Genomic DNA, 72,089 nt, shown 5'->3' with positions numbered 1-72,089 from the left:
TACATATTCCTCGTTACTCTCACCAGCTCTTTTATTTTGCAGTTTTTAACAATCTGCTTTGACGTAACCTAACTTTTTACAATAGCGACACCTTTTGTCTCATTTCTTTGATACTACCCAAACGGAAGCTTGCCTATCTGCCTTACTATCCCAACCAAACTCATTGTCGAGTTTATCTCTACTCAGCAAATGACCCTTCACATCTTCGAATAAGAGTTCGTCTCTGCCATAAATTAGGGTCTCCTTGAAAGACTTGTATAAATGGGTAAAGAGCACAATAATATCATAGCTTGATTTTTATCTTCAAATTGAAACTCAATGTTCTTTAAATCATTTAAAAGAGTAATGAATTGACCGATGTAATCTCTACGAAGCTCACCTTCGTTCATGCGAAACGTAAATAGGCATTGTTTTAATAGTAAACAACTAGCCAGAGACTTGGTCGCATAAAGAGTCTCTAACCTTTTCCACAAGGAAAATGAGGTCTTCTCAATCAATACCTCATGTAATATCGTATTTTCGAGGCACAACTAGATTGCAGACAAGGCCTTTTCATCAAGCTCTTCCCATTTTGTTTGATTTAGGTTTTCAAGCTTTTTCCCGGAAATAATCTTTTTGAAGTCAGTTTGAACTAGAATTGCCATCATCCAAACTTGCCACAGATTGAAATTTGTGACACCATCGAACTTCTCAATTTCAAACCTTGTTGTTGCCATCTCTGAACGGGCTGATCTACGAAAATTAAACTAACTCTGATACCACTTGTTGGGATCGACCCGATTAAACAACGAACAAGTAAAAAAAATGGAAGAAATTGAGAAATTGAACACACAAATTTAACGTGGAAAAACCTCTCCAAAGAGGATAAAAAACCATGGGAAAATGTAATTTTACTATAATGGCTAAAGAACGAAGAATAAAAAAGATGGAGATAAAAACTAAACCCTGAAAGCCCGAAAACAAAGAACCCTCAAAACGTAAACACAAAATTCTTTAAATGTGTTATGAGTTCTAATCTCTAATGGGTGTATTTTCTAATGTTGTAAAAGAGCCTATTTATAGGCTAAATTTGTAGGTCAAATAATAATAAAATAATCTAGACTAATCAGAGTTTGATTGAAACAAATAAACAAAGTTTAACTAGAAGATTATTTCTTAAATTTGACTAAAATAAGAGTCATACTTAACACTTTCCAATAAAGTTCCAGTGACATTTTTGGTACCCAATGAAAGTTCTTTTCAAGACCTTTCAAATGGTATGTGCGACATCTTTTTCGATGAGGTAATTTAGGAGAAAATAACTTTGAAGTTTGTCGTATGAATTTTGACGGTTTCGAGTAACCAACTTTGAGACACTAGAAATCTATCTATAGATGTTATTTTGTTTCGAAATTTAGATATTTTTCATAGTATGAAACTTATACTTTCATTTGGTATTTCTATCCTCATCATATGATTTCGATGTTGAAAGATACAAAACCCTAATTGTTAACCCAAAAAATCTAAGTAGTCTGTGATAAATTCTTATGTTTTGGTTTTTTTAAAATAAGGCTTTTGGTAATCAATTTTGATGAAACAAGTTTATCAATTTTAGTGCTACATTTAATTTTTAAATTCATGTTTTTACACTATCGAAATACCCAATAAACTATAAGTTAGAGTCGCTTCAAGTAAGCCAAATGATCATGAAGTTTATAATTCCAACTATATATAGCCTCTCCCCATCCCATAAATAAAATGATAATGCGTTTCAGCACACTAAAACCCACGTCCTCCTGCATTAGCAACAATGTCCGTGCCAATCGAGCTAAAACTCGTCTTTTTTTAATATTTTTTGCCCGAGTACATATTATTTGGTTAGGACCTTACTAAATTAAGTTTGATTAATTATTGAATTTTCTTATTTATATGTATGTATTTTATTAAATTTGATTTACATACTTTCGAGGTAAAAAGATGGCTTTATTAAATTGTATAACTGTGTATCAGTTTATTAGTGAAGTGCCCCACAACCGAAATATTTTAGGATTTTCATGGAAATCGTACTTTTTAAGCTTCTAATTTATTGATCAAATTTCGATTTTCGAGTTCCATTATTAAATTTTAAGCTACTAGGAGAATTTTGAAAATCGTTGCTCATGTGTCGGTTGATTAGACCAAGTAAGTGACTTAGTATTCCTTTGGTGTTTAATTCCTGAAAAATTAACTTCAAATGTTCTATGTTATTATGTAGCATATGTTATTTTTTTCCATGTTTTATGAAAATCAAGTTAAGCATGCTAGTACAATTATTTTTGAGAAATATGTGATCAGATTGTGCTTGTGGTATACTTATGTCATTCAAATTACGTTTTGGAATATATATAATATGCTTTGTGATAGTATAATATCAAATTTTGTATTTGTATATGAAGTATGTTTTGTATGTATATATTTGAGATATTATAGGTAACCCAATTTTATGATTTTGAACTTGCTCTTGAAATGTTATGTTCCAACCCTGCTAATAAGGGTTAAATGTTGGTCATGTCGACATGTATTTTATGTTTAGAAATCAGTTTCAATTGTGTCACCGGTTTAGAATAGTGGTTTTTGACTCATTGCTATTGAGGTAATCGTGTTTTTTGACCTTTTCCACTAGGGTTAAAGGTGACCATAGCGATAAAAAGGGAATTGGTTTTTGTCTATTGATATATTTAGAAATTATTAATTTGTTTTAATTATTGTTTTCCATATGAAATGATTTTTTGAATTTATGTTATCACATATTACCATAAATTTTGCAATTACATATTTTTTACTAAATATTTGGCCCAAAAGCTTTTGTGCTCGTTTAACCCAACTAAGGGAAGTGCCAATTAGTAAAACTCACTCTATCTTTTTATATTTTTACAAGTTCTAACTTAGATTGTGAATGTGAAAAGTTTGGGGAGTGACACTTTTAGATATTATTGCATTTCTTTATATTTCTAAGATGTTTTGAAGTTTTACAATTTCGATACTACTAGACAAGTTATTATTTTGAACTTTTTTTGTTTACTACACATTTTGATTGATAATTTCAAAGCAAATTCATAAAAGTTTTAAAATATTATGACCTTATGATTTTTATACTAAATGTTTTAGTTTACTTGAATTTTAGTTAACTAGCGATAGCCTTGCATATTCATGAGATTCTATCTCACGAGTGTACGGTGCCTGTCATGCCCCGATTCAAGGCGTGACACTTAAGCCTTAGGAGATCTTATAAAGAGCATTGTCGATTTTTCCTCATGTGCTACATGTCTTTTTACTTATTAGCCTCTATATTCCTTAGAGCTCAGTCAACCTATTTATGCTCATTCTCTTTTAGGTATGGGTTGACATAGCAGGGCAATAGGTAAATGCATGGAATATTGGATCTGGTGCCCTAGGTGTAGTATTTTTGTCTAAGTACACTTGTAATTTTTCAAACACATTGGTTAATAAAATTATTCATGAATTATGTTAATACTTTATATATTGTCCTTATATGGTTTTTGAACACAAAGCAAAATGGAAGCAAATGTTGTTCACTAGTTGTTTAATGTTTAACTAACATTAAGCTGTATTACGTAGTCAGATTGTAATATAGAAAGACAACTTGTATTAGTATACGACCCTAAACATGTCATTAGTCTAATCGAAAATGAGAAAACCGATTGAAAGACTAATATGCCATTTATTGACCGCCTCTAAACGTACCAACGTCTAGAGTAGAAATCTTGCACAAAAGATTTGAAAAGCAGTATCCGCAAGTAGACAGGTCAAGTTGTAATATAGTTACAACGAAGTAGGTAAGTACTTTGAAGATCGTACCCAAGGGAGGCTAACGCTAAATTAATTCTAATCTCAACATAATTAAATCTAATTAATACTTTAGTTGGATTATAGTACGAATAATTAAAAGAAAGGTTTTTATAAACTATATTAAAAATAATAAGAAAAGAAATAAAAGAAAGTAAATAAATAAAACACGAGAAATCAAATAATCAAATATGTATCAGATCTGGGCATAGGTGATTAGCTCGCTTCATATGTCATAATCAACTATCGTCTTGGGTTTTCTTGTTTAATAAACTAGTCAATACCCTAGTAGGATCTTCTGATCTTCTATTGACATATTGAGTCAACAAGAACTACTTATCTCTTGACCTCATAGTTTAGACCGATTCAGGGTTAAGGTGTTTACGGATAGACCATACCAAATTTGGGTTAATTCCAACATTAATGACTTCTTAGGGTTGTCAGGCCTAGGTTTTAGGTTCCTCCTCTCCTGAACAGTTGATCCATTAAAAAATCACTACAAAATAATTAATTAATCATACTTCCTTTCGCTAATTCCCCCAAAGAGGATTAGTTCCTCATGGATCTAGTACACGATATAAACTTGATAGAAAAAATGAACATAAAGAATAGTTCAAGAGAATAGAGCTTAGAAGAAGCCTGATTTGTATTAAGATTAAGCGCAGAACCCTCACAGAGTTTGACAGTATTTCTCAAATCTGATTTCACCACCAAAAGTAATTAACAAGAACGGAAATAAAATCTAAAACCTAAGAAAAGAGAAACTAAAGACTAAATCTAAGAGAAAATTATAAAATATGAAAAAATGTCTATAACATGTGTTAAATGAGCATATTTATAGACTTTAGGGTGGCCATCGTCCTCAACCCTAAGTCAACTGTCGCCTTCGTGCTTAACACTTGATTGTGCAGACCAAAATACCCCTGGCTTGTAATTATTTCCCGTACAGAGGTGATGTCGCGACACATTAGGTCCCATGTCGCGACATTGAGAGCAGTATGGTCAACTTTAGAGTGTCTTCAGGGATATGTCGCGACATCCTCAGCTATGTCGCACCATTAAAAACAGTCTTGGAATTCTTCTATTTTACTCCATGTTGCAACATAGCTACTAGTATCGAGTTAGCACGCCTTCTTATGGTCTCCTACACGCTCACAAAGTATATTAGCTTACCCTTTAAGTCTCATTCAGCCCTTAAGGTTAATAAAAGACTCAAATTAAACATTTTTTTTGAACTTAATTGAACTTACAGAAATACAATTAAAACTTAACTAAAATGCTTATGTTTAAGCTCCTGAAGCACAAAAACTAGTTTAATCTGCTACACCGAATTACGACAGATCAAACTCCCCCAAACTTAAGTCAATGCTTGTCCTCAAGCAACACAAACAAAAGCTGTAAATGAAAAGACAACCCTTGAAAAAGTATGGTACAAGTGTTAGCTTTAAGCACGATAATAGGTATTTCATATTCACACATAATCTTGGCATGAGCTATTACTAACTTACCACTTTTGATATCAAACACCTAAGTTCAGTATATTACAAAGTACACAAGCATTAATGGTCTCAAATGTAAGAATACATAAATAAATTATGCAAGTTATTTGATTATCCTAGTAGAATGCAAATAGTCAAATGTGCCATTATTCAGTATGATGTCAAAGTTTGACTAAGCCTACCTAGATTACACAGGGATTTTCAGCTTGTAACGTTATGAGGCTTAGACATGTATGGATTTCAAGAATAGTAAGCATCAAATAGTTTCAAGCATAAAAATAATTTGATGATTTACGATGAATTACACTATTATTTACATCCTTTTTACACAACTTTAGCTTGTTTAATAGTTAAATCAAAGCATCTTAGTATATATTTATGTTTTCATGCTTAAAGCAGTAATTTATGCTTTTTAGTAGTTTTTATTACATTCTATATATCTAAATAAGGTTACATGGTCTTGTAGGATAAATCGGGAGCTAAAGATGCATATTTGGGTCGAAACTAATGCCTATGTTGCGACACCACGACATTAATGTCTCAACATTGAAGACAAAAACAAAAAACGGGTCCTAGAGTGAAACTGCCTTCGATGTCACAACATGTTCCCTACTGTGTTGTGACATACCTCTTGTGCTTGGTTGCAACACAGGCCTATTGTGTTGCAACCAAGCCCTATGCAACCTAAAAAAATCCTGCATGTGATAATTATGTTTTGAAGGTAAATTAGGTGTATTTTTCCTAGTTGAACTCTAAGGACTTCAAGGAAAATTTAGATATTTTAAAATTTCAAGTTTAGCCTATATAAAGGCCATTGTAATCAGTTTAAACACACAATTTAGAAGGAGGTAGAAAATATACTTAGGGTTTTTATTTCATTCTTAGTTTCTAGTTAAGGTATTTTTATATTCTTATAATTGAAAGATCCTGTTTCGAAATGAGACTTTCGCAAGTAGAGATTATTTCGGAGCCATGTTTTCATTGATAAATCCATAAACATCCTTTTCCCTTTATTCTATTCTTTATATCTCTTTTTTTAGCATTGTTTAATTGAATGTTTGTGTAAATATTAGAGTCAATTTATGCTTCATACATATCTTGCATGGTTTTAACTGTTCTAATCTTATTAATTGATTGAAGGATAAAGTTTCTTAGCAGATCAGCTGTTTGGAAGAGGAAGAACTTACACCCTAGGCTTGACAACCCTATTAAGTCATTTAGGTCAGAATTAACCCAAAATTGGTATGGTCTATCCGTGAACACCTTAACCCTGAACTGGTCTAGATTGTGAGGTCGGAAGATAAGTAGTTCTTGTCGACTTGTTATTCTAGTGGACGTATTGAAAGATACTGCTAGGGTATCAACTAGTTGATTAATTAGAACCCTACATCAATAATTAATTAGGTAAAACAATTGGATCTATGCTAGAGGAACTTGTATAATCGAAACAAGGGATATGAGAAGCTGATACATGAACTTAGGAGTAGATTTAGGTTTAATTTAATTTATTTAGTTCATTAATATTATTATCATCTTGCTTCCATATTAACACTACTAATTCATGACTCAAGTAGATTAGTAATTATTTCTCGTAATTGATTTGATAGCAGTCTTCTCCAAACTGAAATCCTATGGATATAATCCTCGGAGTACTTACCTACTTCGTTGTAACTATATTACAACCTGACCCGTATACTTGCGAACACCACCTCAAATCTATATATTTAGTTGCCTCAAATCTAATGTCTAGAGTGTGAATACTATAACTAAAGATCAAAATTTATAGCGATTAAGTTTTATAGTTTTTACGATTTAGTCCTTGTACTATAATTAACTATTCAAACATCAAAATTTACTGGACCAAACTTTAATATGACATTCTAATGGTCTCGTAAATATTAAATAAGTAATGTTTACAAACTCGCTCATCAAAATTATGGTCCCAAAACCACAATTTTTGACACCACTAAAAACGAGCTGTTACAGCTTCAAACATGTAAAAATTCTATACAAACTTAAAACGAAAAGAAATTGAGTTTGTAGTAGGAGATAAAGTATTTCTAAAAGTCTCTCCATGGAAAAATGTGATCTAATTTGGTCAAAAGTGCAAGTTGAGCCTAAGATACGTCGAACCATATAAAATTCTGGAACGTGTTAAATTCATAGCTTACAGATTGGCTCTCTCTCCTAAATTAGGCAATCCACAAGGTATTCCATGTTTCTATGCTTCGATGGTACCAATTAGACCCATTACATGTAATTTCAATAGAATCGGTTAAGGTTTAACCAAATATATCATATGACAAAAAACATGTTGAAATCTTGGCTCGAGAAACTAAAGAGCTGAAAAATAAATGGGGCCTATTGGTAAAAGTGCTATGGCATAGTTATAATGTCGAGGAGGCTACTTGGGAACCCAAGGAATTTTTAGGTAAATTTCATGAACAAAATTTCTTAAAGGAGGGGAGAAATGTAATGACTTGATTCTTGTGGTGTTGGAAAAGTTAGCTTTAGACCAAAAATTTGAAGTTGAGATGTTCAGTAAGTTGAAACGACGAGGTTATAAGTTAAACGTGGCAATAGGAAGTAGAATGAGCTAATAATTAAATTGATTTGGTTAGTATAAATAGTATAATGATTAAATTACAAAGTGATTAAAAATATAGAAAAGTGATTAGAAAGTTTCATAAATCCTTATTGAGTTATTAATCAAGTCCTTAGAATTAAATATTCCATAATAAAAATATGAAAGTGGGAATCGATGGCTTTTTTCATCATTTTTTATAAATAATCATAAAATAATAATGTTAATACATATATGGTTGATGATCAATTAAAGGCATGGTTAACTTAATTATTTGACTAATTATATATATGCATTCCTTAGTGGGAAAGAGAATATGAAAATATCATCTTCTCCATCTTTCCCAAGGTAAGTGACTTTTTCTTGCAAAGTTTTGGTAAATAATTAGTATATGTTAGATATAATGACAACAAACCATGGAATTAGAAATTGATTAGTTTATTTAATTGAAACAATGATAGAAAGTTTGAGAAAGTGTGGATTTAAAGGTTAAGTTCATACAAACTAGTATGAATTAAGATTATGGTGAAATAGGTTGTAATTACATTAAAAACTATTAAATTAAGCTTGAATCAAGCTTAAAAATATATAGTTAATTTTATGGTATTAGGGACCAAATTGAATAAATTAAAAATATTATAAAAAAATTTCATGAATTGAAAACTTGAGGTTTCTAGTAAAAAATGTGAAATCGATTGTCAATTTGATATGGAAAATTGAAAGTTACGAGTATTTCAGATATTAAACTAAATGAATATAATGTGTTCATATTTATATTGTACAGAATTATGTTTGAATTGTGTAATTAATTTGTTTCTATACTTGAGTTAATTTTTATAGTTAAAAATGATGTAGGATCACCTTGGAACAAAGGAAAACTTAAAGCCACTAACAAATAGTTGCTTCTGGTTTGTGTTTCTGTAATTCAATTTCAATTTGCTTTCATAGATTAATTGGTCATTATAATCTAATATGAATATACATCAAGGTAATTGTATCTTTCCCCTATAAACTTTTAATGATGGATTCGATGTGATGATAGTTGAAATATGTAATAAATATTTGAAATTGTGTTTGATATGTATATAAAGATTGAGACATTGATATTATGATAACATGTATTATAGTGGTGATTATGATGTTAATGCTCCATTAAACGATGTTAGATGTAGTCTGGATATAATTGGCATGTCATAAGGTCACTGATACAGTGATTTACTAGCTCTAATTCCATGAGTTTTGTGGGAAAATACTAAAAGTTATGGTTGTCGGGCAACCCAGGATAGCAGAAAGAAATAGCCTCAATTCTCAAAGGGTCGTATACTTATTCGTTATATAGATCCAAGTACCCATTCTAATGTCTATCATCAGATAATATGGGCTAGAGTTATCCATAGGTCGGGTCGAGCCCTAACAAATTCTAGGCTCGATTAATAAACCCGAGTTCGACCCAAAAAATGAGTCTAAATTTTTGCCCAAGTCCTACTCGACCTGCCTATATTAAATCTTTTTTATTTTATTTTTTATATAAAAAAATTATGAAAATATAAAACATCAAAAACACTAAAAACATTAAAATAAATATTTCCCAATAAATTGAAAATAATTTAAAAAAATCTTTATACTTAAATAACACTAAGATAGTTGCAACTTAACAAACAAATGTCTCTAAAATAGCAAAAAAATTAACAATCAAATAAGAGTTATACAATATCCAAACAATAACAACATAATAGTAACAACATAATAGTGAAATGGAAGCAAAACAGTAGGAAAATAGTGGGAAAACAACAGAAAAAATAGTAATTCTTTTTTTGCAAATTCAAGTCAGCCAGCCTGGGCCAAACATTATTTTTTTTACCCAAACCCATTTTCGAGCCTATATTTTTGCCCAAACCCTCCCACTTTTCGGGTGAGTCTCCAGCCTAACCCATGGGCAAGTTTAATAGAGGCCAAAATGAGTAAGCATTGAAGTTGATATTTAAATAAGAAATAAATAAGAAAGTTGGAAAATGATGTGATGAGTTAACTTAGTATACATTAATGTAATTGATATTTTTATATGTTTTTGTTTTAGTTTATTTTTAATGTATTGTGTTTAAATTATATTAGCATCATTAAGTATTCAATACTCAGCACATAGTTATGTTTATTTCCGTGTGCAGGTCTAGACGAGGATTTCTATAGATTGAAAGTGTTCAAGCATCCATTCTCAACTATTTAACTCTAGAATCATTTTACTAACTCTTTTATATGTATATACGTGTTTGTGTTGAAATGGTATATACCTAAGTTGTTTTGGGCATGATGTTTAAGTTAACATTTTAGTATATTTGATACTTGGCATATAAGCTTTATTAAGGTGAATTTCATTCCTTGATTAGTAGATAATTATGCTAGATTATATGTGTTTTAATATGTGAATTAGTTGGTTAGATAATGATACATCGATGGTTACGATTTTGATGGTTTTTGGTTATGTTTGTATGTATCAAATTGATGATCTTATATTGAAGTAATGTTTAGCTATGTTTAAGGTATATTTTGGTATGGTTTGAACACTTGAAAATGTTTATTTAAGGTCCTTTTGCCATTGAGTCTAGAGATAGCATGAATGTGTTTCGAGACCATAAGAAAAAAAATTACCTTATTGTTTATTTATATGTTTAGACAACATGAATGTGTCTTGAGATCATAAGATCAAATTTTACTTTATTGTTTATCTATATGTTTAATGTCTCAAAACATTGTCTAAATAGTCTCGATAATTCTATTTAGGTCTCGAGACAATGTGCCCCTTGTCTTGAGATAAGGAATCATTGAAGCTAAAATAAGAAAACAAAGGAGGCTGGTCTTTAGACCTAGTCTCGAGGCATAAGAGACTTTACCTCGAAAAACCACATCTAGTGTCTCGAGACATGTTGATATAAAAAAAAATTACCAAAAACAAAATAAGGCTCGTCTCGAGACATAAAGTTCTTTGTCTTGAGACATAAGACTAAAATGTGATAATTGAGTTTGGATTTGAGTCATAACTCTCAAATAGACTTAGCATAAACTCGTAACTTAATAAAATAGGTACTTAAATATTAAGAATTGATGTGGTTAATATGTTGGATTAATAAATGGATTGATATGATAAATGTTCATTGAATGATGTGAATAAGTAGTAAGTTAGCTTAGTTGCTTCGGCAATGTAATGTGACATCAAATATTCGGATTCGGTGACCGGGTCAAGTGTGGTGTGTTACACAAGGATTTCATTTGGTTATATATTTTTAATTTTTTTTACTATATGAGACACATGTTGCACTTTTAACCTACTTGTAAAGTTTAAAAAACACAAACTTATGTATCGAATAATTTTCCTTATAATATATTGTAATAACTAAAACACAAATAAATACTAAAAAATATATGAGATAGGGGAAGGATCCACTTAGATCGACGTAAAGCCAATATGGTTTTACACCATTTCATAATTTTTTCTACAATTAATATTTTAATAATCTAACAATTGAATTTATCAATATATACTTGTCATGCTTACAAAATTTCAAATCGATATGGTATCTCTATCACATTGACGTAAAATATTATATATATTAATATAGATATTATGACTGAATTTTTTTTGCATAAAATAAATAGTTAAAAATATTTTTTTTTACTTCAAACTTAGCATGCAGGTTTACATGAATGAAACATGAAATTTAATAATTGGATTATTAAAAAATTAAACCTAGAAAAGGTTATAAAATGTTGCCAAACCATGTTAATTTTACACTGTTTTGAAATTATAATTTGTATTTAGTATGAATAATTATTTGATGCATTGTTGATAGAGATTTTTTAATATCACTTTATTGATATTTAAAAAATAAAAATAAATAAATGAATGAATGGACAAAGACAAGTTGAGAAGCTTGAGATTGAATTATAAATTTTTTAAAGATAAATTTTTAATAAAGAGAGAAAATATAATTCGATTCTTAATACAAAAATTTTTATAATACTTTTATCTAATCATATTCCTCCTTTAATTTCACTTCACATACAAAATTTTGAAAAAGATAAATCATCACTTAACAATATATAATTAAAAAATATTAATTAGTACATCTTTTTCTAATATATTAAGAGTAATTTATCTATATCTCAATTATAAAAAATAAAATATAATTTAAATTTTCATCAAATCACATGCTCCATCAATCTCCTTATCACCATTGAGATAATCTTTGAATAAAATCCCATGAAAAATGGAAAAAAGAAAATACTTGTTCCCAATTTTTTTTTAAAAAATGAAATGGTGGACTGCGGTTTGTTCACGGTATGTAACATTTCCATTGAAATTCCTTACCAACTAACACCATGAAAGAGATCTCTATGTAACATTTCCTCCAAATCCCTAATTCTAGTAAAACCGGGAGATGGCTTGGTTAACACGATTCTTGACGGCGGTGGCTTTCTTTGCCGTCGGAGTAATATTCTCGCCGGAGACCTTTGGATCAAAATCCGACGACACAATTTCACCCATTCTCTCTACTTCTATTAAACTAGCTCATCTCCTCTGCTTCGCAACCGCCTGGGGCACCGCCCTTTGGGTCACTTTCATCGGCGGTATCCTCATGTTCAAGTACGCCTTTTTCTTTTCTTATTATACCCTTAATTAATCCCAAATTATTTAAAAAAATAATAATTTGTTATTTCCTTTAATTTTTACTTAGATATCTGCCAAGGCATCAATTTGGTAATCTGCAAAGCAAAATGTTCCCTGCTTATTTCTCGATGGTGGGGGTTTGTTGTGCCGTATCGGCGGCGGCGTTTGGTTATATGCATCCGTGGAAGTCGGCGACCACTACCGAGAAGTACCAGCTTGGCTTTTTAGTCTCTGCTTTTGCTTTTAATCTCATAAATTTGTTCGTTTTCACTCCCATGACCATTGAGGTAATTTCGTTCAGTTCTATCCCTTGTTCATCATAGAAATTGGACTTGTTTATTTTCATGTTAATCAATGAAAATCTCTAAAATCTGGTTTGACTTGTAGGGTTCACTTGGTTGGGAAATAAAAAGATAAAAGAACTTTTATTTTAGGGTTAATTGCACCTGATATCCTTAAATTATGACCAACATTCTATATTGAAAAATACATGTGTACTTGCTGCCTGGATAGTTTAAATTTGATGTTTTAAAAAAGAAAAAAAGAAAAAAAAAAGAGTCCCCTTAAATATTTAAAGCACGTGTTTATAATTTAATTGTCATATCTGAACTGACATTTAACACCTAAATTGGCAGTCAGGCTCACAAAATACAATAATGATAGTATGGAGATTCATTTAGAATATTTTGAAGTTTAGAGACAATTTAGAAGCTGGGCGATAGTTTGGATAAGTTTGATGGGTTGGAACCCATAAATTTAGTAGTCTAAGATATTTTAGGGTGATGAAGTTTTTTGTGTTTTTATGAGAATTTAGGGTATATTTGTACTGAGAAGTGAGGATGGTTGTATTTAAGATTCAGTTGATCGGATGGATGAGATTCCAAGGTGTTAAGTATTTTCTGATTTGTTCTATGTTCCCTAAGCAACCATGCAGTACATAAGTGAGTTCATTCTTACTAATGCTGCATTAGTGAGTTTATTATGTTGTTTGTGGACTTGCAGATGATGAAGCATAGGCACAAGGTAGAGAGAGAAGAGAACATTGGTAATGAAATTGGAGGGTTAAAGAACCACGAAGTCGCGAAGAAGAACCCAAAGCTCGCAGCCATGAACAAGAAATTTGGAATGATTCACGGGTTATCCTCGCTTATTAATCTTATGTGCTTTGGTGTTCTGGCTATGCACACATGGTACTTAGCCGGTAAGCTCAGTCTGTAGGTTGTACTTCACTTTTACATGGTTGTATGTGTTTTATGTTGGACAAACTGTTCCAAAAGCTCATGCTACAACTCTGTTAAATCGAAATACATGTTAAGAGAACAAGTTTAAATCTTGTAGCAGAAAAAATAAAAATACAAAGCTACTCCGCTTTTCCTATCGAGTTGGGTGAATTTTGTTTATTATGTTATCATTAGATTGTGTTTTCATGTTAGCTGAAAACTGGTAGGATAGTTTTCATTTTTCATTGAAGAAGAGGGTCAATTTCCTTTAACAGTGGGACTTAGCTTTGATTCAGTTTCGGACTTTTCCTGTTGTTCTACGGCAACGGGTCTGATATACCCCCACCATAACCCAATCCGACTAGTTGAAGAATTAGACCCGTCCCTATCCGTTTCAAAAGTAAAATAATTGAATTTAGGTTATATTTTGATCCCTATGCCTAATGTGTTGTTATGAAGCAAAACAACCTGGCGTGTAGCAATTATGTCTGTTTTCATCATCAATTGTAGCAAGTTTGTTGCAAACTGGCAAAAGTTAATTTTAGTTTGCATGGATACCAAATGTAGAGGGATTAAATGACTGGTTTTTACAGCATGCATATTAAGTTACAATTTTGATTACAGTAGATAGGCACCGATCATCACTAAGCCATCTTTTAATGCTTTTTAATTTAACCTGTCTACATAAAAAGTTTAGAAAAAGCTTGTAGGTTGCGCGGTTGTATGAAAGATTTGGGTGGGTCCTGCTTCTCTTTAATTCTTCCAAAACCAAGCCGACTTCTTGCCGTGTCAGTCACTGTGCTTTTGGGCTCCGTTTTTGTCCATAATTGGAGCCTTTTGTTTTTTGCTTGACTAAACCTTGGGGTTCGTGGTTCATCATTCGTTACATCATCAATGGAGACCAAAATTTGCCAGACTAACAACAAATTATAAGAATCTGACGAGGAATTGCAGATTCCAGCTGACCAAGAAACAACTTGTCAAGCTATGCAGGCTAAAGTTTGCTCGAAATTGCCTTGAGCTCAATCGAACATTATTTTCTATAGAGCTACTCGAATTCAATTAAATTTGAATTGTAATTGCAAACCAGCAAGTTCAATATCGTTCTCAATAACAATAACATCTAAGCAAGATCTTTCTTTCACGTTTCAACTACTCCCAGACATTGATATCCCCCACTTAAAGACAGCCCCATAAGCCGACACATTGACTATCATTTTCCTGAACATTTCCGGAAAAATCTCGTTAGCTTTAGGTAGCCATTATTGAAATATTAACTTCTACCAATGATCCAATGAGGCGATAAACATCATTACACTAGTGTTACTCATAATACAGAGTATAAACAATTTTCATAAGTTTTATCAAATTTCCTTTACTAAATAAAAAATGAATAAAAAAATCATCGACGGCAAGGTGATTCCACCTGTATAATACTCCCTCCTAAGAAACAATATATGGTTCTCAACGAAAATTGATCACATGGTATGCACCCAAGAGTAACAGTTTGGCAGGCAACAAAAGGATCACCAGCAAATGCATGTCCCTAGATGCAACTAGCTTACCAAACCGCTTCAAGGACGCTCTCCCGGTTTGTAAAACAACGGCTAAGTTGAATTGTCCTTGGTGTAGACCAGTTGTCGTGATGGACCTCCCGAGCACGATACCCGCACTGACGCCTCGAGATAACACCAGGGACCACCAGTCCTTGCGTCGTTGTTCTCTCTTGGTCTTCCTGATGCGATTTTGCTCTTGACGGATGACTTCTCGAACGAATTTCAAGTAAGATTTCATGTCATGATCTCTTATGATTGTTCCTTCGGAACCGTATGCACTACGATCACTTAAGATGTCAAGTGGATGTGGCGAGTTAAAGAAAATTCTCTGTGCAGCCCGGAGCAACTTCTCTTCACTATCTTCGTTTGAGAATGGAGAGGTTAGGAAATATAGACCGATTCCCCAAGGAAGGAGATGATGAGGAGGAGAGAATTTCTCATCTGGTTGTAAAATCAGAAGTTGCCCCATTGATGCATACAATAGATTCTGTAGCAAAACAAGATAAATAGTTAAATATCCATGTTCTAATTCAGTTGCATTTACAGTTTTCAAAAATGCAGATACATTACCTGATTATTGAGACAAGGATGGTGTCGAAACTTCCCATTAAGAGCCTTTAAAAGCTCTAAAACACGGCTAGGAAAATTGCAAGAGAAGGCTCGAGGAACAATGTCTCTGTGCATCGTAATTGCTTGAACATGACTTCGTGGCAACCTGAGTTGGCGAAGAAGACGGTCACCCCCACACATGATGCTTGGAGATCCAAACATTATAACGGGAAGTAAGGAAGAAGCCGGCACTTCACCTCGTATCAACAACATAAGATTTACCAATAGCGACAAGCTGCCACCGAGAGAATGCCCAGTGAAGCGGAAAGTTGCACGTTTTCCATGTGATTTTAAGTGGGAACGGACATCAGGGAGCATTCCCTCGTACATGCCTTTAGCAATCTCATATATACCTCTATGGACAAGAACATCCAGTCCCTTAACCATAAAAGATTGTACAGTATTAATCGAAAACCGGAAATGGATATACTTTCCAGTCCTCTATCATATTTACCGCATACCAAAAACAGAGGCTAAAGCATTGAACATTCTCATCTAAAAAAGATTATATATGTAAACTGACATCTGATGCGGTTTCAATGAACATTTTATGCATTCAAGAATCCAAACAAAATCAGATAAAGATTAACAAGAAGCAAATAGACACATTTTCTCAAGAAATTACCTCAAACTTGATAGGCTCGAAAAGTAGATTCGCCTGCCAAGATGCTAATGACTCAGATCCCTGCATATACACATCATAACTAGTTCAAAAATGTAAGGTAACAACATCCAAAATGCAAACTGAATCAATATAATCAACTCTAAATAAAAATCTGCAACTCCTATATAAAGAGAGCATGTGCCATACCCTTGTTAGTATGGATGGTGTTATCTACCTGAATTACATAGAATCTAGTACCACTCTGATCATCATCACAGATAAACCACTCACAAGGCGATGAATGCGTAGAGTTCAAATCATCAGCAACAGCTTGCTTCACTTCTTCCTTGGCAGCAACCACGGCCGTCACGGAGTCTGTAGTTGCCATTAAAGAGGCCATGTCAGAGTTTATCATATCGGAACCACTCTCACTTCCATTTCCATCTTTGGATGAATCCTTGATGCTTTCAGGATTCGACGATTTGAAAGGAAGCATGGTCCTTGTATGGGACTGCAAATAAGAAGCAGCAGAGGCAGCTATCTGATAAGTAGCAGAAGCACTGATCCGATACCCGATATTTTTCTTCTCATCGCCGTACATATCATCCTCGTTATTCCTTTGCACCTCTTGATTTTCAGAGGATACCTCATGATTTTTCTCAACATTCATTGCTGATTCTCTCTTCTCCATTGACGAAGTCACAAAATGCAAACCGTGATGTTTTAAGAGATTCTCAGGCTGAAATGCAAAAAAATAAAAATAAAAAATAAATACAGAAAAAATTACTCTTCAAAGATCCGAGCGATAGTTTCATCTATAAACAAACATCAAAGCACACATCCAACAAAAGAGAGAAACCCATCATCATCATCCAAGTACAAATAGATTACAAAACTATAAAGATATCATCAAATTTCAAAAACAAGAAATTTCACTCATCAAATCATCAATCATTTTGCTTTTTTCAGTGAAACCCAGTTTTTCACCTCTCTTAAACGAGACCTTAATCTAATATATAAAACGAAAACATGTTAAAACTTTTTAAAATTATGAATAATTAAAAAAAAAAGAACAAATTTCTGGGTTGGTCTACCTTAATCCTTGGAATGACATAAGCCAAGCATCCAAGGTAAGACATTTGAGCGTACAGCTTAGCATCAGCTAACGACACCCTTTTGAGCATCGTGGAAAACGAATGTTTATCGATTTCCTTTATTTCATTTTCATCATCACAGGTTCTGCAACATTCACACATTCGTTCCTCGCCGTTTTCATTGTTTCCTTCTTCGGCTTCTTCCCCTTCTTTACCAGCGTCTTCCTTCCACAATGACTTCACGTCCAAGATCTTCATGACCCAATTCCCGTTCCGCCCTTCCAACGTTCCGTTCATTTCTCCGCCGTTCACTTTCATCTCCTCTCCGTTACCCTTCTCCAATAAAACCGTATCGTCGACAGCCGTCCCGCTGTACCTCGCGTACTTCCTACCTCCACTTCCAGAAGGCCACAATGATTTCAATGTGTACCGACACGATAACCTGGAAAACACCTTCTTCTGCGGCGAAACAACCGCCCCGGACGACGACGACGTCGATTTATTATTGTTGTTGTTATTACTATTATTATCCGCCACCAAAGACCGCAACACCGCACTCACTTGCGCGGCGTTGGTCCTATTTTCCAATGGCCTGGTCACCGAGATCGCAGGTGGCATGCCATGAATCCCTGTTTTCAAACAAAGCCCATCCATTTTATTTTTTATTTTTTACAATTTGCTTGTGGGGGCGTAAAATTCTTTATAGTTTCTAATCAAATATTAGTATGAAAAAAATCTAATACTATAGTAAACAAAAAGTGGGTAAAACATAGGAAATGAGGCGGCAACAATGGCGGGAAGCAAGGCGCTTTTATCTCTTTGTTTCTTCAACCCGTTTTCCGGTTTTAAGAAGGTTGATCATTTATATATAAAAGAGAAAGACGGAAGGTTGTAAATAGGCGGAGGAATGGTTTTAAATTACCTTTGAGTTACAAGTCAGGGTAAATTACAAAACTAACCTTATTTTTGAGTAAATTTATATTTTGAAAATTGAATTTTGAAATTCACTACGTAATCATTCAACTACAAAATAATAAATTTATGTTTTTATCTTAATTAAAAGATATGGAGGACTTTAAATAAATAATAAAACATTAACACTAACTATTATTATAAATAAATGTTGAAATTCTAAGATATTAAATTTTAGTTTTCAAATTAATTATAATTTTGTTTTATTTAATACTGAAACCATTCCTAACTGTATATTAAATATTTTAAGCACAACATTAAGGCAGTTGTAAATCTACGAGGCCACTGATTTTCTGTACAGCTCATCTTTATGGAACTCCAGGGATGGTACAAGTTTTCATTAAAATTTTTCTCGATATATTTATTCACGTGTTTATCTTTTGATTTTTATAAATTTTTTAAAATTTTTTAATATATATTTAATTTTATATTTTTTAATATATTTTACTTGTACCTTTTTATAATATATATTTTCTTTTGTTTTTAAAAATATTAATATAGTATAAAACATTACGAGAAAGATTCTAGAAGAGTTAAAAACAAATTCAAGAAAATCATTTCAAGATCAAGGGACATCATCAATAAGGGGCAAGTAGGTGTATTAGCTTTCTTTTTTCTTTTTATAAAATGATTTTTTTCAAGTTGAAAAACATATTTGATAAATAAAAAATAAAAAAAAATATTTTCAATAATAAAAACGTTTAGTATTTATTTTTTATAATAGAAAACGAGTGAAATAAATAAAATTATTTATTTATATGCATTCAAACTAGACTATATGATTTAATATTTGAAAAAGTGTTTATATGAATTTTAACCCAAAGTAATTTATTAAATTAAAAATCCTTATTTTCAACATATTCAATTTTACCATTTACAGAGCATTTTCAGTGAATAAATGAAAACAACTTTTTTTTTTCACATATTTTTATTTTTTGAAAATCATTTTTTAAATTTTCAACTAAACTTTCAACTAAACGCATTTTCTTAAATAAATTCTAACTTGACCCAATTATTATTGTTAGTTTTTTAAAAAAAATAGATTTCAGGTCAGTTTGGTGGCATTAGAAAAATACTCGAGTCCAGTCGGAGTCGGGTTTGAGATAAATCTAGCCACGTCAAATTATTTACAAAAATTACCCTTAATATATGAATATATTAAGTTTTAAGTCTAAAATAAATAATAACATTTCTTAAAAATAAAAAATAAAACAATTAACTTAATTTTAGATCGGATCAGGTTGAAATCAGAATTTTTTTAAATTTAAAGTTAGGGTTAGAGACAAATTATTTTCTCAAGATAAAATTTCAGTTTAAGATCGAGACAGGCAAAAATCCTTGCATGCCACCCTGTTGCCGAGAGGAAATAGGCAACAAAAGGGAGGGGAGAAAAAAACATTAGAAACCCCTGGATTATCCTCATTTATATGTAGCCTCATCATGTTGTAATGGGAAAATATTAGGACCCAAACCCCCAAAAGAATAAAAGATAAAAATAAAAACTAATATCCCCTATTCCTAGCCAAGAACTTCTTTGATTTTGGACTTCTGGTCTTCCGTCAACGATGTGGGGAATAAAACGTCATAGGTGACATAGAGATCACCTTTCTTCTTGCTGGAATGTAATGGCATTCCTTCTCCTTTGAACTTTCTCACTTCCTTGTGCTTAGTAATATCCTATGTAATTGTGCAAATACAAAATATTTATTTTTTCCTAAAACATAATTTTGATGTTTATTTGTTTTTAAAATTTGGGTTTTAATTGTTGTATTTGATGGACACTAACTGAGCAAATTACCATAGAATCTGTCGTCGCTTAATGCTTACCTTAGAGCCAACGTTCACTAAATGGTCATCAAGATGTTTAATGGTCTTCTCAAAACCAACAAGAGCTTGAACCTGGTACAAGGAAAAATGAAGAGATGAGAAGTTGAGACATACATAGATACTATACAAAAAGGGGACTTACAAGTGTTATGGTGACTGTAGCGTGCAAGTCATCACCTTCCCTTCTGAATCGGTCATGGGGTGCAGTGCGAATACGAAACTGTAAAAAATGTTAGTCTCAATCGACCATGTGAGCATTAATGAGAAAATTCCAATATACTAAAGACAGACTGCACAGGATTGTCACTATAGCATCTAATCACATACTAACCTTCAAATCTCCAGGTTCTCCATCTACTATAGGTTCACCATCTTCATAAAAAACTACCTCCTGAAAATATGCAAGGAGCATTATTCCAAATCTATCAACAAGAATGATTAGCTCACGAGGATGAAAATCACAACATTTCATAGAAGATGTAGGATGAGAAATTCGAATGAAATTGTTTTAATTAACCAACTTGCATAAAAGCAATGTGTTCCGTTCACACATAACAGCAAAGAATACCACAGAGGTTTACTTAAGCATATTTCTGTGTTAGCTTCTTGTGGAGTAATGCTAAAACAATAAAGCATGTGAAAATAATTCAGCACGCACTGATACATGTAAACAATTATTCTTTTTTATTGCTAGCTTATCATTGTATGCGAGGAATCATGAAAGCATCCAGATCAGGAGATTCCAAGAAAGCAGAATGGAGCATCGTAGACTTCAGATTTGAAAAGAATTAAGAGAATAATGAAATACAAAGTACGATGATACTACTAAAAAATCGTTCTGCAACCAATAATTGTCATAGAAAAAAAAACATTTCATCTAGATAATAGTTTATCCTCTTCCACTTAACTTAGGTCTTAAGCTTGACTGCAAATTTGAACATTATTTAGGAAAACTACAGTCACAAAAAAATTTCTAATTCTACATGCTTACTTGCCCATCTTGCATTCCTTTCTCAATATCAATTGTGACATTAAACCCCTCTCTTTCAAATTTGACATTTTGGCACTGCTCACAAACCTGAGAAAAGAAAAATCGAGAATATAATAAAATAAAATAAAAAGCTCGATCAAAGCAACAAAATACATAACAATTATGACACTCTACAAAGCTCGACAGACAAGATAAAGGATAGAAGAACAGTAAGAAACTTAAATATTAAAGAAAAAAAAAGGCCAAAATACCTGTTCAGTCATCTGTTGGAACATCCCTGGACCAATTTGCCTATGGTAGACCTCATTTCTGCAGTTACAAGGCCGTTTACCAGGAGCAGGCTTTAATATGTTTTTCTCCCTCCAAACCTAGATCAATGCTACTTTTCTTTAAGAATATTCAGAGAAAGATCAAGATTGGGTATAGAGAAGCAAGCACCTAGTTAATAGCTTCTTCAAATTTCCCCAAAAAAGCTAAAACGAAAGACAAGAAGGAAAAGAATACATCATGTGCCCATCATCATTATTATTTCGTGATCATGTATAATTTACTGATCCACTAGTTTCTTGGGGAACATTAAAAAATAGTTAAAATGCAACATCATTAAGCAAATATCTGTATTTCAAATGATAGCCCAAGTGCCTAACAGCTCTTCTTTTGCACTTCAACCAGCAAATTTAACAAGGCTGACAAGGAGAATCCTAACTAAGCTATGCATGAGACTATACCCTTTGATGCCTAATAACTGATGAACAATCACTCTGAGGAGGAGAATCTAGCTTTGTCATTTGCTAATACACAAAACACACAAGTTAGATGAAGTACCTATGCAAAGCTTTGTTACTATTGCATAGATACAATGGTTACACGAATATCTAGAGAAAGAATAAGTACACTGGTAAATATTGTTTAGGTTACAAACTAGCTTCCTAAGTCCCAAGTTATAAGATTATATAATATTCAAACTTTCACATTGTTGTACACCAGGTAGCCACTAACCAACTTATTTAAGACATAAATGTATTAAATAAGGTACAAGACATAATGCACAAAAATCGTGATGCCCATAGTCCACACTACTAAGATGACCAAAAGCTGATCAATTATTGGATTTGGTTTAAGGGTAACAAATCCACCAGAAGACATAGGTTCTCACCTTAAGAGTACTTCCCATGTACAAATCTTCTAGTGTTGCCTCCAATTCGACAGTTACATCGTCACCCTTCACAATTCTCTCCTCTTCTATTGGGCCTCCCCCAAAAAACCTGAAGAAAAAGCTTTATCTTGTCACCAATAGTAGGTAGTTGAAATTGAATCCAGTAACATAAATAAAGGTGAATAGTTCCAAGAAATGATGGCTATCCACATTTAAACCTAAGTGAATATAAGATTAGGCAGACAGTTTGTATAGGCTAAATGATTATTTAATCAATGCTATCCCAAATATCAGTCAATAAAAAATATTTTATGGATATTTAATCAATACATTATCACCAACAAAGCATGCTCCTACGTTTGTTTTGAGTAAGTGAGAACTGAGAACAGATACCATAGCATTTCAATCACTACTATATTGCTATCAACAACATAATGCAATGCAATACAAGTAAAAAAAAAAAAAAGAGCGAAATTTTCAAAAAAAAACTTACGAGCTAAAAATGTCATGCATATTGACCCCCATTCCTCCGCCTGCACGGGCAGCATGTTGTTTCAAGCCCTCCTCTCCATACCTATCATATATACTCCTTTTTTGGCTATCCGACAACACTTCATAAGCTAACCTTTCATAAAAACCAAATTATTCCATCATTCAAAGCTCTTCTTTTTTTCTCTCTTTTCTAAAGAACAAAAAACTTAAATAAAGACGGAGAAATTTTTTTACCATTGTTAATATCTGCAAATCGCTTATTGGCTTCTTCATTACCGGGATTCTTATCGGGATGATACTTCAATGCCAGCTTCCTATATGCTCTTTTGATCTGCTCATCCGACGCTCCTTTCGGCACTTGTAATATCTCGTAATAATTCTTCCTGAATCAAATACGGTATCACGCCACATACTTTCACGCTCACAGGAACACCACTTTTCTGGATATATATATATATATATAGAGAGAGAGAGAGAGAGGCGTACTCTGCAATGGCGACGATCGCGTAAGAAAAAGCGCATAACAGAAAAAATCGCTTCGTTCTTGGAAGCGCCATGGATTTGAGACCGGTAGAGAAACTGGATGTCTAAGGAACTTCACAAATATTTACAAAAAAAAAAAAAAAATCCTTATCAAATCTTCGATTCCAAATAAAGAACACTTAATTTGTGTGTGAGATAATGAGAGGTAATTGATGCATCTCTTTTTCTTTTTTTTTCTTTTTTATGAAAATGGATCCTTTTTTCAGTTAGGTGCTTGGAAACTGGGCTTTAGAGACTTTACTTCGGCAACGTGTTCTTGCAAAAAACTGGCTCCTTTTGTTGTACCTCCCTATAGGGTTTTGCCACGTGGATGATTCATTTTCCACAGTGTCGCATATATGATTTCATGGAAAATGAAAAATTTATTTACAAATTTGTAATCCAATTCTCGTTAGGCTTTTTAAAACAGTCTTTAGTGAGAAGGGTTAATGACACTAAATGTCTCCAAAATATTGAAATTAATCCCTAAACTTTAAATTTGTCTCATTTGTTTAAGCATTAGGTTGTAACAATCAAATCCCTTAATTAATTAAGCTTTCAATTTGGGCATTAAATACATGTACAGCATATATTTAGATTAGATTGCAATCATGTGTGGCTAGATTTAATGTGGATAGCTTAGATGAGACATGTTAAAAAAATAAAGAGTGATAATAAAATTTAGAAGAGCTATTTATTTTTTTAATAAATTAGATCTAAATTATTCATGTAATTGACATATATATGTATATATTTTGATCCACATGTTTTAAAAATAAATTCACGTCTCATTTTAATCAGCATTTAATGCCTAAACTAATAACGAGGTTGATAAAAAAATCTAATTGATGATTTAAAGATTCAATTATAAGGTTTTGAAATTTGGTGATGAATTCAAAATTTAAGCCATACAATGGGGATGTCATGTGGAATTAAATTTTCTATGGGTTCTCCCGTAAATGGATATGGAGTAACAAATTTTCTACAGGTGTAGGCTGAAAAACATTGCCCCGTCAATCCTCAATTAATCCAACCCACTAAGCAATTTGGACTTTAAGGGTGTGCTATTTAAGTTTTTGACCTAAAATACAACGTTGGTGAAAAGTAAGGCTCCGTTTGTTTGCCAGTAAAATATTTTTCGGGAAATAATTTTTGGAAAATGATTTACTTTTTTAGAAATAATTTACTTTTCTGGTGTTTGGATGAATCTGTGTAAAATATATTCTGTTGTTCGACAGATTTCTTGAAAATAATTTCCGGAAAAGCTGTTTTAAATTAAACAAATATGTATTTAAGAATTTATTATCTTTTCATTATTTAATTGAGTTTATTTTATATATATATTAATAAATTTATATTTAATATCAAGCATGTACAAGTTGTCAAGTTCTTATATTACTCTAAAAAAGTTAGACAAAAAAATTTTAAACCATTATATAGGAACCATTGCCATGTTTTGAGATTTAACTTGGACAAAACAATAATTCAAGCCTTAAAACAAAAATATTTGCTTAGTTCAAACTAAAATGGAAGAACAATTGCCTAACTTAGTGGATCAATAATAAATTCAAGCCCTAATGTAGTATCAGTTACCAAATTCAAGTTCCAAAAAATGATACACCATCAAATTTATTAGAAAAATTGTGAAATAAATCCATCAATTTCTTTTACTAAAGTGTCCTAGTTGCCTTTGAGAAACAAAAACCTTGGCCAATAAAGTTCAAACATTGCAAACCAGCTCATCGAAGTAAACAAAATGTGACAGTAAATCAAAGAAAATTCAACTTCAACTAGTCAGATGTGGCCTAAGCTTCTCAAATGAAAAACAATATCCAATCAACAAACTGGCAGATGTTCTGTACTAAAAATTTTAGAACTATAAACCATATTAACTCCCTTCTCATTGCAATGAGAGAACTTAAACAAGTTAAGCTTTGATGCCTTGTAAGTGGTCTTCAACTTCCTGGTAGGCGGCCTCACCTTCTTGACCACCAATGGATTTTGGAGTTGTGGAGCTGCTTGGTGCTATCTCTCTTGCATAGCTTGGCTGGGATAGTTGTAGTCTTGAAAATCTGGATACATGGGAACTGGACTCTATAGCGAGAAGCCATCTCAATGTACATCTGTTCAACAACTCCGTTTAGAGTAGTGTCACGGTATTCCTTGTACATGTTATGATAACCAGTACGACTTTGGTAGCGGAGCCATATACCATAATTCTTGATCTTGGTAGGGTTCTTCTCAAATATCTGTAGAGAAATTTGATTTAGATACCAGGCATTAAAAATAATATCAAAGAATGCATCAAAAATTGTGTTGCCTTGGGTGTACAAATGATCAATATGCAATCACTAACTACAACATTTTTTAAAATCAATTATGTGACCAAATGAATCATTAATGCAATCACAATCAGCAAAACAAAGATGAATAAGCTACAATGTGCAATTTTCTAAAATGAAGTCAATAAGAAAGCCTTAAAATTAGATATTTCTTAGCTATCTATGTTCCCTACTACTCTCAAGACAAATTTAAAGAGCTTAAGAACACAATCTCCAGTGTAAATTGAAGAGTAATGAGCTAAGCATTGGCAATCCACACAAAGTAGCTTCAGACATTAATCAACATACGCTAGCTATAAAAAAGAATGTAAAATATACGTTTCTTATTCAAATTTCCACACAGTATCCCACAATAAATCACTTGATACAAAGTGGATTATCAAAGGAATAACATTGAGAATATACCTCATTGATGGCAATGACTTGATTATTACACTGTATTAACAAAAATAACATAAAACCTACTCTCAAATCCTTTCAAAATTCAACTAATGTCCCTGCCAGTAGCCATTTCCCATGCTGCAGCTCATCCAAAATATATAATATAGCTAATCCAAGCAAAGATAAACTTTAGCTTCTAATTTGATTCCTGGTTACTAATTGTCTCTAGGAAAGACAAAAACTAATTACATTTTAAAGTTAATCGGCCATAGCAATTGACAGGAAAAAACAAAACAAAGAAGAAAGAAAGAGCAACTTATTTGAAATGTCAAAGCTCCATTGAACTAATCCTGATATAATTAATCATCATTGTTTATGAAGCTAAATTTTCATTTTTCAACTTATAAAATAGCATAAGCGATAAAAATGGTTCAATCCTTATGATTTCCTAATTTCCATCATCAATCAAACTAAAACTAAACACAACCAATAAATCAAATGAGCAAACTAGAGCTCAGATCTTTCTAGCCCAGTTCTAGAAAAAAAATTCATTGACAAAAATCAGTTCCGAATCTTGACAATTTTGACTCACCCAAATGAAATTGATGTCCACATTGAAGCTTTAGCCCACGACCGATCCTCATTATCAATAACTGTTTCGAGGCAAATCGAGCATGAAATAGAGCCAAAAGACTTCCCTCCAATTTTGCAATCAACACCATCGCCTGAAATATAGAAAATAAAAAGCATAAAAAACTTACAGAACGGATGAAGAAGGAGAAGGAAGATGAAGAACGGAAGAAGGAGAAAGAATATGGTGAGAAGGGAGGAAGACATTTTCCTTAAAACACTCTTATCTCATTTACCGTGTTTTATAAAAAATTTTACATTTGAAAAATATTTTCAGCCAAACAAACACTCGAAAATGCTGAAAAACTTTTTCGAAAAATATTTTACTTTCAAACAAATGTACGCTAAATAAAATTTGACTGTTCGCTAAAATATATATTTTGAGATGTAACATAAATTATTTTAATTTTATATCAGTTAAGTGAAAGAAAAAAAATGAATTATGTATATTTATAAAATTATCTATTATATATTTTTAAATTCACATTGCAATATAGGAGTTTTATTTAGCCCTTAGGTTTGATGAAATCCAAAGTTGAGTTAGGTCCAACATTTAGATAGAAAAGAACATCTATACTTCCTCTTTCTCTATTTTCAAATTCTAATTTAAATTTTTATTTAAAAAATATCCAACTATTTAATATTTGAATAATCTAGTGACCAATTCAACGTGGGAGCTTTGGCCATATGAGTTGTGGCTAAAGTGAAATCTACTAAAAAGTTATAGTTTCTCTATTATTCAATTTATTTTAAAAATTTTAAATATAATTCAAATAATAATAGTTAAATTCATTATGTCAAATTTTGTTAATTAATCTCATATGCTGAGATTATAGATTTAATCATTGTTTTTAATTTGATTATTTTTCAATCGTTGTCTCATGAGGTCAAAGTTTAATTTTTGTCCATGAAAATGAAATACATTTCATGACTTATAGTTTCAGTCCTACTGACAATCACTTTAATTTCGATCATAAAAAAAGAGAGAGAATAAAACGAAAAAGGAATTGGAATTTATTTTTTTATTTTTTTAAATGGTCTCAACCTTCAAAAGTAAAATTGGAAAACTTTTTCTAAGTCCTTTTGAATGCTTGTTCAACTTTTTGGGCGTTACTAATTGTGATAGCCCTTATTTTTACCCCAGTCGGAAAGTGATTTTGGGACCACAAAACCAAGTCACAAAAATAATTAACTGTTATTTTCTATGTTTATTGTGCATGAACATGCACATGTGAAAATTTCATGCTTTAATTTTTGTCAATTGTATACGAAATTATCAAATAGGACTTATGTGAGAAAAATGAAAAAGGTAATAGGTAAATTAAAGATGGTATATAATGAAAGTATTAAAAGGAAGGGTTTTGCATGTCAAATTACCCATTTTATTGTTAGTGGCCGGCCATGTTGTTAGTTGGTATATAATATATGAATTTTATTTTAGCATTAGCTATAATTAAATGACTTTAAAATATAGTAAAATAATAATTAAAGGAAGGAAATGGGTGAAAGAAACAAAGTCTTCATCCATGTTTCTTCCTAGCCGATTCTAAAGAAAGAAAAGAACAACCATTCGGTGATCTTGAACTCAAAATAAGGTGAGTAGTTCATGCTAATTCTTGAAATTTTAGTATATTTTGAGTTAGTTCTTAAGTTCTTTGCTTAACCCATGACAAAATTTTGAGTTGGGTAATGTCTTAAGCTTTCGGCCATAGTAGAAATTAAGGGGTTAGATTGTTGTTTTTTTTTGTGGTTATTTGAAGTTGAACTAGTTAATACTTAAGTGTTAGTATTTGTACATGAAATAGATGAATGTGGATTTGTTGAGTTACTTGAACAAATTCGGCTTTGTAATTGATTTTTTTTAGTATAAACCTTGAGTAATGCTAGACATAGATTTTGGTTTTGATAGTGCTTATATGAGTTTAATTAATTCAATTTTGATAATATAATGATAGCTTAAGATAAACAACATTCGGTTATGAATTTTTGTATTAAATCGAAAATGGATGCTAGTTGAGCTATGAACAATTGCTTAATAACGAAGAGAATATAAGCTTAATGCTAAAGTAGCATTCAACCTCGGAGTAAGTTAAATTAGTAGGGAAATAAATTTTGAGATGGAAAATTATGTGTTTGACTAAAGAAAAGAAATCGTTGAAGAGTGTTTGTGAACATGGTAAGTGTATTCGGTTTAGTGAGCAAATGAAATAAAAATTTGGAATTTGATTTTTTATGGGTATGTATGACCAAGTATATTCGGCCACATAAATAATATAATTACATGATGTTATATTATGATTATTGAGCTTATGTATGTGGGTGCATGTATATCTAGTAATATAATGACATTTGGTTTTGATAGTCGATTGATAAGTTATTACTTTAATGACAAGAGCATTTGGTGAAAGTAACATTTGTGTATGAATATATATTAGTTATGAAATCGGTAGGTTTAAGACTAATTGTGGTAATGATAATATATTAAAATGAGATGGATATTTGATTACCGAATGTGAATAATAAGTAAACACTATTGATCAAAATATTAAACATCTCTATTTATACTTATTTAGCTCAAGAGCAAGGGGGGTCAAAGTTGGATAGGGGAAAGGAAAAAGTGATCGAATAGCTGTTGAAATCGTTCGACAACATCTGAGGTAAGTCTTTAAGTAATGGAACTTAGCTTATGATTTGATAAAGCAATTATATATATGCATATATGTGTGAATGTTAATCGGGGTTTAAATCCGAGCTTGGTCTCGAAGGGCTTTTGAGCCAATGTCATAATCCGAGCTTGGTCTCGAAGGGCTTTTTGAGTCAGCGCTAAGAATCGGGCTTGGTTCCGAAGGGCGTCTGTGATGGCATAATATTGAGTTGAAAACTCGTAAATATTCGTACGAGAAATCATATAATACATGTTGAAACAATTTTAAACAAATGTGCTACTTACAGTAAGATAACTAGGTAAGTAATTTACTCTCGTTGAGAATATGATTATGTTAAATTATGACTTTGAAATTGGTGGGGATGCTTAGGCCATTGTTTAAAATCATTCGAACGTTTATGATCTGATTATGATGTATGAGTTCTGAATTAGAGAGTTCAACTTCACAAATGTGAGATGTAGGTGTATATGCATGAGATTGACACGGAAATGTGAGATGAACGTATTCGACTATAGAATGAATTTAGTTGGATATATATATTGCTTTCACCTTTGTGATATGAATGATAAAAGTAGTACCTTAGTTATTTTCTATTCGGCCAAAGGATGAAACAAACAAACTTAGATATTATTATGCCATTCTTTTAAATGATTTCATTATTTAAAACTTACTAAGCATCGAAATGCTTATTCTTTTGCTTTAATTCTCTGTTTTATAGATTTTGTTCGTCAGCTATCGGACTCGGAAGTGTCAAAGTCGAAGTCATCCACACTATCTAAGCCACTTTTTGGTACTCTTCAGTTGAACTTGATAATGTCATGTATAGGGTTGGCCCTTGTTGTTGATTAAGTATCTTTTGATAATGTATATTCGTATAGCCATGCGAAAATGGCTTGTATATTTTGAGTATAACATTATGATCATTTTGTATATATGGTCTTATGATATGGTTATTAAGTGGTGTGGAAATGTTCGGTAATGATTAGCCATTGGAATGGCCAATCATGGTCCTATTGGTGCTACGTATGTCATGGCTAATCGTGATTATACTTGGAAATAATGTATGTCAAATTACTAGTTGATTCATGGAAAACTATGAAATAGGTAAAATTTACCTTAAAATAGATGCTGATAGCAGCAGTGATGTGAATTTGAAAAATCACTAAAAATAGTAGAAATGGAATTAAATAATTAATAAATTATGTAATCGAATCTTGATGAGTCTAATTTCATATGAAAGAAACGAAATGACCATATGAGCCGTATTTTATGAGATGTTTAAGTTTTCGTGAAACAGGGCCAGAGCAATTTCTGGATCCCCTGTTCTGACTTTGGTTTACGATAACTCACATCTTTTGCCTGTTCTGTTCAGATAATCAACAGATTTAGGCGGATCGGTGCAACAGAGTCTCATGATGACCACAAATTCGTGAACTGTTTTTAACATTGGTTTTTATTTAATTTAAGTATTATTTTTTTTCTAGAAGTTTTGTAATTATTGGACTCTCTAGACTGTTTAATTTTTATTCTGGTTTTGGATATGTTTCAGCCTTTATTGCGACGTTTGACTAAAATCACGGTTTTACGAAAACAAAGGTTTTTCAAAAAATACGAGCTGGATTTCCAAAATATAAACAGTTTCTAAGACTGCCGCTGTAAATAATGTTTTGACAAATGAATTAATTAAATAACGTTTTTAGTAGTAGTTATAAAACTTGGAGGCTTTATCGAACAACTATACAAAGCTTTATCGAAATGACTCTATTTTCAAAACCCTTCTTCGTAACATTACCAGATTCACATTTAGGCCAGGTTTTAGGTGTTACAGAAATAACAGCAGTTCTAGGAGGCAATCGACAACATTAGATTTTGGGATATTTTTGTGATTTATGGAGAAAAAAAATTAAAGAGAATTGTGCTGATTATGTGTTATAAAATAAAGAGAGATGGAGAGAATAAAGAACAAAGAAAATATGAAAGCAATAGAAAATGTACTTTATTAATCAAAGAGATGATTATAATGCTTCATCAGAGTCTCTATTTATAGGCATAAAATGTATAAAAGAAGTAGAGATCTAATTCTAATAAATATTAGAATTTAAAGTATATCAAAACTTTATCTTGATCATGATGGACATCCACTTAATAAGATGTTCAAACATTTTTCAAAATTTTGCAATTAGTAGACACTATATGTTTTTATATATATATATATATATATATTAGTTTCTAATGCACAAGTGTCACACATGATTTCAAGTATTTAATTTTTAAATTAGTTTTTAAATAATGTATTTTTAATTATTGTTATTTATCTTTGGTCATGATAATTCATTTTTTTTGTGAATGTAATGATGATTCATTTTAGTTTTTAAATAACATACAAATTTGAAATTATATAATAATGTAAACTATAATATTAATTTGAAAAAAAGGTAAAACAACATGTAGCAATTTTGATAATAATTCATGATAAATACAAAAATATCCACAATTAAAAAAGAAACGATTTTAAGAGGGCTTGTTTTCAACAATTATACAAATAATAGTTTTTTTTAGTTTTTAAAAATTTTAATAATAGTTTTTTTTAGTTTTAAACAATTTTAATAATGTTTGATAAAAATTATTTGTAAACTACAAATGAAATTATACATAAAAACATATACAACTTTATATGTGAAAAATATACATAATTATATATATAAATATCCGTAAAAATGTATATAAAAATACATATGACAATATACAAACAATGTTATAAAATAATACATAAGAATATACCTAGGGTTATGCATAAATGTATGTTGGACAAAAACACGTTAGTAAACATATAATTAATTATAAATAAACACATAAAAAGTAAAATATAAATAGAATGATTTATATTTAAATTGTGAAATACAAAAATCAAACAAAACCGTAATAAAAAGTTGAAATAAAGAAGAATAGAGATTTTACGAAACGTGGAGGCTTGTGAAACACAGTTTCCTTAAGACAGATTTGGCTTCTCTTACAGTTCTTAGAGAAATGTTGGTTGAATGTCTTTCAAGGTACAACAACAACAGTGATCAAAGTAGTAGCACCTCTACAACAATTAATCGAACGGACGTTGCCTTTTGTAGCACCTCTACAATGATCAATTGAATGGACGTTGCCTTTTTCTATCACTGGAATGTTTGAAAAATACGGAGAGGAAAAAAGGAATTTTGAGAGCAAAAGAATTTCAATGTGAGAGAGTATGAGTGTGTAAAATTCTACAGAATACACAGCCTTTTATAGGCATTTAGGATGGTGAAAATTTTGGAAATAACCACAAAATCTGCCATTAAGGAGCCAAAAAATCAAATTGATTTAAAAAATTAAATCAAATTGATTTGGAATCTGATAATGTCCGTATATAAACAAATTGTCTCTGCTGAGGAAAAATAAAATTGTGTTGGGCAAAAATATTCGTAAGCACATTTGGGCCTGACCGGTCCTAACATTTCATATCGCCTACGTCGTGTTGGTTCTCCCCAACCCCGTCCGGTTTGAACTTGCACCCCCTACGAGAGAGGCAGGGTTACAAGCAGGGGTGAAACCAGGAAATTTCAAGAGGAGGGCCGAGATAATGGAAAATAGTAAATTTAAAAATAAAACTTAATTAAAGAAAAATAATTTAATAAATAAAAATCAACTAGAAAGAAATCTTATAATGTATTTGAATTGCACTCTTCGATCCTTGACCTCACTAAAATCATAAATTATTTTGTTTATATCAAATTTTTTTGCAATTTCTTTCTCAATGTACACAACCGAAGAACTTTTTAAAAAATCATCTTCCATCTTGCTACGAAGTTGAGTCTTCACAATCTTCATAGCAGAAAAAGTACATTCTGAGGATGCTATTGAAACTGGAAGAATCAATATAGAACGAATCAATCTGTCAACAAATGGGTACATGACTAACTTTTTACTCTCAACTAAGCTTCTGTAAAGTTCAGAAAGTGTTGATATTTTCTCAAATCAGGATGCTTACATACATCAAGTTCATAATGCTTCAACTCATATGGGGGACTTTCTTTCTCTTGTTAAGAAAAATCTTCTGGATTGAACTTGTTTACAAGAATGCAAATTTTATCAATAGTAAATAACTTGAAAAACTCCTTGGGATCTAAAGCTATAGAAAGAGTGAGAAGCTCGACAACATTTTCGTTAAACTTGCTCTTCAATTCTTGCAACTGAGTATCTATTGTAGCAAAAAATATATCCATTCGATAATGATACTCCACTGTAACATCTTCCTTCTTGTTGCGACTACGACCTACAATGTATTGAGCATTCATATTTGGAAAATCCAACTCCCAAGTTTCACAAAAGGATATCACATTTTTCAAATCTTTCATTCTCAAAACTAAACTCATGGCATTTAATATATCTTGAGAACGGCGTTGCAAAGCTTGACAAAGGTTATCAGTAATCCCTAAAACTTCCTTCATCATATGCAAAATAAAAATAAACTCAAAAGATCTCAATATATTATATGCGTTATGAGCATCTCCTCACTGAGAATAGTTAGAAGAGGTATTTTTTAGATTTTCAAGAACCGTGCTAGTAGCATTGTACATCTTAAGTAAACTAGTAACTGAATTTAAATGAGAACCCCATCGAGTCTCACCAGGACGTTGTAAAGTGCCAATCTGATTCATTCCTATTCCAGTTGCTAACTCATTTATGGATATCAAATGATTATTTCAGCTGCTTAGGCTTTTTGTAATTCATCATGTCCTTTGGTAGAAGCCGAAGCAATATTAACAATATCAGAAAATTGTTTAAAGAATTGATGCACTTCAACCACTTCTTTAGCTACTGCAACCAATGCTAATTAAAGATGATGGGTAAAACAGTAAACATAATAAGTATGCCGACAATCATTCAAAATCAAAGCTTGCAAGCCATTAAATTCCCCACGCATATCGCTTGCTCCATCATAGCCTTGACCTTAGATATTTTGTATGTCAAAACTATGTTGCAAAAGAACATTAAAAATCACATTCTTCAAAGTCAATGATGCAATATCTTTGACATGTACTATATTAAAAATCGTTCTTTTACCTGTCATTGTTTATCAACAAATCTCAAAATAATTGCCATTTGCTCATTTTTTGACTCGTCTTTCACTTCATCCACAATAATGTTAAACTTTCTATCACCAATTTCTTCACGAATTATATTACAAACTCTACTGACATAAACTTGCAATATTTCTTTTTGTATTGTTGAAGAAGTATAAGTGGCATTTTGTGGAGCACTTTTCAAAACATCTTCAACTTTCTTATCATACGATGCTAATAGTGATAACAATTCAAGAAAGTTCCCACGATTTTTTGATCCTGAGCTTTCATCATGACCTCTAAAAGCACAACCTTGAAATGACAACCATCGAACAACATCTATACTAGTTTTTAGACGTAGACGATTAGCTGCAATTTGTTGTGTTGTTTTTCTATCAAGTGATACTTTAATATGTTAAGCTTGATTCATTAAATCTACATAAGCTCGTGGTGTATTGTTATGCAGTGAATTCGAATCTTTTTCCATAAGTGTCAAAAAAGTACAAGTACATCCATCGTGTACCTTTTCCAATTACTAAATCCATTATGAGTAAATGTAGCCGATCCAAAACGACTACTTGGATTGCTATTAAAAAGAAAAAAAGGCAAACAAAATACTGTATATTTAGAAGGTGAATATTCTAACCAGGAAAATTGTTTAAACCATGATGGTTGAAAATAACGAGGATGTTTTTTTTAAAATTGGAAGCAGGATATTCTGAAAGAATAGGTTGACATGGTCCAGCCTTAATATAAGCTCTTCGAATTGCATGATGCACATTAACTGGATACTCATATATTTTCTTATGTAACCTAGGTTCACGTTCTATGTTAGACAAATCAAGTGCCTCATCCTCAACTCTAAGAATTTTAGAAGGACGAGCATCAGAGTTTAAAAGAGCAAGTGATGAATGTGGTACCTCAATTTGTGACGCTTTTGAAGGTGATTGTGTTGTCTCTGTACTTTTCTTTTTAAAAAACAAATCAATTGTTTTCGACTTCATAACTATAATATCTTAAAAAAAATTAATAGCTATAAAATAAAATTAAACTATAAACTTTAAAATACAATAAAAACAATTGTAAAATTGTAAAAAAGATGAAAAAAAAACTTAGAAGATGAACTCGATGCCGCGTTTGAAGGACAAACGTTGATGACAATAGTTGTTAATAGCAATAGGAAAAGAGACTTCTTTTTCACTAGTTAACAAATTGAATTTTACCTTAAATTCACATTTAATGTTATATTAAAAAGTGAACAACTATCATCTAAAAAAAGAAAGTTGGAAATATATCAATATTACATTTAATGTTATATTAACATTGATTACAATAATATATTATTTAAATATTTAAAGTTAAAAAGTTAAAATATTTTACATGGAAAAAATAAAAAAAGAACGATTTTTTTTAATGTTTAATGTTGGAAAAGGAGGCCAAACAACAATTTAAGGAGGGGCCAAAGTTTTCAAAAATAAAGGGACTAAATAATAAATATTCTTTTTTATAATTTTAGGGGGGCCGAAGCCACTGCCAGCCCCCCCAAATTCGCCATTGGTTACAAGCTTAGTCATTCAATTATCCTTCAAGAGGGTTCACATATATATACACATCTCACATTTGGTATTTAACCAATGTGGGATCTAAGCCTTTACTTTTCCTCAATAATATTTCCAAGTAGCTTACTTTGAGCATCAATTTCTCATTTACCACTCAGCCATTTTGAGCATATGATATACCGTTGTAAAGGTCTTATGGAGTAGATTATGAAACCATAAAATTATGTTTCAACTCTCCACCTTTACCTATTGAGAATATGCTTCAAAGTACTCATAAAAATAATTTTTTTTCCAACAATCCCCCACATGAATGAAAATTGATAGTTTTATAGAAAAATATTGACTCGATATGGTGAGAATTTACGATCGATAGTTGCATAGGATAGGTAAGTATCCACCCTTGAACCTTCCCTTGTGAAAGTATATTTATTTTACTAGTTGACCAGTAGACGTGATGTCCTTGAACTGTTCTGCCCTTTGTGTAAACGATGATATATCTCGCACAACTACCTTTTTGGCAAGGTTTTAGTTCTCATGGGTATATTCATATAGATGTGAACATCTCCTAGTTCTACAAGAGTTTGAGAGAACTATGCACCAATAGCCTCCTTGAAGCGGCCCCACTTCACTCTCGCATAGGTGACTTATGTTGTTCGACTCACTGAAACACACAATGGCCATTAAAAGTATTGCTTAACCTATCCCAATTTTAGTCATTATTTACATCATAGGAACGGACTTGGGATAAGTACCCCTACAGTGACCTCATAAGGTCTATGCAATTAGGTTGTCCCTTAGAACCTAGATCTTAGGATATCCAATCAACTAGGTAGGGTTTTCCTTCACATAGTGCATTTTATTTTCATGGGCTTTAGTCACATTCCTTTCGATACTTTAACAACATGATCTCATTTTAAGCCTTTAGTTAGCGGATCCACAATGTTATCTTTTGATTTTTCAAAATCAATAGAGATAACTCCGTTTGAGATAATTTGTTTAACGGTATTGTGTCGACGACTCATACGTAGTAAGACACCCCCACACTTTCAAGTGGTTGTAGGATGGTTTCCTACCTTTCTATAGCTCATGTGGTGTCTTGTCTCTTTTTTTATGGGGTACCTTATTTAAAAAGTAATAGAAACACTTCCCCCACATTTCATGTGATAACCTAGAGCTTTTTAGCAGTGCGGTTATCTTTTCCTTTAGAGTCTAATTTTTCTACACGGCTACTCTATGTGAGGAAAGTATAATGGTGTTACTTCATGAATAATGTCATGCTGTATACAGTATTCAGATGATTCAACATATCCACCACCACGATTACTTAATCTTTTTATTAAGTTGGTTTTCAACTTTCTTGCTTATAGAGAATAAAATTCTCTTCATTTTTTCTTTTAAGCAAATATACGTAGCAATGAAAGTAATAAAAATATTTATTCCTTCCTCTCTTTTAAACAAGCTTTACAAGTATTGCTATGTATTAGATTAAGTGGTTTTTGACCTTTGTTAATTTTTCCTCAACACATGTTTCACATTTATAATTATAATTATTTTGAAACAAATGAATGTGCTCTAAGTTAACTTATGTACGTAAAGTATCATAATTAACATATCCCTGCTTACTATGCCATAAATTAAATGACTTAAGCATATAAACAGAAAAAGAACAACATTCTTATTCATAGTTTTGCTTTTACAGAGATGTCATTTCGTTCAATACATATCCCCTTCCCACAAACATTCCCCATTTTGAAAGAACATTCTTATTTATAGTTCTTGCGTAGGTTAGGCACATAATTCCATATCGGACACTTCCTTGGAAATTTCTTCCACAGCATTGGCCTCGTTTGCTCTAACTTTCTTTGGGATCTTACAGTCAAAAGACTTGTGCCCCATTTTGTTGCAATTGAAACATTTTCCTTGAAGTTTTTTCTTCTTAGAAACACCATCTTTTGGTTCCAGTTTAGACCCATTCTGCAATTATTTTCCCTTCTTGAAGTCTTTCTTGACTTCTACAACATTTTCCCTAACAACATTGTCATTTGTTGCTTTGTTGAGCCTCTTATCCGTACTTCTATTGTCTTCTTCAATCCAAAGTTTGACAATTAGATCTTCCACTGACATTTCATTTCTTTTGTGCTTTAGGTAATTCTTGAAGTCATTTCAAGCAGGAGGCAACTTCTCAATAATGGCTGCCACTTGGAAGGATTCACTTATTATCATCCCTTCAGCAAGAATTCCATAAATGATCAGTTGAAGTTCCGACACTTGATTCACAACTAATTTAGAATCAACCATTACAAAATTCAAGAAATTTTCAACTAAAAACTTTTAGTTCCAGCATCTTCGGCTTTGTATTTATGGTCTAACGATGTCCATAATTCCTTAGTTGTTTTCTTAACACTATACACTTCATACAGTGCATTTAACAATCCATTCAAGATGTAGTTTCGGCATAGAAAACCTGAATGTTTCCAAGCTTCAACAGTAGTGAAAGTGGTAACTTCATCTACCTCGCGCTCTTTAATAGTAGGAGGATCATCTTTCAAAAATTTGACCAAGTTCAACATAGTCAAATAAAACACCATTTTTTTTGTTGCCAAGTCTTGAAATTCGGTCTCGAGAATTTTGCAGGTTTCTTATTGTGGCTTATAGCAGCCGCCACCGACAATACTAAGTTTTAGATCGAGTATTGCGTTTGAACCAAAGGTTCAGATTAAAAATTGATTGAATTGGTGGGAGTCTCTATTTTTCTATTTAGAAACAAAACAAGAATTAGAAAACTTATTAACTTTTGTTAGATAGCAGGAATATAATAAAACCCGAAACAAAAGTTTATACGGTCTAATAAAAAATATAATAAAACAATGCACTGGGTAGGTAATCCTAAAAAAGAGGTGGTGCACTCGACATGCTTAAATTCCAAGTCTTTCAAAGAACCAAACCTAGACATGCATTCTCATATTGTCTTTTTAAATCACCGTTGATAAATTTCTTTTAATTCAATTTAAAGCTACAATTAATGCCACCATAAACAGAAAAATTTCCTTTTGATTTGTTAAACGACAGAATAAAAATTCTGAAACGAAATCAAAACCAATTTTGTTGAACGACAAGATTAAATCTCGAATCAAAATTATATCAAAATAAAACTTGTTAAACAGCGGGAATAAATCCCGAAACATTTTTTTATTTAATTTGATTCTAATTTGGAAACAAAATAAAATCAAATAAAATCTTATTAAACAGCAAGAATAAATCCAGAAACAGATTTTATTTAATTTCATTCTAATTTGGAAACAAAATAAAATAAAATAATCTTGTTAAATGACAGGAATAAATCCCGAAATATATTTTATTTAATTTTTAATTTCTTGTTTTTGACAACAAAATCAAAATGTAATAAATCCGTCGAATGGCGGGAATAAATTCCGAAACAAATTTTAATTTAGTTTAAATACTCAGTTTTGGAAATAAAACAAAATTTGAAATAAAATTATTGAACGGCAAGAATAAATCCCAAAACAAATTTTACTCGTTTACGGAAATAAAACAAAATTTGGAATAAAATCGTTGAACGGCAGGAATCAATCCAGAAACAGATTTTATTCATTTTTGGAAATAAAAAAAATTTAGAATAAAATCGTTGAACGGCAAAAATCAATCTCGAAGCAGATTTTACTCATTTTTGGAAATAAAAAAATTGGAATAAAATCGTTGAACGTGAGAATCAATTCCGAAACACATTTTATTTACCTTTAATTTCTTGTTTGAAAATAAAATCAAAATAATACAATAAAATCCGTTGAAGGGCGAGAACAAATCCCGAAACGGATTTTATTTACTTTTAATTTGGAAACAAAATTGAATAAAATCTGTTAAACGGCGGAAAAAATCTCAAAACAGATTTTATTAGTTTTAATATTCATTTGGAAATAAAAAATAATAATAGAGGAAAAAGAAATCTGTTGAACGGCAAGAATAAATTTCGAAACGAATTTTATTTACTTTTAATTTGGAAACAAAATCGAATAAAATCTATTAAACAGTTGGAAAAATCCCAAAGCAAATTTTATTAGTTTTAATAGTCATTTGCAAATAAAAAATAATAATAGAAGAACGAAATCGGTTGAACTGCAGGAAAAACCCCGAAACAAATTTATTTAATTTAAAAGAAATTGATTTTCGAAAAATATTTTTTTTCGCCTTGGTGTCTTGGACTAGAAAATTGCAAAAACAATCATCTCTATTTTAAGATTGTTGGACAAAAACATGTTAGCGAACATATAATTAATTATAAATAAACACATATAAAATAAAATATAAATAGAATGATTTATAATTAAATTGTGAAATACGAAATCAAACAAAACCGTAATAAAAAGTTGAAATAAAGAAGAATAGAGATTTTATGAAATGTTGAGGCCTGTGAAACACAGTTTCCTTACAACAGATTTGGCTGCTCTTACGGTACTTGGAGAAACTTTGGTTGAAAGATACAACAACAATAGTAATAAAAGTAGTAGCTCTTTTACAATGATCAATTGAACGAATGTTGCCTTTTTCTATCACCGGAACGTTTGAAAACTACGAAGAGGAAAAAAAAGAGTTTTGAGAGCAAAAGAATTTCAATGTGAGAGAGTATGAGTGTATAAAATTCTACAAAATACGCAACCTTTTATATGCATTTAGGATTGTGGAATATTTGGAAATAACCACAAAATCTACTATTAAGGAGCCAAAAAATCAAATTGATTTAAAAAATTAAATCAAATTGATTTGGAATATGATAATGTTCATATATAAACAAATTATGTCTATTGAGGAAAAAGAAAATCGTGTTGGGCTAAAATATCCGCAGGCCCATTTGGGCCCGAACATTTTGTGTCGCCTACGTCTTGCTGGTGCGCCCCAACCCCGTCGAGTTTGGACCTACACTGTAACATCCTAAACCCGTATTTGTCGCCGGAACTGGGTTACAGAGTATTACCGGACTTATACCTAATCAATCAAACATCTCATGCATATATTTCATTCAATTCATAAATTATTCATAAACATTCATATGGTCCCTAGTATAATCCCCCAAGGGTCTAAAATGATCATTAAAAATAGTTCGGGGCTAAATCGGGTACTCGAGAAATTTTTCGAAAAACATAGAAATTTCTCAAAGATGTAGGGGACACACGCCCGTGTGGCTAAGCTGTGTGGGTCACACGGCCAAACGGCATACCCGTGTCCCAGGCCGTGTGGACATTCGATGTGAGGCACACGGTCGTGTCCCAGCCCATGTCCATACCGGCGTAACTCTCTGACTTGGGTCACACGGCCAACCACACGCCCATGTATCAGGCCACGTGAACAATGTAAATTCACAATTTAGGTGCAGGGGTCACACGGCCAAGTCACATGCCCGTGTGCTAGGCCGTGTGTCACATACGCCTGAGGCACACGCCTGTGTCACTGCCCGTATAAAATTACCTGAGCATTCTGTTTCTATATTTAAGGATACTAGGGACACATTGCCAAACCACATGCCCATGCACATGACCGTGTGTCACACATGGCTGAGACACACGCCCGTGTCTCTGCCCGTGTGGATAGAAATAAGCTATTTTCCAAGCCTTATTTCTCACCCAAATTGATGCCAACCTAATTTCAATCATATGCATATGACCATGATATAATGGACATTCAAACCAACCCAAAATTAGAAACATGTATTATCATCACATACAACATTGAATTTGTTAAAATGTACATTCTTCATTTATCATTCATATTTAACTCATTTGAGCAAACATCATTTTCAACATAGTGTAAAATGTCAAGAAACATTTTCAATTATATGCACTTACAAAAAGAATTAGTATTCTAGAGTTCATTAAACAAAAGGACACTATCATTAAATTTGCATCCTAGGTACATGCCAAACACAAAAAGAAAATGTCACCGACATTGAGTACGGGATTCCTTCAGGATGCCGAGTTCAAATCTACTATTTATCTAACCTGCAACATATAAATCAATTTATCATTAATAGGTTCCATTTATCAACTAACACAATTTCAATCTCCATTAATATAAGATTCTAACATAGCCAAATACAAATTCGATTGTCAACGTGGCACCTAGTGCCTAGTGGTAAACCGCAGAAAAGGGTTGCGCCCAGCGCTAGTAGGGTGAACCGATAGTAATGCTTGTTAGCCCAGCTCTGGTTGGATAAACCAACAACATTTTGCACCCAGTGCTAGTAGGGTATACCAACAATAGTAATTGTGAGCCCAACTCTAGTCGGATAAACCAACGATGATTGCACCCAACGTTAGTCGGATAAACCGGTGGTTGTGTGCCTAGCACTAGTCAGACAAGCTGACAAAGATTACGCCCAGCGCTAGTCGAAGGTATCAACAAATGAACGATTATTTACTTCCATAAATTCTTCATTTATTTTCTTATCATCAATTCCATAATATGCATACATTTTATATCAAGAGTTAATTTGGCATAAACCAGTTTAAGTAATAATTATAAGAAAAATTAAGTTCGGGTCCGTGAACTTACCTTAACAAAATAGTCGTATTAATGAGGCCGATAGCTATTCTGTTACCTTTGTTTTTCCTCGGTTCACGTCTGATTGATTCGTTCCTTAGCAAAAGTTCATAATTTCATTCAATCAATGCTATTCCATCAATTTAATAATTGAATTTTGACAATCACATTGTTCCACTACTATTATAAAAATTGTCCCAACATTTAACCACTTGTTTAATTTGATCCCTAATACCGAACATAGAATTTAACAACATTCAATCATCCACATTTACATTTAACTTAAAAGCATTCCAACTAAATATAACCCACCCAAATCAATCCACTATTTTTACCAAAAATTTAACTATTTAACTGTCTCTTTGAGTTTATTACATTCAAATCTCTAGAACTTATTACCAATAATATCACTCACAACATGACCAACTTAATCTACAAAATTTATACTCAAATCTTCATAGAAATATTTAGTATTCAACAAAATAACCCCAAACCTTCACATTTCTCATCCATGGAAACTCTCACAATCTCTATTCACTATCAAAATTTCAACATGGGTAAACTAGCTCATAACATTATACCTTCAAAAACGTAACTTCATACAAAAATAACCAAAACTTACTTACAATTTTACATAAGTATTAAACCCCCATGGCTGAACATATTCTTGCTTTTCTTCCTCAAATTTTCGGCAGCAAGAGGGAAATAAAACTTTTACTCTACTTTTCTACCTTATTTTCACCTACTCTCCCTTTTATTTCTATTATTATTATATTCATTACTTTATTTTCTTTCCTTTTATTCATTATTTCTCTTACATATATATATTAGTTATCCTAGTATAATTATTAGTGATATCATCCATAGGTCAAAATTAGTCTCATACATATCCACTAACTCTCTTTTGACTAACATAAAAATTGGACTATTTACTCAATTAGTCCTTGTAGCTATTTCTTTCTCATAATTAATTTAGTCCCTATCAATTGAAATTACTACTTTACTATTCAATTAACTTTTGAAGAAAACTTTGAACATTATAATATTAATATTTTTAAACCACATACACATAGGCAGGATCCTGGGAGTATGTTTTTCGACAACCCCAACTTTCGAGTCATTACATACACCCTTTGCGCGTGAAGCAAGATTACAAACTCAATCATTTAATTACCCTTCAAGAGGGTTCACATATATATACACATCTCACACTTGGTATTTAACCAATGTGGGATCTAAGCCTTTACTTTTCCCCAACAATATTTCCAAGTAGCTTATTTTGAGTATCAATTTCTTATTCACCACTCAACCATTTTAAGCATATGAATTATCGTTGTAAAAGTCTCATGGAGTAGAATGTAAAATCATAAAATTATGATTCAACTCTCCACCTTTACCTATTAAGAATATGTCTCAAAGTTCTCATAAAAAGCATTTTTTTCCAACAATGTATAGAGAAAAATAAAGATACACATAAAATAATATTAACCTCAAGATATTCATAAAAATATACATACAACTATCATGCTTATTATCCTAAAGAAAGAATTTAGGATCATAAATCATTGTCATATATAATGCATTACACATATAAGAGTTATATATCTTACATAAATTTAATACATCAAGTTTATTTTGTAAATCAACAATTATAAATAAACTATACTTATATTGTACATATTAATCATAGAAATCATACATCCATAAAAAGCGATATACATTATATACATATGACAAAATAAAAAATTAGAAATAAAATTAACTTTACCAAAATACATAAAATATGAAATCTTGAAATTAACGATAATATGAAAAATAGAGTGATTTGATGGGCACTTTTGTAATTTCAAAATTTTTAGAGTTAAAAAAGTTGATATTTTAAGACATAAGGAATAAATAAAATGTGAAGCCCATGAGAATTGGCCCAATTCCAAGAACTGTTGAAGAAGCCAGTCAGATTGAAGCCTGATTGGCCCGATAATGAAGATATGACAACATAGGCTATTTTTAGTAAGTAAGGGAATCATATCTTGTAGATTTCATATGATATGATGTAATCTTGTAAATCTCCAAAATTAAGGGATAGGCTAATTTCTTCCATTGATGCAATTGGATCTTGACCGTCGGTTTTGGGGGAGCTCAACTATAAATAGAGGGTCTCTCCTCACTTGTAAATCATCCATTGTATGTTGAATTCTTAAGAGTAAAAGAATTTTTTGAGCAATTACTCAAACACTTTGTGTGCATTCTTTTTTTGGCTTTCTGTTTTTCATTTGTGGCTTCTTTTGGCATAATCGCTTTCGCTATAAAAATTGGTGCCTTAGAGGAATTCTAAAAGAATCCTCACTTTTGGGAGTAAAGGCTGACTTAGGCAAGTTTGGAGCGAACAGATCGCCTAAGGCCGCACGGATCGTGAGATGAAAGATCTAGTCCCGTGACACAAAGGGTTAGGACAACAACACGGGGAACGATCGAGGTAGGCAACGGTGGTGTAGGAACGATGCAATGACCGAAAAAAAAAAGAAAAGAGAAAAACTAAAAAAGGAAAAATTGTGGGATAAAGATTTCTGATTTTGAGTGGGATTTTTTTTTGTTCGTTTCTCATGCAAATTAACTCATTAGTAACAAAAACTTAAGAGTTCTAAATTAATCTAACTGAATGATTTAACTAATCTACAAGATAAAAAAAAGTTATTTATCTAAAGTTAATCTAAATTATCCTAAAAAATTAATAAAAAGTAATATATGTATATAAAATAATGCTAATTAATCTAACTGCTAATTATCCTCATTAATTAATAATATTAATAAATTCCATAAGTATCCTAGTATAATAAATTTAAATTTATTATGATTATCACAACTTTTATTTTAATATAACTATTATGATATATTTTGTTCACTTTTTAAAATTGATTATAATTATTTTTAAATTCTAATTTAGTAATATGATGAATAAGAAAAGGTATTCATATCTTGATTATATATATTATAAATTATAAATTAAATCTAAATTTTTTTTATCTAAATTAATGTCTAAACTAATGAGAGAGATATTTGAGGTCTGAAAGTTTACAATGAATTATAACATTTGGTTGAATTAATGCAAAATATTAGTTTGCTTGAATATAATTCATTTTCATATAAAACTATATGATTTAATTAGAATTTTTATCCCATAACTTTAAATTCTTTACTCTAATTTGGCTAAATTAAGAGAAAATACTAATTTTTTTAAAATATTTTTGGGATTAGACCAATTTTTGAAAACACCTCCAACGGGATGCGTTTTTCCCAAACGGCTACTTTGCAATGGGTGAATTCCAACGACTACTTCCCCCACCCCCAACGGTAAAAAAAAAACCTATTTAAACCCCTAAATTCCATTTTAATCATTTTTTAATTCTTAATGGCCAATTCTTTTATTCATTTGGATGATAAACACATTTCGGCCTTCCAATTGAAAATGGTGAGAAAATATTTATATTATTTTTAATATAATTTAATTTCATTATTAAGTTGTTATATTGAAATTTAAAATTTTGTATTTGTTTTATAATTAGGTGGAAGATCAAATTTTGGAGACATATATTTGCAATCTATTCGCTCCTCCATCGGCTTTAATCGAACCATACTTGAGAGATGCAAGTTTTTTCACGTGGCCCATATGCTTGGGGGTGTAAATTGGAACCCGCACTTGTCAGTACATTGGTGGAATGATGGAGACTCGAGACACGCACATTTCATTTTTCATGCGGCAAGTGTACAATCACACTGGAGGACATGCAATAATAACTCGGGCCAGTAGTGATGGGCTCAATTTTCGCTATTGATTGGAAAGTCTTATGCGACCAACTGCTAGGGAAGGTTTTAGATAAGAATTATGGGGCCCAGATAGATATGAATTGGTTGAAAAGAGATTTCGATGAGCTCAATATAGAGTTGAATCCACTTGAAATGGAACAATATGATAGGGCAAACATTCTTAAGATAATCAGAGGTCTTCTAATGCCTGACAAATCACGAAATCTTGTACATTTGATTTGGCTACAACAATTCATAGACTTAAAAGAAGCGAGCCAACTTAATTGGGGATCAACAGTGTTGGTAACGTTGTATTGAAAGATGTATTGGGCAACACAACCATAAGAAATTAAAATTGATGGTTGCATGCTCCTACTGCAATCATATGCGTGAATCGGCTGTCATTTTTATGTCCTCGAGTTGACTACTCTTATACATTTCTACTCATAACAAGGTAAAATTCATTAGCTAATATATTTACAATAATAATTTTTTAAAAATTTTGAAATTTTGTATTAACATATTATTTCAATAGGTGGAACCATGGGCCGAGTTATTGGCACTACCAGAGGAGCTTTAAGATATAGGGTTCCTGTTAGATCAATGATCAGAAGCAAAAGTTAGTATTTCTAAAATTTTAATTATATAATATTGTTGCAAGGATTTAAAAATTATTAGTAAATATATAATTGAAATTATTATTTTGTACTATAGTTTGAATGGATGCCATACTCCGATCAGAGAATTCAAGCATGCATCCTGTTTGAATTCTTGGTGAATCCCAACATTTGGCACCTGAAGGTGTCATTGATAGTTTAAGTTATGGTGCAAATGCATGAATTTGATCGAGTTATGCGGCAGTTCGGGTTTAGGCAAATGATTCCGCCACCACCCCAAGACATCGGAGACCAGCACAAGATTGACTTATGGGGGAGAATTGAGGAAGATTAGGCTAAATTCAACGAGTAATATATCAATATTTGGGAGCATATGTATGAGTTTTTGCCTAATCACGAACACATTATCGCTCATAAATTATCTGTCAATCCATAGTACATGTCATAGTTTAAACATCATAGCAAACCATATCTACTATCAGAGGAGGCGAGGCATAGGTGACTTCATTTAAGGAGGCTACAACGGCTGCCTAGGAATCCAAGGTTTGAAGCAACTGTTGAGACGGGTTCATCATCAGCACCAATGCAATAAGAGGCACCGCCGTCCACACCATATTCCGGTCAGTATGGCTCGACTTATTTTGGTTCAGGTATGTTATTTACACCACCTTCGTCTATGTTTCTACACTTTCTACAGGTATATGGTTTTTTGCGTCATCTCCATCCCTAGCATATTACACTTCGATGACTTCGGCGTATCTACCGACGACATATTTGCCGTCGACGATGTATCTTTCGTTAATGTTTGTGCCACTGATGATATTTTCACCATATTTTATGCCACCGTTGTTTGTGATACCATACACTTATACATTGTTAGCGTCACAAATACCCCGAGCATCATTGTTCTACCAAGGTAGATCATTTTCACAAACATCTTCGCAAACATTATTGGTAACGTAAAAGTACATCGCACTTAATAATGAATGAATAAGTTAAGATAAACGCGAAGAATAAATCCATCTCACAATTGATGAAGATGAAGAAGAGGAAGAGGAGTCGAAACCACAACTTGTACGAAGAAAAAATCTGTCTCACAATCGACATTTACCCGATTGTGGCACACATTTAACCTGACTAGGCCCGACTTGTCTTTTTCTTCATAAAAGCCATGATTTTTCATGGACACCTACTATATCGCATTGCGTATTTCGCCTCAAATTTCTTCGATCGGGATTAACAAGGTAGAATTTTACCTCGTTCTTTATATTGTATCACTTTACTGTTGCGATTAAAGCATATTTAGAGGAAAACTCCTTCTTCGCTTCTAAATCACCAATATCTAATGAAGAACTCGTATGACCTAATCTTTTGTGTGAGAGTTCTAAAAACTCCAACTCACCTTCTGTCGAGAGGTCTAAATTATTCATGCGGGTCGGAGGTGAGTATACTCTGAATCGCAGATCTTCTTCGGCAGCTTTGTCTAGACCTTCACCGCCTAAACCTCTATCTTCTGGTTTAGTTGAAACCAGCTCTAGTTTAAAAAATAATGCAATTCCTGAACCATCCGCCAGGACTGCCGGATTGGATCGTCATCGGATTTAGTGCCCTATTCAATCTCAATCCTCTAGCATGTCCAGAGTTGGATGTCCCTTTATTGGTGGAGGTTGTAGGGAGTACATCATCCCTTCTTTTATAGTTGTTGGTACAACCAAAATCACCTGCGAATTTCCCACCAATAGAACGTGATGTCATACCTCTGTAAGTGTTCTCAGCATAGAACATCAAATTCTCGAAGTTGAAATCAAAACCACTAATAAAGTGTCTTGTCAAGGTGTCGAAGTCTCGGTTACCACCATACCCCAATTATTGAATGTTTTGTCTACCTTGGTTGAAATCTAAGGTTGAAATCGATGAGTGCCTTCCCATTGATGATTCCAGGATATCATAATGTGAGCTTTATAACAAAGCCATGAACCTACTGCATAATCGTGTCATTGGACTCTTAGCTTTCTCTTTCGTTCTAACGTATCGAATTAGAACAAATGTTGACCTTCGACCACTTTCATTTGTGTTCACAAACTCCACATATAACTAGAGTATTGGTGATCCTTTAACAATATGCATCCAGACCATCAATTCAATTGCCATTGGGCCTTTGACATAAAAAAAACCTTATATTTGATGGGGTTCATCAATGCTAAATATTTATATTTCAAGGACAACATTCTAATCTGGATGGATCCGATGACTTTCCACATAATTCTTTCACAAAGTTCTAGCAATTGTATGTTCGGGTTGAAAGCCAATCACGCTGTATAAGTTGATGAAAAAATGACCCCAACGTTGGTGTCATGAATTTCACCATCGTAGTAAACAATAGCATTAACTCGTCCATTCATTTCAAACCAAATAACTTGTTTCACATGTTTAAAACAAAAAAAAAAATTATGCAAAAAAATAGAGTAGTAATTATCCATTAATAACAAAAATCGAAACTTACTTGATATAATTATGTGTTTGCTCGAAATTTTTCCTTATGGAACGTCTTGCGAAATTCACCTACTTGTGTTTCGGTATGCTCAAAATTTTCTTATGGTGTCTCTAGTTGAACTACCAATCCATTTATACAAAATTTGCCTCAGAACTGTTTTGACAATATGCGAATCTTTTACCTCAAAAGTATGGCCTGCAAAAATATTATCCCAGGAATCCCAGGATATCTGAAGGATTCCTGGGTAAGGACAAGTTGACAACGTGAGAAAGAAAACACTCCTAGCAAGGCGAGTTTAAGTAAAGTGGACAAAAAGTGCCTTGTTGGGAGCATTTTCACTCTCCTATTGTTAACTTGCCTTGAAAAGTTTTCCTCACTTGGGAATCCTTCAAATAATATTTTTGCAAGCCATGCTTCTAAGGCAAAAGGTTTGCATATTGTGAAAAGTTTTCCTCACGCGAGAATCATTCAAATGTCTCGGGATTCCCGAATGATATTTTCAGGGCACGCAAGTAGCTTTTGCATATTTATTTGTTCCCATTGTCAACCCCTCTTTCATAATGTCTACCTCAAATACGAACACAATTAATAATTAAATCAATTAATCAATTAATTGTACAATTTAATTGAATACGATTTTAATTAGAGAATGTATATATAAAAGTAAAGTTATAATATTCATACATAGACTGATTTATTTGGTCCTATTTTTGTTTTTATTATAATGTTTACTTCAAATAGTTAATATTGTTGATTACTTTGATAAAAAAATTTACGTGAATTTTTAAATAAAATACCATTCTAACAAAAAAAAACTTTTGTATGATGTGCTCGAATAATTTTTTTAAAAAACAATCCACATTAGCTATCAAAATTATCTAATAAACTCACGTCCATTGGAATTTTTTGTTACATGATCACCATATGAATATTTAACAGAAGAAAAAAAATTAAAATATTACTCCAACAATTTTAATAAAAAATTTAATTGGTGTTAGGAATTAAAGTTGAATTGGTAAATTCAAAAAACTCGAGGGTTTTAACCCTCAAACACGAACATCATTAAAACAACCTAAACCTTAAACCTTTATATTAAAAACCCTAAAAACATGTCTTTTAAAAATCCTAAAACAAATACCCTAAAACCCTAAAAGAAAAACCCTAAATTGGTTAAGAAAGAGAATAGGAAACAAGTTCAGTTGGAAGCGTTTTCCTGCAATGTACATTGAAAATGCGTCCAACTCAGCACATTTTCCTACAAAATACGCTAAAAACGCATCCAACTAAGAATGTTTTCAAAAAAAGAAAAATGACCTAATCCCATAAATATTAAAAAAATGACCTAATTTCATAAATATTTAAAAATATCATTTTTTTACCAAATTTAACCGTTTAATTTGTAATTAATTGACTTAAGTTAATTGGACGGTACAATTGAACTTTTTGCCATAAAATCTCCAAAAGAGTTCATCTATTTATTTGCCATGAATTATAAAAAAACAAAAAAAAACTAATAATTCAACAATTTCAGAATTAAAATTTGACAAATTAAATAGAAATATTATGGGAGTGGACGAAATTCATAATTTAAAAAGTATATAAATAAAAAATGAAAAAGAGATATGATGTACCACTTATAAAAATGATAGTTCAAATATCGGTTAAAATTAAATTAATTGATTGAATTAATTTAATTCTATTAATCGGTATCGGTTAATAAATTTTTAGATGTTTCAGTTATCGGTTAATTTGGTTCGAAATCGGATGATTAACCGAATTAATTGAACTTAATAAATAATAATACAAATTATATGTAGTTTTAATTCTGTTAATTAGATAAAATGAATATTATTAATTTATTTTTTCTATATATTTTATATTTGTTTTAACTAAAAAAATAAAAACATATCAATTTCGGTTAATTCGGTTAACCGACCAAATTAATTAAAATATTTGGATTCAATTATTTTTTTAAAAAAATTCAGTTTAATTAATCATTAAAATATTAAAATATTTGATTAATTCAATTTATACTAATTCTGTTGAATTAACTAAGTTAATTATAATTTGGTTCGGTTAACAGACCATTTCAACCCCTACTCTTCAATACAGTAAAGCCTGGGAAACTAATAAATATGGAAAGAGCCAGAGCCAGAGACAGAGTGAAAGCAAGCAGAGGAAGCTACAAAACCAAAGAGGAAAAACAAAAAGCAAAAATGGAGAAATCTCAGATCTGGTTGGCCTTTGGAGTCTTGGCCTTGCTATTGGCATCGGCAACGGCGGATGACGTCGTTGTACTAACGGAAGATAACTTCGAGAAGGAAGTCGGTCAAGATCGAGGAGCTCTCGTCGAGTTCTATGCTCCTTGGTAATCATTTTTTATCGCCTTTTTCCCTCTCTTTTTTTCTTTATTAGATTAGATTAGATTAGATTTTGATGCTTTATGTTTTTGATGTTTTACAGTAATTCCTGTTTAATCGATCGTTAGATCTATCTTCGACAATTTAAATGAAGAACATCGATGATTTTCTCCTAGAATTTTTGACTTACTTTTTCCTTTGTTTGATTGTTTCTGAAACTTTCTTATTATGATCAAACTCTCCATAGATAAATCTATTGTTGTTAAAGATGTTCCTTGGATTTGAATTTGGTTATTAATTATTTTTTAAAGACATTTGAGCTAAGTGGTATCGCTTCTGGATATTGATTCAGATTAATCGGGTTCTTTTACCATGTTACGGCCTAAAACTATAAGATTCAGCTAGTTGTATTCTCAATCTAACCGGTTTTTTTTTACAACCACAGGTGTGGTCACTGTAAGAAGCTTGCTCCTGAGTACGAGAAGCTTGGGTCAAGTTTTAAGAAGGCTAAATCCGTCTTGATTGGAAAGGTTTGCGATTTATAATTACCCGAGATTTGTTTGTTTAGAATATGAATTATTAGTGATCAGGGTATTTACACAGTTCTTTTGTTGTTCCTTTGTATTCTAAAGTTTTATATAATAATGTGGGTCTAGGTGGACTGTGATGAGCATAAGAGTGTCTGCAGCAAATACGGTGTTCAGGGCTACCCAACTATTCAGTGGTTCCCAAAAGGCTCTTTGGAACCTAAAAAGTGAGTCTAATTTAACGTGTACAAGTAGAACCTGGAAAAGATTTTGATCTTGATTTAGGTTAAGTTTTGTTATTGGTACCAACTTTTTATTGAAGTCATGTTCTTAATAGATTGAAATTGTTTTATTTAGATATGAAGGACCACGAACTGCAGAGGCCCTTGCTGAGTTTGTCAACACTGAAGGAGGTAATTTGTCTTTTTTTTTTTTTTCTTTGTACAAGTTTCTGGTTATGGTTGCTTAGTCTAAGAAATTTCGTCTCAATTCCTTCCTTCCGTGTTCCTCAAGGTGAACTTGCTGAATGTAGATTAATGCCCATAGGCCAAAACCAGAAGTATTTGCTGAGGTGGTGTACTGTTTTACAGGGACCAATGTGAAGATAGCCACATTACCATCCAGTGTTGTAGTGCTAAATGCTGATAATTTTGATGAGGTTGTCCTTGATGAGACCAAAGATGTGTTGGTTGAGTTTTATGCACCTTGGTAAGCATGTGCTTTGTTTTTGTTGTTGTTAAATTTACTATTTTGCAAAAACAATAAAGGTTTAGGGATTTTTCTAGTTCAGCCATTACATATCTTCCTGAGATTTACTGTTTAAGGACCTCATGATACAAGTGGCAAGTTTTGCGGTTGATATATTTTTTTGTTTCCATCTTTTCTACTTCACGTGTTTTGGTTGAGTTCTGGGTTGGCTTTTTTTCCAGGTGTGGGCATTGCAAAAACCTTGCTCCTGTAAGCATCTATATCTTTGCTGAATAAAGTAGGTATGATTATTTGGATAGAAACGGTGATCTCCTTTCTAACCCTTTGGTCTTTGTCGCTGCAGACCTATGAAAAGGTAGCATTGGCATTCAAAATGGAAGAAGACGTAGTTATAGCTAATCTAGATGCTGACAAGCACAAGGATCTAGCTGAAAAGTGTGTAAATTCAACCAGTTAACCCAGATTTCTTTTATAAATGGTTTCTCAATGTTCATCAAATGTAGCAATGTATGTTAAAGGCCTTTAATTGCAGGTATGGAGTTAGTGGGTATCCAACACTGAAATTCTTCCCAAAAAACAACAAAGCTGGTGAAGACTACAATGGTGGCAGGGGTCTAGATGACTTTGTTTCTTTCATCAATGAGAAGTGTGGCACCAGCCGTGATGGAAAAGGGCAACTGACTTCAAAGGTTAATACTTCATGATTTGTACTAGGACATCATGTTCATCATTATCCATACTTCTATATGAGATTAATTGCTCTCCTCTTCCTTTTGCCTAGGCTGGTATTTTGTCTAGTTTAGATGCACTGGTGAAGGATTTTGTGGCTGCCAACAATGATGAGAAGAAGACGGTCTTCTCTAAGATCGAACAGGAAGTTGAGAAACTCAAGGGGTCCAGTGAGAGGTACTCAATTTGTCTCTCAATAGTCTTCTCCGAAGGAGAACTTGTCAATCCCTAGTTTCCTGCTAAAACTGTCTTTACTTCCTCTCTTGTTGCTGGTTGTAGGTATGGAAAGATATACTTGAAAGCTGCTAAAAGCTGTTTGGAGAAAGGTGCTGATTATCCCAAGAAGGAAATCGAGCGGCTGCAGCGCATTCTTGACAAGGTAAGGATTACAGTTACAATTAATCACTAGGATGGTGTCCTGAAATCATGTTTGGCTGTAGATTTACGGGACATGTAAGCTCATATTGCTGCCCTCTCGGGAGAGGTGGTCAAAATACAAATTTAGTTATACAAAACCATAGTTTCCATCATAAGCATCTGATACATGAGATGGCTCTAACCATGAGTTTTAATTCTTTGTTTCCGGTGCAGTCTATAAGCCCAGCAAAAGCAGATGAATTCACTCTCAAGAAGAATATCCTATCAACATTTATGTGAACTTAGTTCACTGTATTCACCAGTCTAGTACACTGGCATGGGGCTCGAGTTTTCAGCGACGATTTCGAGGATTGGTTTTGCCTCCCAGTGCTGGGATCCACTCACGTTTCATTTTGATTTTAATCTTTGAGAGCAATGGCTAGGCCTTTTATATAATAGTAGTAAAGTACTTTTTTTGAGATCATCTAGAGCAAATGATCTAATTAGACAGTTCCGTATTTATGCGCTTTTCTTCAAGAATTAGAAATTTTTACTCTCCGTTCACCCCAGCAGAATTTATTTTATGCTTTCAGGACTCTTTGAACTTTTGGAAATGAGACCTTTCTGCTTTTAGCTCCCGAGATTTACCCTCTTTATTTGTCAATTTTAATTTTAAAAATCCAATTTTTGTTAAAAGTTAAATATGAATCATCAATTGAGACTTTTTATTTTATTTTATATAATTCCTATACTTGTACTTCAAACTTTAAAAGGTAAAGTACATTTAATTATCAGTAATTTTTTTTGTCATCTATGGAAAATTAAAATGATCGATCATGTTTCTTGACTAACTAAAAATGAAAATGAAAATATTAAAAAATTCAAGTAATAAAAAAATAAAATTAAATAGTTAAATAATTATTTTGTAATCTTTTATAGTTGGGTGATTAAAAGGAATTTATTAATAATTAGGTGAATATTAGTGTAATTTATGTAATTTTAATTTTAAAATTGGAGAATAACATGTGTTTGAATTTTTACATAATTGATCTAAGATTTAATTGGTTAAACCAAATCAAATAATTAAATAGTAGAATGCAATTTTAAATTTTAAGTTGTTATAAATTAGATTTTAATTTTTAAATCAAAGAAACAAGATTTACATTAATGAAATTGAAAAAAAGGAATTTAATTTAATTTTTATTTTCAAATTAAACAAATAGAAATTTAAGATAACGAAATCAAAAGTAGAGCAAAGCCTGAAGAAGGCGCAGGAACTTAAGGCAAAATTGAATCTTAAATCTTTAATTACAGCTTAGTTGTAGTTAATAAACAACACTCCATAGTCGCATCATTTCAGCAAAACTAAAGCTGCTTTTAAACAATGATACAAAAGGACCGTGGGTGAATTGGTCATCATGAATTTCAGCAAACATTATAGAGCCATTGATTTTAATTCTTCGTCTTATTCCTTCCCAAAACTGCCCTGTCTCCCTTGACCTTGTGATGAACACCATTGGGTACTTGCTTTATAGGCAAATCATGGCGTTTTTCCGTAACCTTTTACTATTTTCCATTCCCTCGTTGTGTTTGGTAACTCGAAAGGCGGTTCGGTCTATGCCGAATTCGTCTGGTATGTTTCTAGGCTGCTGCCTGACAATCCCATTAGCAGGCAATGACATTTCAGGGGTTCCAATGTTTTGATTCACAAGAGGCAAATTCATGCCCTTTTGTTGTGCTTCCTTAGCTTCAACCAATTCATTGCTTGCTGTTGTTGTTCTCTTTCTCCTCGTGTTCACGGACTCGCCCTTTCCTCCTCCCGGAGATTGGTTCTCTTTCTCGAGCTTTAAATGTCGATAACCAGACGCATTCCAATGCTCGTAGAGAAAGCCAGCGACGTACTTGGGCGGATACCTCAGTGGAGGAACAAGCGATATAGGACTCTGAATCTGGGGAGTTAATGTAACAATGACAGGCTGAGGATTACTTGGTTTCGGTTCCTGCCTGGAAATGTGAATTCAAGCAACAAACCTATTACAAATAGCATCAACAAGCGAGATGAACCCGAAGTTCAATTGAAATCTCTATTTAATAAATCTGAGATTCGAATTCAAACATTTATAACTAGGGAAGAGAAATAGCATACAGTGGGAGTGGAGAGGGTTGTTGAAGATGGAGATCTAGTTGTCTCCAATCGATTCCTTTTTCTTGAAGAACAACTTCTCTGGGCCTTGCTGAGCCAAAAGGGTTTGGTTTCTTCTGCCATTGTGCAGCAGCAGCTTCTTGTTCTTCTTTCTCGACCTCATCGGCCCATGAAAAGTAAGAGCCACCATTGTTTTCTCTTCTCATCGTATCTCTCGCTCTCTAAACCCTAACGGCTATGTCGCTGTTTTTAAATTTCAAAAGGTAGGGATTCTTTTTTCTGAAAGTTCAAAAGGTAAGGTCTTGATATTTATTTTATTTGTTTATGCAGACAGCCTAGCAGCCAATCTACTACCAATATTCTTATTCTTATTATTATTGCTATTAGGGACAATGTCATGTTTGGTACTTATACTTTTATAAAATGTCTTATTTGGTATTCATAATTTAAAAATATCAAATGTGGTATCCGAACTATCAATATGTGTCTTATTATGATACATGATGTTTCACAGAACTAACTAAAAATTTGATTAAGACAAGTGCATATATCAGTTAATAGTATAGCTATATTGAACAAAGATATCGTTCCCACGAGGGCTAAAAGTATTAGTAATTATCGTCTTTCTATTATTAACCGAATAATGCAAGTGATTGATTAAAACTAAAATTAATTAAATTAATTAACTAACAAACACGACAGAGAACAAAACACGAAAGTAATCGATTAACAACCAAGAAGCAAAACAATATCCAGAAAAGAATTCACTTAGACTTTATTTGTCACTATTAATCTAAATTATGCAATTTTTTTACTTAGTATTTTGATCCGTAGAAATCCTTAAATTATGCAATTATACCTTTCAATCATAAGAGCAATTAACTCTATGTTGATTAATTGAAATTTTTTTCTAATTAAAACCCCTATTATCACATTAACTCGTACTATAGATTTCCCTTGTATCCTATTTCTAAGATTGTATGCAACTCCACTCAACTATGCAAGAACTACTCTTAAACAGGGTATATTCAACCATCGATTTAAGCACATCAAACATGGATAAAGAATTAAGTACACATAATTGAGAAAAAAAAACTAAGTATTTATTGTGTAAAATAAAAATCAAACAGCAAAATCCATCATAGAGTTCTTCTCCCTTGGTATTTAGAAAATTAGTTCATCATTGAAAATAAAATCATCTAAGACACAGTATAACCGAAAGAAATAAAGAAACTTATGATAACTTCCTAAGAATCTTCAATCTTGACGAAAATCTGCTTCAGAGTCGACTTTAATGGTGTTTTCGAGTTGTTTTCTTAAATATTATTTGATGGCTCACTCTTATCTTTTTATTTTTTTCATATATACGTCTTAAAATGCCTACAAAACCTAAAAATCAGAATTTTTTGTAGTTCGGTGTGCAATTCCGTGAAATCGACATGGTTTACCACACGCTGGCCGTGTGAAATTATTTAGCCTGTGTGGCTCATGTACCTTGCTCCGATGTTCCGGTTTTCACTCATTTTTCTCCCAAGTGCTCTATCAAGCATTAAAACATGAATTTAAAAGATTAGGAACTAAAAATTGACAATTAACATCGAATAATCACAAAAAATGCATTAAGAATGAGGTTAACACATGTTACTTGTAGCATTTATCAAATATCCCCACACTTAAGTGTTTGCTTGTCCTCAAGCAAAATTCTCAACTCACATTCAAGTTAACTTCCATCAATTTATTATTTTTATCGACAATGTCTTAGGAATAACCTATAGATAATCATGTATTGGAAATTCAAACTAAAATGACATTAAAGAACACAAACAATCCAAGTAGAAATTTTTAAGGAATAACAACATAGGCGTCTCCCCTATGTAACACCCCTAACCCGTATCCGCTGCCAGAATAGGGTTTCAAAGCATTACTACCATTTGCAGATCACTTAAAAAAATTTTAAATACTTACCGATTCAATGCATCATATAAATAAATATATTACCATTCAATCAACAGTTTGACACTTGTATAAGCATCAAACAGCAGCATTGTTAGTATACTTGCACATATCTCATATAAATTCAACATTGATATATCTATTTTTTCGACATATCGCACTTGAGTTTAATAATAGTCTCAACTTACATAATTTCCTTGTATCAGCATATCAAAGATAATCATATATGTACTTGTCATGAAACATATCATGCTCTTACCGTTTCTTCATAAGCATATATCATTCATTTCATTATATCAATATTTCATGCTCCATCATTTCCATATATTTTATGTATATTTATTCCGGTAATAGCTTATATCTTAACATAAATTATATTCCATGTACTTATACTTATTTCATTTATCTATCTTCATAATTATTTCATACAACTATTTTGTACATATATTTCCATATGACCAGTTTTTGTAAACATTTCACACAACCATTTCATATAATCATTCGTCATCTGATACATATTACCTGAATATCAATTGTTCAACAGATGTCATAGCGTCTCCCATCCACGGCCTTATTTATCTTTGACATGATGCCATAGTGTCTTTCAGTTATGGTCTTACTCATTTTCTGTCATGTTGCCATGGTATCTTTCAACCATGGTCTTGTTCATTTCATATCACGTTGCCATGGTATCTTTCAACCATAGTCTTACACATTTCATATCAGGTTGCCATGGTATCTTTCAACCATGGTCTTACACATTTCATATCAGAAAGCACACTCCCGCGAACCTCATCCTTACAGTGGGATTACCAGTCCAGGCTAAATCCCCTGCAACGACAATTACTCTAATGAGCTTGGATCTGAATTACTAATCCAGGCTAAATTTAGACCCTAATTCAGATTACCCGTCCGGGTTAAATCCATTTTACACATATTCTTCGGGAGGGCTATATCAAGATAGGATCACCCGTCCGGGCTAGATCCTTTTAATCGTCAATTCCTTTTCAGAGATCCATCGAAATTTCCTTTCATTCAACTGGGATTTCTTCCCCTTTTTATCAAATATATCAATGTTTCATTAATTTTCATACAATGAACATTCAAATCATATTCACATCAATAACATACAATCTCAAGCATTTAAGAATATAATTTAAGTTACATGAACTTACCTGATTGCTTGTTTGTGTTTATAATTTCATTAATCCGATATCTTTTCTTTTCCACGATCAAGTCTCATATTTGAGTCGTTCGGATCTTTATAAATAAATTTGATCATCATTTTCATTCATTTCATATTCTAATGCATTTAATTAATACTCTAGGAAAAATTACCATTTTGCCCCTAAACTTTTAATTAATGACGATTCATCCTTAGGGTCAGGAAAATAAAATTCTTGCAATTTAATCCTTATTTCCAGCTATTATTCTCATATATATTGATAACAGTCCATGAATTCTATAAAATATCAGAATTTTCCATAATTTCAACACTTTTCAATTTAATCCCTAAAACATGTTTTCCCCCGATCTTGAACTAAATTAATAATTTCATTTAAATTTTTTAATTTAAATAATAAAATAATCCATTTCATGCAATTTGGTCATTTCTGACATTTTTATAACATTGCCCATAAAGTTTTACTTTTATTCAATTTAGTCCTTGAGCCTAAAATATACAAATTAGCCATGCTAGATGAATATTCATACATGTTTTTCCTCCTCCTCCTCTCCATTCCACATCCTTAATGTAGATAACACACTTGTAAGCAACATTATCCATAATTTTATTATTTACTTTTATGAATATTCAAGCTGTCTATTTGCATCATAGTCACTAAATTATTTATATCTAGAGCTATAGAACTCAAAATTAAGATCCAATAATTTTACATGAAACTAGACTCATATATATTCTTACCATAAAATTTTCAGAATTTTTGGTTTAGCCAATAAGTACATTTTATTCTATAAATTCACCCCTATTCTGCTGTCTGACAGTTCCGACCCTTCTTCACTAAAAATTAATTATCTCATAGTACAAAACTCAGATAATATTGCCGTTGATTTCTCATGAAAATAGACTCATTAGTATTATAAAAATATAAATTTAAGCCTCTAATTATTTTTCTCCAGTTTTTGGTGATTTTCCAAAGTCAGAACAGGGGAACCCGAATTCATTCTGACCTTGTCTCACAAAATTCATTATATCTCATAATTTACAATTCAATTGCTTACACCGTTTCTTCTATAAGAAACTAGACTCAATAATATTTAATTCCATATTTTATTCATCCTATAATTGAGTTTATAAAATTTTTGGTGATTTTTCAAACTTAGACTACTGCTGCTGTCCAAAATAGTCTTAGTACAAAATGTTGATTTTCTACTCTTAATTTCAATTTAATCCTAACTAAATTCACTTACTTTTCTATCTTAATTCATACTTTATTTCTACTCAATTTTTAACCAAACTTAGACATAATTATCTATTTTTCACCATAAAACCATAATTTCGAAATTCTTTCAATTCAGTCCTTAAAGCATAAAACTTATGAATCACTTTACAATTCAATCATTATTTCATTTCTAACTTGAATTTCTATCAATTTAGCCCTTAGTTCATCTTTTTGTTCAACTTAATCAACACATAAAAATTCATTAACTTCCTAAATTTTGATATAATTCATGTAGTACTCTTCTCTAGAGTTCCATAGACATCAAAATTGCAAGAAAAGGGATCAAATTGACTTACCTAGTAAAGCTTAAGGCTTCAAAAACCCCAATTTTCCTTTTATTTTTCTTTCCTTCCTTTCTTTCCCCTGTTTCGTCTCATTCTCTGTTTCTTTTTCTTTCTTTTTCTTCTATTTTACTTTATATATATATAATATAATAACAATAATAATAATAATGACTTTATTAAATATCTACTTAATATCAAATATTTATTTTACACTTGGGCACACATATATTATTACATTTGTATTTCATCCTCACCATACACTTGTTATTTTACATTTATTTATCATATAAATATATTATAATATAATTATTTATTTAATAAATATCTTTCACTAAATAATAAATATCCATTTAATATCAAATACATATATTACAAATATATGTATTTTTTTATTAATATATTTGTACCAAATCATTACCATACACTTGTCTTTATTTAATCTATTCATCATATAATATCAATTTAATAATAATAAATACATTAATTATTTACTTAAATAATAAGTAAATACATACATGTATTACAAATGTATGTATAACACTTATTACACATGTATTTTATTTTTGCCATACACTTGGCACTCCTTTGGCTTATTTATTTATTTAGTCCTTTCAATTTCTTTATCCTATAATTAAACTTTCACACTTCATTCTATTTAATCCTTTTATCTAATTATCCTTTATTTAAGCTAATTTGCTTCATTAAACTTTAATTAATCACTCTCTTAACTTCGTAAATATTTTTAATAAATATTTACGAATCTATTTTTCAGAAACGGAGACCCGAAAATGCACTTTTTCGATAACTGTAAAATTTTTTAGGGTATTACACCCTATCTCAACAATTACTTGAAATTCAAAGCCAACAAGAATGAACACCCTCGCTAAAGTTCACTCAAAGCACTCAAAGTGTTTAAGGTTCAAGTAATGTGCACTCAACAACTGAATAAAAAATGTTATTACCATATACTTTCTTGAAAATGAAATCTTCACCACTATAAAACTGAGAGGACATGCCAATCAAAAGATCCTTACAAGGTTATAACGGGGGTCGAGTTGGTTAGTTACCAAACCATAAAAAAAATTAGTTGTTGAATTAAAAGAATTTAAATCAACAAGGAATAAAATGTAGATATGAGCTTTTAAACAAAATATGAGACACACAATTCAAGCTTAATAAAAAAAAAGTTTTCATTTTTTTTATGAACAAAGTAAAATTCAGCAATACAAAAGATAAATATATTGAGACAACTAACCAAATCGAATCTTGACAAAAAGGAAGTCAATAAAAAGGGTGATTTACAACATTAATGTGGGTTTTTGGGTTAACATGAATAGTTGTTAAGTAAAAAAAATTAGGATCAATGGGGTTTATTAGGGGTTAATTCAATAGGTCAGTTGTGTTAAAGGTTAAACGGGTTAAATTCTAAGTGCCTCTATCATGTCAGTATATCAAATCAATAATGTGGTCTTGACATGTATACCCGAAGCAAGTTCTAGAATAACAAATCAAGTTGACATACTCACAAACAAAATTAAAATGAGCACACTATAAAATATATGCTCTATAGGCTCAAAATCTCACAAATATTATGGTTTTGATGCCAAACTTGTAAATTTAAAATCTCAAGATAATATTTCAGTTCAAGGAGAAAACCTAAAATAATAATTTTTGAAAAACAACTTATCATAATTGACTTTTTCATGTTTTAAAGTTTAAATAAAATAATATACGAAAATCTAAAAATTAATCCCAAACAGAATCAATAAAACTCCAAATTAAAAAAAAATTAACTTTAATGTTAGGTTCGAGAAAATTACTTAAACACAAGCAACAATTTAGGGACTATATCGCATAAATATATAAAATCCTCCCCACATTTAAGATGTACATTGCTTTCAATGCACAAACAAATATAATCATAAGAAGCAAAATATCATGAGGGAGGAAGAGAACTGAAATTACCTTGAATTTGGATGATTTTGTAGAAACTGTGAAATCTGGAATTGTAGGAGATCCTAAATTAAGTACATGGTTCTGATTACATGTAACGCCCCAATTTTCGGGAATTCTGTGAATGTTGGCATAGGTTTAATTATGTTAGTGGGCCTCTAGAAGGCCCAAGCTTAAGATAGAACCCGGCAAATTTTAGTTAATTTTTGTTCCATAAGAAAAAGGGGGTGAAATTATGAAATAGAACCTATGTGAAAATGTTTGAAAATGCTATAGGCTAAATTGAAATGGCCAAATAAATAGGAGTGCAAAATAGGAGGATTTGCATGACAAACCTCCCATTTTACATGAAGTGGCCAGCCATCATGTTGTTGTAGACAATATGAGCACTTGATATCCATAATTCATGGTACAAATTGATAATGGGTTAGGTAAATGTTCCATGATAATGGATTAGGTAAATATTCCGTGATAATGGGTTAGGTAAATGTTCCATGATAATGGTTTAGGTAAATGTTCTATGATGGGCATTTCATGTCTTTTGTATTAAAGAATTAAATGGATGAAATATGAAATTTTATTAAAAGAAAAAGGGGTGACAAGAACAAAGTTTTGTCCATTTTTGTTCATCATAGCCGAAAGTTAGAGAAGAGAAAGGAGAGGAGAAAGCTCTTGAATGTTCAGTCACTTGGGGAAGAAAATTGAAGGTAAGTTCATGGTAGTTTGCTTCTATCTTGATGTTCATGAGTTCTTCTTGATTCTACCTTAACTCTTGAAGCATATTTTGGTTTTTAGTTGTGTTGTGAGCATTTAGTCATGAATTAAAATGAAGGAAATGGTTGTTGTTTTTTTTTGTTCTTTTGATGAAAAATGAAAGATAGGTGAAGTTGAGGCAAACGAATGAGCATGCATGTGCCTTAGATGCTAAGGGGAAAAATCGGCTAACATGTTGTGCTTTAAAATGATGAAATGGAGATTATACTTAAGTAAAATCATAGATATGTGATGATTGATTGGTGATATACATGTTTAAATAACAAGCATGCAAGTTAGGTGTGAAAGAGTGATTTGGTAATAAATCTACTTGGGACAGCAACAGTAATGTGAATTTGGAAAATCACCATAAATTGTGGGAGATGAGTTGGAAGCTGCATAAATTATGTAATTAAAGCTTAATGAGTCTAGTTTCAAATGGAATAAACTAGAACATATTTTTGAATTCTGTACAATGAGAAATTTGATTCGTAATGAAGAGTGGTCAGATTAGTCAAACAGTGAAACATGGGAAACTTTAAGAAAAATCTGGTATTGATTGGCCATACCAAAAATTCTGAAAATTTTATGGATAGAAGATATATGAGTTTATTTTCAGGGAAAATTAACGGCACTTGATTTGGAGTTTCGTAGCTCCAGTTATAAATAATTTAGTGACTGTTGCTCAGGAAGACAGCTTGCAGTGAAATTATGATTATGTGGTAAACATTGACAAAAATTTGTTAGTGAGTTACTTATTGTTTTCTTATAAGCTTACTCTGATCTGTAGGTGTGGTTGGCCGAATATTGTAAGGGGTTAATACGTAGTTCGTATTTGAATAGTTAGATTAACGTGTTAGTAATCCAATTGTATGCGGTTCGTGTGTGGATCTCGTCAGCATATCGTCGCAAACAGGTGTGTAACTGACATCCTCTCATAGACTAGATTGGCAAAAGCCGAAAAGCCGAAATGCCAAAAAGTCAATATTTTGGGAATTTGCGAGTGTGCGAATGCTCGTAAGATAGTTGAGTTTGTATATTTGGTAATCTAAAGTAATAAACTACAGTACGCGCAATTTCGTACTTTTTGATAATTTGGGCTTAATGGGCCAAAGATCGGGTTCATGGGCCAACGGGCCCAATTCGGTAAGTATGCGCGGTAAGTGTTCTGATAGTACGTAAATAGTTAGGATATGCATGAAAACCTTAAAAGTAGCTAAATTACTATAATACCCCTATGTATGGAAAATTACTATTATACCCCTAAGTGCAAAATTACCGTTATACCCCTAGGGTTAATTTTGACTGAAAAGCATGACGATCTGATTCTGTATGATGTATGTCATGATTATATATCTGTTGCATGGGGACATGGGTTATATTATGGAGGAAGCGTCCTGGTGGCTATGCCACAATTATCTGATCTGGTGGCTCTGCCACATATATCTGTTCTGGTGGCTATGCCACGATTATCTGATCTGGTGGCTTTGCCACATATATCTGTTCTGGTGGCTCTGCCATAATATCTATATCTGGTGACTTCGTCACAATATCTGGCAGCCTCGCTGCGATTTCTGTGGTGTGTAGTGGTTGGGTGGGTCGAGTAGTCTCCCCACATGGTGTAAGGCTGGTACGGGGGTGTTATGGATGAATCTGGGTTGGGTTTCTGCATAAACATGTAATATCTGTTCTGTTCTGTTATGGGCCTATGGGCTTTATTCTGAATTTCTGTTCTGGGCTAAGGCCAACTTATTCTGTTTCTGTGGGTTGAGCTGATTTAGACTATGGTTGGGTTATTTTACACACTGAGTTTCCCCAAACTCACCCCTTTTATTTTCATCCACGCAGGTAATCCCCAACCATAGTGGGCTTGGAGCTGTGAGGGAATTCGGAGTGGCCACCCGTTTTGAAAGTTTAATTTTCTTCTGGTCAACTGGACATCCTTTTATTTACGTTTGAAGTTTTGGGTTTTTAAATGTAATAAGGCTGCTTAATTATTTTTTATGGTTTTAATATGTATTACTAAGATAGGTATTACTTATTTTAACTGTTGAAATTGGATAGCTTTAGGGCGCGTTTTCAAAAAAAACAATTGATTTCTAAATAACACGACAACAAGCAAAGCTTCCACAATGAAAGTATTTTCCAAAATTAATCACTTTTCCTAAAAATGACATAATCAAATCAGTTTCCTAGAAATATCCATGACGTTAAGGTGCGGCAATGGCGGTATGCATGTCTAGGATTGGATCCGAAGGGAGCTTGGTACTGAAGCAGTCCGATGGACTCACCACCTCTTTTCCGGTTTCCTACCTGGTGCACAGCTTCCATTCACTTTAACCTGTAATGAAATTATCTTTTAAAACACTAAGTAATTTTTTCTGGATCAACAATATAAAATGTTTTGAACGCTTCGATGTGGCATGTCGGATCCGGTCATAACGTCTGGGCCGGGTTTGGGGTGTTACATTTAGTGGTATCAGAGCCTAGGTTGCAACAACTCGGCTGTGGAATGGGTTTACAAAAACAAAGATTTTTGAAAGCGAAAATTTTATAAAGAATGCGAAAAACTCGATTTTCAAAATTTAGATCTTTAGAAGGTGGCATTCCGAATCTCCGGCTCAAGTCTGTAAGTATTCTGAATTTTTCTGAATATTTTCCTGAATTATCTGTCTGTACTGAAACCCTACTAGGACACTCTAGATAGGATGATACTGAAACCATAGGAAAATCTGATAAGAGATTGAAATTGTAGCTAGACTTTGATTCTACGAAAACAAACTTTAAATTACTGTCTGATTCATAAAACATTTGTAATAATCACTGGAATACTAAGTTAATGCATAAAATTCGTAAACAGATAATACGATATGAGTACAAGAGCTACTCGTGGAAGAGGCCGTGAACGTGGCCGAAGAAGGGCTCGAGCGGTATCTTCGTCTTCGGGACATATGCCGGTGGCAGATGCACCGGTACCATCGGCAACGGAAGTGGAGTCTCATGATCGTGGTACCGGGGATGACGCTCTGTCACAGGCAATGCTTCGTGTTCTGGAAAGGGTTGCTGGGACAAGTTCGGGCAACGGAATTCGATGATCGATTTCTGAACGACTCCGGGCCAACGGAGCGAAGATCTTTAGGGGTGTGTCTGGTATCGCCTCGAATGTGGCAGAATATTGGTTGGAGGCCACAGAACGAATTATGGATGACTTGGATTGCTCTGTGGAGCAGAAGCTGAAAGGAGCCGTATCGTTGCTACGAGAAGAGGCTTACCAGTGGTGGCTCACTGTGAGAGAAGGAACCCCAGCTGATAGGGTAACTTGGGAACTGTTTAAGACGGCCTTTAAAGGGAAGTATGTTGGAGTGAGTTATGTGGATGCCCGCAGGAAGAAATTCCTAAATCTGGTGCAAAAAGGTAAAATAGTTGCCGAGTACGAGGCCGAGTTTCTGAGGTTGAGCCGGTATGCCGTAGACATAGTTGCTACGGAGTATGAGTGAAGTGTGCTCTTCGAGGATGGTCTTAGAGATGACCTTAGGGTGTTGATCGCTCCGTAGAGGGAGCGAGACTTTGCGGTCTTGGTGGAGAAGGCAAGGATCGCTGAGGAGGTTAAGCGTGCTGAAAAGCAAAATCGGGAGAAGGATCGAAACCGTTTCCGGAGGGATTCAGGACCCTCGGGTGGTGCAAATAGGATTATTAAGAGAGCAAGAGTGGAGGAACCAGTTCGAGTAGTGCCGATGAATGTAGTCAGACCATCAATCTGTGGAGACTGTGGTAAGGTACATTTGGGTGAGTGTAGGAAACGCTTTGGTGCTTGTTTTCGATGTGGATCTATAGAGCATAGAGTACGGGACTGCCCTCAGAAAGCTGATCAGGTTCAAGTTGCTGAACAAAGGATTGCTCAACCCGTAAAGGGTAGACCCCAACCACCGAGAGGACGTGGACAAGGTAGGGGTGGAAATGGAAACGGTCGAGGTCGGGGGGGCACCTGGTAGGGGTGTCGGAAATGCTGAAGCTCGATAGCCAGCTTTGGTGTATGCAGCTCGTCATTGAGAGGAGGGCGACGCACCTGACGTCATAACTGGTACGTTCTTGGTTTCTGGCATGCCATATACTGCTTTGGTGGATATTGGATCTACTCATTCCTATGTTGCATGTGCCATATCTGGGTTATTGGGTGTGCACTCTGAGAAGATGGTGAGTGGGGTATCTATGTTAAGTCCTTTAGGTCATTCGGTTAGGGTAGACAAACTATATAGGGACGTACCCTTAGAAACTCAAGGCAATGTTTTCCCTGGAAATCTGATGGAGTTACCGTTCAGAGAGTTTGACCTCATTCTGGGAATGGACTGGCTTGTTAAGCATAGGGCGACTTTGGATTGTGCTGCAAAATGAATGGTGTTAAGGACCATGGAGGGTGAGGAGGTTATGATGATAGGCGAGCGAAGGGATTATTTGTCTAATGTGGTGTCAGCATTAAGAGTCGAAAAGTGGATTCAGAAAGGTTACATTTGTAAGTCAGTCGGAAGGGGAGGGATTGTTAGTGGATAAGGTTAGGACTGTAAAGGAGTTTCAAAAACAACAATTGATTTCAAAATAACACGACAACAAGCAAAGCTTCCGCAATGAAAGTATTTTCCAAAATTAATCACTTTTCCTAAAAATGACGTAATCAAATCGGTTTGCTAAAAATATCCATGACGTTAAGGTGTGGCAATGGCGGTATGCATGTCTAGGATTGGATCCGAAGGGAGCTTGGTACTTAAGCAGTCCGATGGACTCACCACCTCTTTTTCGGTTTCCTACCTGGTGCACGGCTTCCATTCACTTTAACCTATAATGAAATTATCTTTTAAAACACTAAGTAAGTTTTTCTGGATCAACAATATAAAATGTTTTGAACGCTTCGATGTGGCATGTCGGTCCGGTCGTAACGTTTGGGCCGGGTTTGGGGTGTTACAGCACACTAATAAGAAGATAGAAAAAAATAAAATAAGATAAAGAGATAACAAAATAGAAAAACATCCAACAAAACAATAATAGTAAAATGTATAATAAAATAAAATAAAACAAAACATATAAGTCCGAAAAATTAAATAAAAACACATAACAAAAAATAAATATAAAAATAAATATAAAAATAAATATAAAACTAAATAATGTCACTGGTCAACATCATGTGGGAAGTCAGGATCGAGAGGCTCAAGTACAACGAGGGATTGGGCGAAGAAATATAAAAATGTGGGCACATTCGTTGTAGATAGGCCTCGATGAGATCCTGCTGCCATTGAAGTTGGCTGAAGTGGCCTGAATGTCATTCCTGAAGGTAATCGATCCTTTCTAATTGCTATTGTTGAAGGCAATAGATATCCTCAAGTGTAACTGTATGTACAGGCGCAACAGTGGAGTGACTAGCAAGAGGATTGAGAACGAGTCACAATGGTGGTGGTAGGAGGTCATTGTCTAGATGCTCATTATCTTCATTCTGTTGAGTCAGATGTAGCAAAACATCTTGATCATCGAAAGCTTCGGGCTAATGTAACAATCCTAACCCGCATCCGTCGCCGGAATAGAGTTACGGAACATTTCTAGACCAACAAAACAGTAAACCATTCAAATCATACATTAATACAAACATAATTAAATTACATCCAAATACATTCATAATGTCCCTAAATCAAGCCCCTGAGGCCCTAAAAATACTTTAGAAACAATCCGGGACTAAATAAAAAACATTTGGAAATTTTAGGAAAAAGTTAAAAAATTTAGAATGCAGGGGTCATACGGCACACGCCCGTGTCTCAAGCCATGTGGACATTCAAAATAGGGACACACTGTAGTGTCCCAGCCCGTGTAACTCACTAACTTGGGTCACACGGCCAAGCCACACGTCAGTGTGCCAGGCCGTGTACCCCTCGAAATGATCTCACACACTCATGTGCCAGGCCATGTGCTAGGCTGTGTAACTGCCCTGTAACTCCCATGTCTTAGACCATGTGGCCTCAAAATGAACCTTAAAACACAAGTTTACCATTTCAAGTTTGCTTAGCTTAGACCTTAAGAAACTCAAATACCATCCAAAATACCAATTCAAAATGACATTAATCGAGCCAAAAACACATCAAAACCAACCTAATAAGTGCCTAACCAATGTACCCTCATAAGTACCACAAGTATATACAATTTTATGACACAATAAACATTGATTCAGTTCATCAATTCACTCAAGCAATACCTATTCAAAATACCTATTAAAGGTACCACAATCACAATATTTCAATGTTATATATACCATACATACTAGCATGTCAATTTTACCTCATTCTTATATAATATGTAAGTTGATTATTTGCACAAAATAGCATTATAACATTTACAAGCCAAACATTAACCAAAGCCGCACAAAATCCTATATATGCCATATAATTCGAATTAAACGTTTCAAAAACTACCGAGATAAGCTGGATAGTGTGACTTGAGTGCCGATCTGATCATCCAACCTTCTGAGAATCTATAATGGCATTAAACAACACAAGTAAGCTTAATGAAGCTTAATAAGTTCGATGAGTTATACAGTAAATCTTACCGAACTAACTATAAGAATTCAAACAATAATAATCATTCAAGAGAACTCCCTATCATTCACAACTTCAATCGATAAATTCATCCATGTTCAGATTAATATGAAATAAATAACATATCTTTCAAATTCATTAACAGATTACCTTACAAAAATTTTCCATTCAAAGAACGACTTACGAGTAAGAGTACATCGTCAACAGAAGCTCATAGAGCTGGTCCACTTGAACACGCCAATAGAAGCTCGTAAGAGCTTAATAGAAGCTCATGAGAGTTGATCCACCAAAGTCATGCCAAACAAAAAGTAAAAAGTGAGAGTTCGTAACAAATGCTGAACCTCGGTTTACTTCGGTAATATGCCGATGTCTCTCTTCAATACCATCTCCACTATAAACCCCCATCATACACCAAAGACGAATGTGCTCAAATCCCACGTTCAATCCAAACTGAGTATTAAATTCGATAATATAATTCCCAACAATAGAACATATATAATACCAATCATTAATTTATACAAATGTTAAATTTTAATCGTATGAACTTACCCATATTGAATTATAGTCGTTGTAGAGGTTAAGAGACTATTCCATTATTTTTCCTTTTTTACGAGTATCTACGGGATTTTGATATGCAAGCTTTTATGTTGGCCAAAACTATCTCCTTACCCTAGCTATGGCTTTCGAATAGAAATGAAACTTTAATTTCCAATTTGTTTTGTTTTAATTTTAACAAATTTACAATTATGCTATTACCATTAATTTTTCTTTCATTTTTAAATCTAATTAATGTCCTATTCATTATTTATGGCTTAATTATCACTTAAACCCTTCCTTATTTATTAATTAAACCATCTCATCACCTAATTGCTTTAATTTGTAAAATTTGCACTTTTTAATTTAGTCCTTTTTCTTTTATTAACTATCTAAACGATAAAATTTTTAAACCAAATTTTAATAACAACTATATTTACTCTATAAATATTCTTAAAATAATATTTATGAGTTGACACTACAAAATTTGTGGTCCCAAAACCATTGTTCGGTCACCACTGAAAATCGGGCTGTTACAGCTAACGGGTGACCATCCTCTTATATTTCATTATACTTAAGCCTTGTGGTGCCATGTCCCCAATCAGACTAAGAGTGTTGATCTGCTCAAGGGTCTCAAGGAGGCTGAAGTAATGGGCCAAGTGTGTTACATATGGATCCATACAGATAGGTCCTTTTTGTAGACATTCACTTTAATACCAACAACACTAGTCCACGAAATGAGCTATATCAATTGGGTATTACTCGTGCGTGCTCCATAAAAAGTACACATCTAAAGTACTTACAACACTCGTACTTTCCTTTTAACCAGTCAAAGTGTGGGCTAAACTAACATGAATGTAGTGTAAGGCTGAAGGTAAGCACTAAGCCTTGGACTAGCTCGGGTTGTACGAAGAACCTCAGAAATGTCAAACTAGTAGAGAGGGGTCGGTTGAAGGACGTGCCTCAAGAGGGTGGAGAACTCAGGCGTAGCCAATAAGTCAT

General features: G+C 32.5%; 5 protein-coding genes and 2 long non-coding RNA genes across 7 annotated transcripts; 2 read left to right on the top strand and 5 right to left on the bottom strand.

Moving 5' to 3' along the window:
- Nucleotides 1-12,101: 12,101 nt before the first annotated feature.
- Nucleotides 12,102-13,948, top strand: LOC107926903 (transmembrane protein 205). Its single transcript, XM_016857850.2, has 3 exons — nucleotides 12,102-12,547; nucleotides 12,639-12,858; nucleotides 13,574-13,948. The coding sequence occupies exons 1-3, from the start codon at nucleotides 12,342-12,344 to the stop codon at nucleotides 13,787-13,789; spliced, it is 642 nt and encodes a 213-aa protein (XP_016713339.1). The 5' UTR covers nucleotides 12,102-12,341; the 3' UTR covers nucleotides 13,790-13,948.
- Nucleotides 13,949-15,089: 1,141 nt separating this feature from the next.
- Nucleotides 15,090-18,498, bottom strand: LOC107926902 (phospholipase A1 PLIP2, chloroplastic). Its single transcript, XM_016857849.2, has 5 exons — nucleotides 17,655-18,498; nucleotides 16,796-17,299; nucleotides 16,582-16,641; nucleotides 15,918-16,334; nucleotides 15,090-15,834 (listed from the first exon to the last, which is right to left on the bottom strand). The coding sequence occupies exons 1-5, from the start codon at nucleotides 18,306-18,308 to the stop codon at nucleotides 15,256-15,258; spliced, it is 2,214 nt and encodes a 737-aa protein (XP_016713338.1). The 5' UTR covers nucleotides 18,309-18,498; the 3' UTR covers nucleotides 15,090-15,255.
- Nucleotides 18,499-19,902: 1,404 nt separating this feature from the next.
- LOC107926851 (dnaJ protein ERDJ3B) lies at nucleotides 19,903-23,860 on the bottom strand. Its single transcript, XM_016857793.2, has 10 exons — nucleotides 23,579-23,860; nucleotides 23,327-23,475; nucleotides 23,094-23,220; nucleotides 22,601-22,709; nucleotides 21,696-21,812; nucleotides 21,445-21,531; nucleotides 20,785-20,844; nucleotides 20,596-20,673; nucleotides 20,454-20,525; nucleotides 19,903-20,303 (listed from the first exon to the last, which is right to left on the bottom strand). Exons 1-10 carry the CDS (start codon nucleotides 23,647-23,649, stop codon nucleotides 20,145-20,147), a joined length of 1,029 nt encoding a protein of 342 aa, XP_016713282.1. The 5' UTR covers nucleotides 23,650-23,860; the 3' UTR covers nucleotides 19,903-20,144.
- Nucleotides 23,861-25,217: 1,357 nt separating this feature from the next.
- Nucleotides 25,218-27,282, bottom strand: LOC107926852 (uncharacterized). The gene is made up of 2 exons (XR_001692304.2): nucleotides 26,930-27,282; nucleotides 25,218-25,863 (listed from the first exon to the last, which is right to left on the bottom strand). It is a non-coding gene; the product is annotated as an uncharacterized lncRNA (long non-coding RNA).
- A 14,759-nt stretch (nucleotides 27,283-42,041) lies between these two features.
- LOC121204558 (uncharacterized) lies at nucleotides 42,042-43,579 on the bottom strand. The gene is made up of 3 exons (XR_005899605.1): nucleotides 43,464-43,579; nucleotides 42,850-42,933; nucleotides 42,042-42,296 (listed from the first exon to the last, which is right to left on the bottom strand). It is a non-coding gene; the product is annotated as an uncharacterized lncRNA (long non-coding RNA).
- An 8,269-nt stretch (nucleotides 43,580-51,848) lies between these two features.
- Nucleotides 51,849-55,074, top strand: LOC107926894 (protein disulfide-isomerase like 2-1). The gene is made up of 11 exons (XM_041074573.1): nucleotides 51,849-52,120; nucleotides 52,558-52,642; nucleotides 52,769-52,866; nucleotides 52,997-53,052; nucleotides 53,230-53,347; nucleotides 53,569-53,596; nucleotides 53,691-53,782; nucleotides 53,880-54,036; nucleotides 54,129-54,253; nucleotides 54,356-54,455; nucleotides 54,668-55,074. Exons 1-11 carry the CDS (start codon nucleotides 51,888-51,890, stop codon nucleotides 54,731-54,733), a joined length of 1,158 nt encoding a protein of 385 aa, XP_040930507.1. The 5' UTR covers nucleotides 51,849-51,887; the 3' UTR covers nucleotides 54,734-55,074.
- Nucleotides 55,075-55,711: 637 nt separating this feature from the next.
- LOC107926866 (uncharacterized) lies at nucleotides 55,712-56,953 on the bottom strand. Its single transcript, XM_016857804.2, has 2 exons — nucleotides 56,580-56,953; nucleotides 55,712-56,437 (listed from the first exon to the last, which is right to left on the bottom strand). The coding sequence occupies exons 1-2, from the start codon at nucleotides 56,780-56,782 to the stop codon at nucleotides 55,963-55,965; spliced, it is 678 nt and encodes a 225-aa protein (XP_016713293.1). The 5' UTR covers nucleotides 56,783-56,953; the 3' UTR covers nucleotides 55,712-55,962.
- Between the last annotated feature and the right edge of the window lie 15,136 nt (nucleotides 56,954-72,089).

The sequence above is a fragment of the Gossypium hirsutum genome, chromosome A08, assembly GCF_007990345.1.
Source record: "Gossypium hirsutum isolate 1008001.06 chromosome A08, Gossypium_hirsutum_v2.1, whole genome shotgun sequence".
Classification (NCBI taxonomy): Eukaryota; Viridiplantae; Streptophyta; class Magnoliopsida; order Malvales; family Malvaceae; genus Gossypium; species Gossypium hirsutum.
The sequence above is the reverse complement of the archived record's forward strand: the minus strand, read 5'-3'. Positions and strand labels throughout refer to the sequence as shown.

What these genes read in the sequence shown, in the direction of transcription:
- LOC107926866 (XM_016857804.2), bottom strand. Translation starts at nt 56,782, where the DNA reads ATGAGAAGAGAAAACAATGGTGGCTCTTACTTTTCATGGGCCGATGAG. An exon ending in CAACCCTCTCCACTCCCACT is followed by an intron (nt 56,438 to 56,579) that starts GTATGCTATTTC and finishes TCACATTTCCAG; the next exon opens with GCAGGAACCGAAACCAAGTA.
- LOC107926851 (XM_016857793.2), bottom strand. Translation starts at nt 23,649, where the DNA reads ATGGCGCTTCCAAGAACGAAGCGATTTTTTCTGTTATGCGCTTTTTCT. An exon ending in ACATGGGAAGTACTCTTAAG is followed by an intron (nt 21,813 to 22,600) that starts GTGAGAACCTAT and finishes GCATTGATCTAG; the next exon opens with GTTTGGAGGGAGAAAAACAT. An exon ending in AAGGAATGCAAGATGGGCAA is followed by an intron (nt 20,845 to 21,444) that starts GTAAGCATGTAG and finishes GCATATTTTCAG; the next exon opens with GAGGTAGTTTTTTATGAAGA.
- LOC107926903 (XM_016857850.2), top strand. Translation starts at nt 12,342, where the DNA reads ATGGCTTGGTTAACACGATTCTTGACGGCGGTGGCTTTCTTTGCCGTC. An exon ending in GGCGGTATCCTCATGTTCAA is followed by an intron (nt 12,548 to 12,638) that starts GTACGCCTTTTT and finishes ATTTTTACTTAG; the next exon opens with ATATCTGCCAAGGCATCAAT. An exon ending in TCACTCCCATGACCATTGAG is followed by an intron (nt 12,859 to 13,573) that starts GTAATTTCGTTC and finishes GTGGACTTGCAG; the next exon opens with ATGATGAAGCATAGGCACAA.
- LOC107926902 (XM_016857849.2), bottom strand. Translation starts at nt 18,308, where the DNA reads ATGGATGGGCTTTGTTTGAAAACAGGGATTCATGGCATGCCACCTGCG. An exon ending in ATGTCATTCCAAGGATTAAG is followed by an intron (nt 17,300 to 17,654) that starts GTAGACCAACCC and finishes TTTGCATTTCAG; the next exon opens with CCTGAGAATCTCTTAAAACA. An exon ending in CTAGATTCTATGTAATTCAG is followed by an intron (nt 16,642 to 16,795) that starts GTAGATAACACC and finishes GTGTATATGCAG; the next exon opens with GGATCTGAGTCATTAGCATC.
- LOC107926894 (XM_041074573.1), top strand. Translation starts at nt 51,888, where the DNA reads ATGGAAAGAGCCAGAGCCAGAGACAGAGTGAAAGCAAGCAGAGGAAGC. An exon ending in GTCGAGTTCTATGCTCCTTG is followed by an intron (nt 52,121 to 52,557) that starts GTAATCATTTTT and finishes TTACAACCACAG; the next exon opens with GTGTGGTCACTGTAAGAAGC. An exon ending in GTTGAGTTTTATGCACCTTG is followed by an intron (nt 53,348 to 53,568) that starts GTAAGCATGTGC and finishes CTTTTTTTCCAG; the next exon opens with GTGTGGGCATTGCAAAAACC.